This window comes from Bidens hawaiensis, unplaced genomic scaffold, assembly GCF_021521415.1.
Source record: "Bidens hawaiensis isolate Kalapana, Puna unplaced genomic scaffold, B.hawaiensis_p1.1 tig00006387_1, whole genome shotgun sequence".
Lineage (NCBI taxonomy): Eukaryota > Viridiplantae > Streptophyta > Magnoliopsida > Asterales > Asteraceae > Bidens > Bidens hawaiensis.
In genome coordinates this window covers 942,763-1,012,172 of record NW_027491429.1, presented here as the reverse complement: position 1 = coordinate 1,012,172, position 69,410 = coordinate 942,763, and the positions used below count along the sequence as shown (strand labels likewise).

The 69,410-nt window shown below is 36.0% G+C and overlaps 3 protein-coding genes and 1 pseudogene across 4 annotated transcripts; 2 read left to right on the top strand and 2 right to left on the bottom strand.

Moving 5' to 3' along the window:
* Window positions 1-5,201: 5,201 nt before the first annotated feature.
* Window positions 5,202-10,606, bottom strand: LOC143632368 (uncharacterized). The gene is made up of 3 exons (XM_077100913.1): window positions 10,318-10,606; window positions 8,355-8,710; window positions 5,202-8,255 (listed from the first exon to the last, which is right to left on the bottom strand). Exons 2-3 carry the CDS (start codon window positions 8,699-8,701, stop codon window positions 5,459-5,461), a joined length of 3,144 nt encoding a protein of 1,047 aa, XP_076957028.1. The 5' UTR covers window positions 8,702-8,710; window positions 10,318-10,606; the 3' UTR covers window positions 5,202-5,458.
* Window positions 10,607-14,877: 4,271 nt separating this feature from the next.
* Window positions 14,878-19,706, top strand: LOC143632369 (bifunctional purple acid phosphatase 26-like). The gene is made up of 10 exons (XM_077100915.1): window positions 14,878-15,000; window positions 16,042-16,272; window positions 16,409-16,609; window positions 16,702-16,813; window positions 16,898-17,124; window positions 17,245-17,383; window positions 18,104-18,324; window positions 18,407-18,528; window positions 18,609-18,770; window positions 19,388-19,706. The coding sequence occupies exons 2-10, from the start codon at window positions 16,075-16,077 to the stop codon at window positions 19,467-19,469; spliced, it is 1,464 nt and encodes a 487-aa protein (XP_076957030.1). The 5' UTR covers window positions 14,878-15,000; window positions 16,042-16,074; the 3' UTR covers window positions 19,470-19,706.
* A 177-nt stretch (window positions 19,707-19,883) lies between these two features.
* LOC143632370 (calmodulin-binding receptor-like cytoplasmic kinase 3) lies at window positions 19,884-22,832 on the bottom strand. Its single transcript, XM_077100916.1, has 6 exons — window positions 22,660-22,832; window positions 21,662-21,987; window positions 21,292-21,457; window positions 21,107-21,196; window positions 20,617-20,915; window positions 19,884-20,309 (listed from the first exon to the last, which is right to left on the bottom strand). Exons 1-6 carry the CDS (start codon window positions 22,766-22,768, stop codon window positions 20,100-20,102), a joined length of 1,200 nt encoding a protein of 399 aa, XP_076957031.1. The 5' UTR covers window positions 22,769-22,832; the 3' UTR covers window positions 19,884-20,099.
* Window positions 22,833-36,523: 13,691 nt separating this feature from the next.
* Window positions 36,524-55,162, top strand: LOC143632366 (putative sucrose-phosphate synthase 1; annotated as a pseudogene). Its single transcript, XR_013153503.1, has 12 exons — window positions 36,524-37,082; window positions 37,482-37,511; window positions 50,136-50,169; window positions 50,272-50,973; window positions 51,871-51,987; window positions 52,195-52,326; window positions 52,432-52,607; window positions 52,691-52,744; window positions 52,925-52,987; window positions 53,068-53,972; window positions 54,038-54,165; window positions 54,735-55,162. The product of XR_013153503.1 is annotated as a putative sucrose-phosphate synthase 1 (transcript).
* The last annotated feature ends 14,248 nt before the right edge of the window (window positions 55,163-69,410 follow it).

Genomic DNA, 69,410 nt, shown 5'->3' with positions numbered 1-69,410 from the left:
TGCATCCTTGTGTAAATTTCCAAATACTTGGGATCACTCTAGCAAATGGACCATTATTACGTTCGAACAACAGAATTTGATGACCCGACCCACTGACCGAAGAAGAAACCCATAAACTAAGAAAATCACATGACTCGACCCAAATGAAACTATTTTAAATGAGACTTAAACCAACAACCTTCCATAAGAAAAGTCATGTGATAGATGTTAGACCAATTGGTCTTTAATAAATCCGTAACTATTCATAACGATTGTTGAAACATTTATGTGTACTTCGCCATATTGGTTGTGTATGTCTGCATAGTGCATACTAATGAGCCAATTAAAAGGGAAAAAGAAAGGCTTTTAGAGCTCGAATTCAGTTTTGATACAATTCGAGCTAGCTTGACTCATGTCGTTTCTTATCCCTTGTGTTATGTTATATTACATGACTAACTATAACAAGATACGCTATATGAATAGCACATGATATGTCATGACCACTTCATTAATGTTTGTTTCCCATGTGACCATAACATTTGATAATGAGACGGAGTTTAATGTAAATTTGTGTATGTGTGGTTTTATAATTGTCATACATTACCAAATGGCATTTTGTGAAAATTTTATAATGTTGTTTCTAATGAACATGTGAACTTATACATGTCACGCGTTGTTGTATTACTTTTACAACGTATTAAATTTTTAAATGATCTTTTACATTTATTTTCGACATAACTTTCAATTTTGTGCATATTTCAGTAGGATATTGGGGACAAAATTGTATAAAGTTGCATGCCTTTATAACATTTGTTTAAGTAACACTAATAAAGTGGCATGTAATATATTCCGAGCTTGATTTTTTGATCGTGTTCAATTTTGAGCTTGATTTGTTTTATCTTGACTCAAGGTTCGTCTCAGATAAACTTGAATCAGGCTCGAGTCCAAGTACCTTGATTAAAAGCTTAACATGTTTACAATAGTCAAGGTTGTTTACCTACTTGTGCTGAATCGTTAAGAGACTTGACCGATTAAGAGGTAACATTTGAATTATTAAACATGATTATGAAATTTACCCATTAAAAGGCTTAATCAACCATTAAAATGTATCCTTTTAATTAATCAAACATACTCTATCTCTAACTGATTCAAATAAAGCCTCTTAATAGAAATCACTAAAACACTAACACACAAAAACTTGTATCTAAATTATGCTAACATTTTTAACATAATCTAATATAATTTACAAGTATTTGAACAACAATTAATATAATAAATAATAATGTGCATGTTACCATTAATTCCATGAAAATGACATGAGTATTCTTTGGAATCAAATCAAGGCTAAGGAATAACACCAAGAATCTACATTTCCTGGCCATAATAATATAATTTCACTCACCCCTATAAATCATAAAAACAATAAATTCAATTATTTCTCCACCTTTTATTTATGGATATTATATTATACATGAAGTGATGGGCTATTTGCCCTTTGTTTTCTGTTTTGTATTATTCAAAGGTGTACAATTCTTGTGTACGGATATTTATGCTATTTACAATGCTCAAATTGAATAATAAAATCCCAAAAGAACATTAAGATTGATAACATGAATGGGCAAATAAAATGGTAATAACCTTAAACAATGAAACATGACATATATAATTTAATATTGGGTTATTTTGTACCATATAGCTTTTATAAAGTGATCTTAACATCTAAACAAACAAAAGTACAAAAGTACAAAAGTTCAGTTGGCACTCATTCTACTATTCGAATTAACATCTGGGCGTTTCTCAAGCCAATGCCGAAATCAACATTGTTCCAAAGGAAACACAATGTGACATCCACACAATTGGCGTACGATATGCACTCTTTTATCTAGACAATATTTGTTTTGAATAAGGAGAAAAGTCACTTTAGTATGCGTTACATATATCTCAACATATCGACTTTATACAAAATGAGACAACGATTTGTACATGCATTTGCTTCAAGTATATTCCTTAATGAGTACACGACTTGTATGACGTAATCAGAACAATGTTCGTACTCAGTACAATACTTGTTAATCGTTATTATCGGGCCCACACATGCTATAAATATAAGGACTCACATGACATGTAAAAACATTTCGTTATCTCAACCATTTATCATTTACTACCAGTCTATCATTATACCTTACATTTGTGCTAAAGCATTTGGGTTAAACTACATATTATATAACTAAAAACTATTTAAATTTTAAAATAAAAAAAATCTTTACATTCAGTTTGGTTTTTCGATTATAGTTACACGCAACTAAAACTGAACAGAAAGTTCGGTTTTTACAAAGACACAAAACCAAAACGTTGGTTTTTTTCATTTCGATTTTCATCTCGGTTTGATGCACAACCTTACGGACAACCTCCTTATTACGCCACTAGTAAATACTCTCTCCGTCCCATTGAAAATGTCTGTATTTCATTTTTTGTTTGTCTCATTACAAATGTCCACTTTCAAAATTTATTAACCAATTCCAAGTTTTCCCTTAAACACACACAACTAACATTAAATGTCATTTGGTGAACCTGATTTCCAATGACGTTATTGTCATTTAATAAGCAAAAAAATAATCGTTTAATATATCTTGAACTTTGTGTTTTTCAAATCATGACACTTTAAATTAAATGGAAGAGTAATAAAACTGTTTTATACTAAATAAACAATTTGTATGTATTATATTGTATATTAAGTTGTAGCCTGAGGTATATATGATTATATGCAACCAAAAATGGTTTAAACGGTTTTGGAGTCACAGTCATGATGAAGATGACCGGTTGTCCGATTGGGTGAATCGGGTCGAACTTCTCTTTTCACAGCTGTTTCCGGTAGGACCCACCCCCACCAGTTTGAGTTAAATATATTAATATCTTTATTCCTAGATCTACCCCATTACCTAGGATCCAATCCCATGTAAAGTTTAGACATGAATGTTTATTCTCTCTATCAATAATAATACATGTAACTTTTAAGTTACTAAGTAAAGTACAAATTTTTAATCTTATTGTTGTGACTTGTGAGTGTTGTTAGAACCGGATCGATTGGAATGGGACCCCTCGGTGGTTTGGTTTGCATGATGAATCGTCACAAGTTTGATTGGTCGGTTTTTAGTTACCTGATTGAGTGGTTTAACTAGCTTATAAGTAAAATAAACCACATAACATGTTGTTTATCAAAAATATTGTTTCTTTTTTAAATGATACGATTTTGGTGTTTATAGACTTATACTGCTGAATCTTAAAAAATGCTATTGTTGTATTTCTAAGTTAATTAAATACCCTTTTCTAAATAAATCTCTTTATTAGTATTAAAATCTTTTAGAAAAAAGGTATATATATATATATGAAGTTTTTTTTTTACAATGTAATCAACATAACAATTTAGTTTTTTTTCTAAGTATGATGATATGTGGTTTTTATGTCTAATTCAACTAGTCGAACCAGGTTTGACTAGTTTGATGACAAGCCCGGTTTTCAAAACATTGATGTAGACAACAATGATGGTAACGGTTGCGTTGTGAACTTATGATGATGGTGATGATATGGTGATTGTAATGCTTATGATGATTGTGGTGGTGGTGACAATGATTGCAATGGTGGTGACTTATTTTGTTGATAATTTTGAACGTTTGTATTTAGGATAAACAATTCAAGAAAAAGAACATGGAATGTTTGTATATTGTCAATGACTTCAAAGTGTATATAATCAAATCACACATAATAGAAATTAATAATCATTTAATTTGACTATAAATGACATGCATAAACTACCCTAACACATGTATTAGTGTGTTGTTAACTGTTTGTTCCATCCAATGTTTTGCTGACTCGGCCTCTCATCGAACTCACTGTCCTTACCGATCCACTGGTTGGAACAATTTTTCAAACAGATGACGCCATAAACAATTTATAACTAATAACTAAAATATACATGTATGACTAATTTAAACAAAAAATATAAGTAGTTTATCTTTCGCATGAACTTTTAGTATATAAAGTATTAAGGAGTAGAAATCAGAGTTTTTGAACAGAAAAAAAGAAACAAAAATATAAATAAAATTTGAAAATCCGGTTCAACCATCTTCAACGATTCAACCAATCAGATCAGTAACCGATCGGCTCAAATAAAAGCCGAACACTCAACCCCCAACCGGTTCGGTTCGGTTGCGGAGGCTTTCTCAATCCAATCCAATCCAAATTTGAATACATTACTTCCTACAACAAATTCATGCTATGCTTTGAAAAGATGGATACTTTTTTACCCTTGGAAGAATGAATATAATTTATGCTTTTTTGTGTATTTTAACCAAAAATATTATATATTTACTTTGACATGTACCCATAAAAACATATTATATTGATTTCTAGATCAATGAAGTACCCCAATAATAAAACTTACAATAACATTAATGTGACAAAACTTCATTCTACTAGTGAAAAAAATACCTTTTCATTGTTAAATAATAAAATACATAGACGCCATCCTCAACAATCATGGAGTATGGCCCAACTTTAACCTCCATTGATATAAATTATCATCATATCACCAAACTTAAAAAATAACATTTAATGTATAAAACTCTTAATATATTTAAAATGCTAAAATAAATAAGTTGATAATGTATTAATGTGACACCCTCTTTACTATATACAATAAATAATAATAATAATAATAAATAAAAATAATAATACTTTGTCAAATTGAATAAAAGACACATGTTTCGCCTTCCGATATTAGAGAAAACTATGATTTGCCTCCTTGTGTAATTTCATCGGAGCACCATTAACCCCTAAAAACTAAATTGCGTAATTTCGTCGGGCGCATCATTAAAAACTAAATTGCGCATGTTGAACCCATGTGTTTTTCAGGTGGGCTCAGTTTAACCCTTTCTGTCAGTTAACCAACTGACATATGACAAGGCTATTTTGGTAATCCTCTCTTAACAATAAAAATAATAATAATAAATAAATAATAGATAATAATCATCATCATCATCAACAAACGAGCATTATGAGCTCAATCAGCTCACCATTTATTCCACTCCCTTTCCAAATATATTATACGGTTCTCATAGTTACTTTACTTAAATCAGTCGTTTGTTAAACACACCCAAGTTAAAATAAACCAAAAAATAAACCAAACTTCTCGAAAGAGCGCATAACACTAAACAAAACCCAATCCAGATTTGTCCATGATTTCAAACAGAAATCTTTATTCACCAACTTTCTACTACCTTCACTAGAGTAACTTCTAAAAAGTCTTAAAAAGAGTTCAAACTTCAAAGGTATAAATCTAACCACATGTGCTTAACCAACACATTCAAGTTCAAACAAAGCATATAAACAAAAAAAAAACTAAAACATCTATAATATAGTCTCACAATAACTGCTATCATAGTATCATCATACCTGGTCCGCTCTCGAACGTTGACCGACGTCAACACGCTTGTTGCAACTGAAACAAATTGCAAGACTTCTTATTATGCCCTTGCTGCTTGCATTTTGTGCATGTTACTGTCCTCTTTGTTTCCACCTCAGTTTCTTCCCAGTCCATCTTTTCCTTAACTACATCAACTGTTTTCGCGGGTATAGGCGGAAGCACGAACACACCGTCGTCTTCTTCAATTTTACGCTTTTCACCCTCCACTTTCGCACCTTCGTCGTTTTCGTCCCATGTTATCTCAATCTCCATCTTTTCACCCTGCTCGTCTACAACTTCTATCTTTTCGCTCTCGTCGTTCTCGGTATTCGTTTCCGTTACAACGTTTTCACCCTCGACGTTCAAAGCTTGTTCCTTTTCACCCTCGAGAATCAAAGATTGTCCATTTTCACCCTCGGCATTCAAAGATTGTTCGTTTTCACCCTCAAGATTTAAAAATTGTTCCTTTTCATTCTCAAGATTCAAAGATTGTTCATTTTCACCCTCGACAATCAAAGCTTGTTCCTTTTCACCCTCAAGATTTAAAGATTGATCCTTTTCACCATCGAGATTAAAAGCTTGTACCTTTTCACCATCTACTTGCTCAAACTCCGTCTTTTCAATTGGTACGGGATTAATCAACTCCAAGTAGGTTATACGATAAGCCTCCACAGTGAAGTAATGCGAGCAAAATTCATACGGGTCTTTACCAGTCAACGCGAAAACCGCAAGCGCGTGGCGACACGGTAGGCCCGTTTCTTTCCACCCTAAACAAGTGCAACTCCAGTTAGCAAGATTCACAACATGCGTCGAATCTTCACGGACCTCAAACAAAGTATCAGACGAAATCAACACTTTTAAACCACACGAGTTAACAATCTCTTCTTGAAGTTGTTTCTCCTTTGACGGAGTAAGTCGCGTTGACCACATGCTTCCATCCAACTTAGCATCATTAACGGCATCAATCAAGGTTCGGATGATTGCGTCTATTTTGTGTAAAATGGGTAACTCCTGATAATCTTCCATTAACTTACAAAGTGACCCACTGACATCATCGATGATGTGGTTGTACCGTTCGCCTTTGAAAGACGAAGTAGTCCAATGTTCGGGTTCAATCTCCATGACCCAATCGTAAGCCTGTTGCGATATTAGCTTTATCTGTTCGGTTGACTTTTTGAAACCGACAAGACGGACCGCGTGTGCTGCAGCCAAGAAATGGTACGGTAAGAAAGATTTACCATCCCCGTGAAACGGGCCCTTAACATTTCTCTTGAAGCTTTCTAGAAGATGGTAAATTGAGTAACCGACATGAGAACCTTCAAAGATTTCAAGAACCGGCGTTTTCAAATTCTTTTCTCTATCAAACACGAATGTGATCGGTAGTTGTGAGTTAAAGATCACAGCTTTTAACTGTTCCAAGAACCAGCGCCAATTATTATCTTCAACATCGACTACAGCAAATGCAACCGGGAAAAAGTCATCATTTCCGTCAATTGCATTAGCTGTAATTAAAACCTCACCATACCTTGAGCACAGAGAGGTAGCTTCTAGAAACAGAAGTGGGCGACAGCTACCAACGAATCCACATAATGACGAGTAAAACGACACAAATAGGGCTTTAAATCGTTTACTCTCGCTGACAACAAGTTTTGAAACACTACCTGGATTTGTTTCCATAATCTTTTCACAAAACCACGGTAACTTATTATACGCGTCTTTATCAGACCCGTGAAGTTGTTCACAAGAAACCAGTTTTCCGTCTTCTGCACGGTTTGACTCGACCCGAGAGTCTTTCAAAAGCCCTGTAGCAATTTCTTTCGGTGTTAAATGTGGCGATTCTTGCAGCTTTTCATTTATGGTATTAAGCAACCGGTTGTTAGATTCTTTTTTACATGTATGCACGTTGTTCATGGTTTTTATCTTGAACGATTCAATAGACGGCATCCACACGGCGTTAAACTTCCAAGAACAGTCTTCATCCGCACATACACCGGCCACACGGTTTTTATTGTTTTTCTTGAGTTGAAACTCGAAATCATTCGCAATAGCGTATCTCTGCAGCGTTTCTTGGAACTCATGTGCGTTAGTGAAATGTTGACCAGCGCCAGTAATGGCTGTCTTCCACAAGGAAACTAAAGTTTCAGGTGACACGTCATCATCACACATGTCAAGAGCAGTGGGTCCCACAGCATCTTCATGCTCTTGCTCATTTTTAATAGCTCGAGGACGCCCTCGTTTTTTCCCTGATTTGTTCTCCACAGGATTACCTAATTTAGCAGCTAACCTACCACTCTTTCTCTGTGATACTTTATTTCCAGAACTACCCTTTGACTTTGACCCTGCAGCATCAGAAACTAAAGTCGGACGACCATTGGCACCAACCTTCCAAGCTGGGGTGCGTCTTCGCTTCTTAACACTGTCAGCAGGAGTAGCATCAGCTTGTTTCCTTTTTGCAGACCGACTAGGCGCATAGTCAGAGCTACAATCCGAGTCAACATTCACGTTGACCTGCTCGGATTCACCACTTGAAGAAGACCCCTCTGGCTTACTAGAATCATCCGAATCCGTTTTTTTCTTTTCCTTTTCTTTTTCATTCTTCTTTTTATTTTTTTGAGCAGATGCTTCGGCTTCAGCAGCAGCAATGGACCTACGTGTCCTTCTAGCTGGAGACGTAACAGGACTCTTGACCACCTTATCTTCTTTTTTCACCTTCTTATCTTTCTTGGGGCCCGCTTTGCCTCGTTTTACCTTCTCATCTTTCTTGGTATTCAAGTTATCATTGTTTACCGTCTCATCATTCTCGGTTGGGCTTTGCCTGCATGTATATCACCAATTAATTAAAGATAAGTACACTTTAGACGCATTTCATAATATGAATAAACAAAGTGCTATTGTTATCAATATTAAACCATACTTGTTAGTTGGCGGTTCTAGGACAGGACGGATAAAACCGGGTGCTCCCATAACAAAGACTTCTGCTGTAAGTGCATCCCCGTGAAAATCAATCATCCTCTTTACATCCTTATCGTTCTTTATGGTAATTAAGTTTCTCTTATTTCCCGGTAGGAAATACTTCACAGTCACTGTTTCTTGGTTTAGATTACAAGTTTCGGCCAAAGTTAACTTCAAATCACTGAATGGAGTCTCAGAAGTGACATTTTCTGCATTTGCTTCACCTCCGTTATATGACATGGTTCCATCATCATTCGTCACAAACTCACCGCCAGATTGGCAGATTAATATAAGCTTCCCTTTAGCCATTACACTTACCTACAAAAAAAACAGCGAGGACCGTTACTTTCATTATTAGATATAAATGTAACGATATGATAACAATCAAGTACATGTTATGAGTCGTATGCACGAACAAAACGACAATAAGATAAAATAGAATCAATATCCTTCCTTTTTTGCATATCGCTATCTTGTTTAGATAACTTTACAGAAAAGTATACCAAACAGGTAAAAGAGGTAGATATCAATATAGCTGTATTAATAATTTAATATGATAATTATTCAAGAACTCATTTAAGACAAAATCCACATATAACCTATAAAGAATACCAAATTCATGCCTTTTACACATACATCTCAACTAAAAGATAAACAAGATATTGCAGAAAAAAAAAATCAGCACAAAAACAAAACCAAGGTGCTAACAAGTCGTGTTTTGAACTACACTCAAACAGAATAAGCTAACACACATAGGCTTGTAAACGAACACGAACGGGGGCATGTTCGTGTTCATTTAACAACACGAACGCAAACAGTTAAACGTACAGATTTTCTTGGTCGTCTTCGTTTATGTTTGTTTGTTAACGTACTAAACGAACAGTTCATGAACATCAACGGACACAAACAAACATATATGAAAAGATATAATTGAACATATACGAACATACACAGACAATCATAAACGAACACCATGGTTAATCATCTTGCACGGAATGAGAGAGTCAGAGAGACAAGAGGCCGAAAGCTAATTCCAAAGAATGAAGACGCAAATGAAGTTACATAGTTAAATGGGCCATTCAAACATAAACAGTCTAACACAAATGAACGAACATAAACGAATGTAAGTGAAGGAATGTGTTCATGTCCTTTCGTTTATTAATTAAATAACAAACTTCCCGGTTTACAAAACAGTTCACTCGGTTCATTTATAGGCGCAAACACACAATTAAACACAATCACACCCCATGAGTTCAAATCAAGAAAGTTCAATTAGGTCATCTAAAGTAAAAAGTCAATCTTTTTATGTCAAACTTAAATGAAACATAAACGAACGTTGACAAACGTAAATGAAGGAACGCATTCATGTTCATTCGTTTATTAAATAAACGAACTTCCCGCTGAACAGTTCACTCGGTTCGTTTCCAGGCGTAAACACACAATCATACCACATGAGTTCAAAATCAAGAAAGTTCAATTAGGCATCCATCTCATGTAAAAATTCAATCTTTTTATGTCAAACTTAAATAGAACATAAACGAACATTGACAAACATAAATGAAGGAACGCGTTCATGTTCTTTAGTTTATTAAAAACAAACTTCCCGCCAAACGGTTTACGATCAATTAAACACAATCACACCACATGAGTTCAAAATCAAGAAAGTTCAATTAGGTCATCCATCTCAAGTAAAAATTCAATCTTTTTAGTCAATTAAAGTACATAACAAATACCTATACACAATTAACTAAACCAAACATCAGCATTGTTCAAATAACATCACTTAACAAACTAACCCTAAACTCAAAACCACCCAAAAAACCCATTTCACAGTTAAAATAACAAAACCCCATCAACCCACAAACCCAAATCAATAATAAACACAAACAAAACCGAAATTGAAATAATTAACTGATTTAACTCACTTAACAGCTGTGGTTCACCAATTTCGATCAATTGAGCGGATGAAAATTAGGGTTTTGAAATTGGGATAAAATTGGTGGGTTTTGTAGAGCTCAGAGAGGTGATTGATGGGTCGATTGTGAGAATTTGGATGGAGCCGAAGAGGAAATTGGAAATTGAAGGGGAATTATGGAATTAGGGCAAAAATTGGGGATGTGAAATTGAAAGTGAAAGATGAAAAGAGGAATTGGGGATAACGGCCGTTTAATAATAAGTAGTAGTAGGTGTCTAGTGTTTCAAGAGTTGGGTTAGTTGTCATGTGTTTAAAAGATAAGTGGTGGGTTTGTAAATTATTATTATTATTATTATTATTATTATTATTATTATTATATTGATGAATATTGGTTTGACTTTTGACATGGGTCTTTTATATTTTTTTTTTAAATGCCAACAAACAGAGAATTACGTAGGTATTTTGTATAGGGTAACTCAATGACAAAATATCATCATTAGCTAGCCCAACCAATCGTACGGAACTCTTAAGCGTAGAGGTGCACAAACGGGGTATTTTAATATGTCCGGAACCGGTTTCAGGTAGGTATGATCAACAAAAGTCAACACCGGGTCGGGAAGGAATCGGTACCGGGTATAGTTAGGTATTTGACCGGGTTTTTCGCATTTTTTGGGGTTTTTGGTAGGGTCGAGCCGGGTTTTGAACGGGTATTTACAATTCCGTTCCGATGATTCATGTCGGTTCCAATTCCAGTTTCAGGTACTGCTCCGAGGAAAAATCATATACCAAGTCGTACCCGTGAGTCGGGTATGCATAGGAACCGGGTATTTTGTGCACCTCTACTTAAGCGCATTCAAGTTATCTCGGTTGAGGGGAAAACCACCCTCCCGAAAGCCCACTGGTGGTAAAACCCGGTCGCCCTCAGGATCGAACCAAAGATCAAAATATCCCGGTCTATCTTCATTGAGCCACACATGCTCTCCACAAAGTGTTGTCTGTATGCATCAAATTTAGGTCTTCATTGAAAAATCCGGGTTTCTTACCGTTACACCACGTTGGAAAAGACAGATCATTTAGGTTTTTTAATATGTAAAAAAATATAAAAGTTTACAAAAAATGTTTATATTACAAATTTACAAGCTTCTTAGTTCTTAAGACAATATATACTTGATGAATATAAGTTATGATGATGTTTTTTATATATAAAAAGTAGGGTATTTATTTGATTATAAATGTAAATATATGATAAGTTGATGATATAAAGCTATTTATGAAAATATGTGTATTTTTACTTTTTATCAGTGTATATGTAATGTAAAATGTTGGAATTTTTGTGTTTAAGAGTAAATGTGAGGTAATAGAATGTTATTTATGAGAAAATATGTGTGTTCATTCTAAATATGTAGTTTCTTGGTGCTTTTATTTTTCTAGAATGATTGTAGATAAAAATTGTTACCAAACAAGATGAAGATAGTTCATGAAACATTGAACATCAACCTTAAACTTGAATGGAAATCGAACGATAGGTCAATAGAAATTGCCCCGCGCAACGACAAGTCGACAACGTATATGCCTCAAGTAATTCTCATTGATAAAGGCAAGCTACAATGCTTTATGATGAATCTTATGAATTAAACCATAGGGATCGAGGGGCATTAAGGAATTAGGGAAAACATTGAGAAAAAATTGAAACATTTAAGGGTTAACATTGTTAAAAAAATGTAGGACATCTTGTGTAGCTGTCCTTAGTTGTAAGGTTTAATAGTTTATGTGCTAGATTTAAAATTTTTGTGAAGTGCTAGATTACAACTTACAAGCTTTTAAAAAGGACATAGGCTCAACAAATATACGAGGTTTATTATAGATGGGGTTGAATATTTAGTTAAGGAGAAATGTGTGATTATAGAACAATTTTTTATGAAAATATATGTACGGATCTTATTGTAAACGTTAGAATCTTTATTTAATGACAAATACGCGGTAATAGAACATCTTTTATGAAACTTCTGTTCGATGTTTATCATTTAGCGATGTTTTTATGTACCCATGATATAAACGCAATTAAAAATTGTTATCAAACAAGACCAAGATAATTCACAAAGACTATTACCTATCGGTTAGGTTTAATCATTTGATACCCTGAATGAAATGGCAAATACGATAACAACATATGTGTACAAAGTAAACCACATGAACAAGGCAACTGAAATGTTTGCAAATGGGAAAGATACAAAGACGATATAAGAACATGAAACTATGGTTGATACTGATATATGTGGTGTTAGGGTCAACAACATGATAGAAACAAAATGTCAGTGATGGAAAAACTCAATTATACTTTCAACAATTATGTAATACTTTTTAATAATTTCAAGTTTCTAACAGATTCAGTGTAATTCGTCCGCTCACATAATTTCAATTTCACTTTCAACAATTTTGTTATAAGGTTCGCATGATTGGTTGGTTTTATCTGACTTATCCTGACATGTTTTAACATGTCTGCTCACGTAAATTTCTAGATTCGTCACTTGACGGGAAGGAGAAGGTGCATTTTTACAACAAAACTCTAGAATCTAGATGGGTTCAATTTATAACTAACATCAACAAAAACTTCATAAACTGAATGGGTCTATTTTTTGTTTTTTTTATTATGTTCATTTAGTTTAACTTCAATTGGGTTGCACTAGTTTCCCATATTTAAATGGGCCATATAATAATCAATTGAAATTTGGGTATTACTATTATCTACTATATCTAGCAACAAAAGCCCACGTAGGTCCACTGTTTTAGATATTTTATACATAAAAGGATAAGGGTTTAATTAAAATGTCAAATATCATTAACTGTTGAGAGTAACATGTACGGTGTTTAGTTATTCTAATTACGTGATCATATAGATGAGTATGACACAAAAGAAAAGAATGAAAGATGACAGGCTTAATATCAAACACAAATTTAAGAGAAAATTATCAAAATTAAATACTCTTTACATTTATCTCATAAAACATATCACAAATTTTTATGAACAGTGTACCGTCTGTAAGACTCTAGATAAACCACACGAATACAAATTTATTTTTTTTGGTTTATTTATAATCATTTAATTTAGCTGACGATATTAGCATACATGAATACGTAAACGAACAATTTTTATCATTTACTAAAGTCTAAACTCTAAATAAGTGAATTCGTTCATGTTTATTCACTAATATAATAACTAGACATGTGTTTATGTTAATTGGTTTAATTAAATGAACACAAGATGATTAGTTTTAAATTAAAAGGCTTGTTAACTTCTTAAACTAGACATAACATATTTGGGAGTTTAAAGTGTGCATAATAATTCATTAATTAAAAGTCGTATGTTATACAAAACTTTTTTTTAACCGCCACTATATTATAAACATGATCGGAAACCTTACCCTTCAATAACATAACTTGTAAAAGCAGCATGCCCAGAAAACAAAAATCAACAAAATTTACAACAATAGAGGATGTATCGATATGCCTTTCAACCAAAGAAAAATATCTTCTTTGATTAATTCCATCACCCGTGTTCCACGTATTCTCCGGTTATTAAAATTGGCATCATTTATACATTTCCAGATTCTTCAAATCGTTATCAAGGATATTACTAGAATTGTCTTTCTTTACTCAACATCATTCGCTTGTTTGCACCCAAAGTCCAACACTTCTCAAAGCGACGCGAATCCAATCGGAGAGGGAATTTCAGCCAAACGCACACCTGATGCCACATCAATTTTGCAAACTGACAAGGAACTAAAAGGTGTTCCAGTTACATAGAAAATCCATCAATTCCATACCCCGAAAAGAAAGAGTCTCTTTTGTAGGGATTCTATCCAACTCCGCTCGCCATACAAAATAATTTAACTACTTCATATATCATGCGTTTATATATATTCAATTTCTATTATCTTAAGAAAATAATATTCAAATAAGAGAAGCAATTAAATTCTACTCCACCAATAATACAAGCTCTTTAGAATTATACAAAACGTTTACACCTTTATGCCTTGATATCCTTTTATTTTTATTTACAAACGCGACTAGCGATTAGGGGTGTGCAAGAAGCCGAAAAAATTGAAAAATTCAAACCGAAACAAAAACCCATCGTTTGGTTTTATGCTTTTGTGAAAAACTGAACTAACGATTTGGTTTTGGTTTTGCATGTAATAAAAACCGAAAAAACCGAATTTGTAAATTTTTAATTTTTTATTTAAGTAATTTATAAGAATTTAATAAATATGTAACTCAAATAATTTTGGTCAAATATATAACCGTCTATTTAGTTAACAATTAACAAAATTATTTATATCTTATACCCAAAATTCATTATTTTTGCCTAAAAACATGAAACCCAAATGACAAAACACAAACCGAAAAAACCAAAACCAAATAATTTCAAAAAATTAAGAAACTGAAGTTTTGATTTTTAAAACGGTTTTAGTCCAAAATCGCACCAACGAAAGATCAACATTAATTAATACAATAATAGCATATTAAAAGCAGTAAGTGGGAGTGGTGTACATAATTAATAATACCTACTTTTATGCTAATTTAAGCCACATAATCATGAATATTCCTGCTAACTTACGCATCCAGCTGAATCATATTCATAGCAGAAGAATCTTCAACGAATCAACCTACTGTTCATCTCTCCATTGAATCTGAGGTCAGTTAGTACGTTTTAAACTCCGTCAACTTAATCAGTAACTGTTTCTGTTTACAAATTAGATTAAATGAAATGATTAGTTAGTTAGTTATATCGCATTGATCATATGCGAATTGATTATTTGATTAGATAAACGGACCTTATTGTTTCACCTTCATCGATTATTATTATTATTATTATTATTATTATTATTATTATTATTATTATTATTATTATTATACATGTTGTTATATGTAATATTTACGTTAAACTCGTGATTCCGTTGGATAGATCATAGATATGTATAACTAGATTTAACGATTTGGTGCCGGAGCGAACAAGGCCTTGCTAAGCGGACAGTTCATGAACAGCTAACCGGATGGAATTTTGTTGTTCGTGCTTGTTTATTAAGGAAATGAACTCGTTCGTGAACGGATCACGGTTAACGAACGAAAATGAACATAAATAATGTTTTATTTGATTTGGCTAACTGAGAACGGAGAATATATGGTCAGTGTCAACGGTTCGGTCTGGCTGCCAAGTTTGTGTTATTTATTTATTTATTTTTTAAGATTTATGTTCATATGTTAATTTTACATATAAGTTTTCACTTAATAGTGTAATACTTATATATATTTTTTGTTTTATAGTTAATAGTTTTGCTTAAATCTATATGTTAGGATTAGACAAGTCATTAAAAAGTATTAAAAGCCTTTGATGAACAAACACAAGCAAACAAATGTTAATGAACATAATTGAACACAATTGAACGAACATGGCCTATGTTCGTGTACATTCATGTAGTCAATCGACAAAAATTACTTGTTCATTTTCGTTCATTTATTAAATGAACTTCTCGCCGAACGTTTGGTTCGTTTACACCCCTATGCTGGAGTATCGCAAATCCTAAATTCGTGTGCAGGTGTTGAGATTGGATTATCATAATTCGTTTGGGGTTAAAGCCCTTGTTTATTCTAGAAACCTAATATTTTTCTTATTAAATTTCTAATTTTACATAGATTGAGGAAACCGAGTCAAACTCAAGCCATTCTTTGTTTGCAGTTTATACAGTTTAGGGATTGTAGCTGTTTAGCAATGGTCATTTTAAAAGATAAGAAAATGGGGCCTGTGATACCACAGCTTCTGGTTATTGGCTGTGTTTTATTCAGCTTTGTGAGTAATGTCTATGGTGGTGTCACAAGCAGCTTCATCCGTTCAGAGTGGCCGTCAGTTGACATTCCTCTTGATAATGAAGTTTTTGTGGTTCCAAACGGTTATAATGCACCTGAGCAAGTAGGCTTCTGAGGTTATACACTTATACTACATATGTGCAGTATACTAAATACATGAAGTACTGTATATATGTGGTATATGCAGTATATTCTACTGCATATATGTATTCTCTCTTTTTCACATTTTCATTGTGTAGGTACACATAACTCAAGGGGATTATGATGGCAAAGCTGTAATTATAATATGGGTGACGCCTAATGAACCAGGGTCAAACCAAGTAAGATACGGAAAGTCAGAGAAACAGTATGAATTTACTGCAGAAGGGACGGTGAAACAGTATACATTTTACAACTATACATCTGGTTATATTCATCAATGCCTTGTAAATGACCTTGAGGTATATCATATATGTTAGTTAACACTTAATTTAGTAACATCTAATTTAAATATAGTTATACAAATTCACTTAAAAGTGTGTCTTGTTGTTAGTATGACACCAAGTACTATTATGAGATCGGAGAAGGTGCTTCTGCGCGATCATTTTGGTTTCAAACGCCTCCTGCAATTGATCCGAATGCTGCTTACAAATTTGGAATTATAGGTAAGTAGTTTTTTCTTTCTTTTTTTTTTGATGAAAATGTTATTGGACTCTTTTTGTGGAATAAATTTTTATTATGTGTTTTAGGTGACTTAGGTCAAACATATAATTCTTTGTCAACTCTTGAACATTATATTGAGAGTGGAGCACAAACTGTGTTGCATGTTGGAGATCTATCTTATGCTGATAGGTATACATATCATGATATGGGTGTACGTTGGGATTCGTATGGTCGTTTTGTTGAAAAAGTTCAAGCGTATCAACCGTGGATATGGACAGTAGGAAATCATGAGATTGAGTATATGCCATATATGGTAAGTGCTCAAGTTGATACGCGTTTCATCATTTAGTTCATTATATATTTAGATGGCATTTTATGATATCGTCTCATACGTTTGATTGATAATATTTTATTTTTTCATCTCTATGTCCAGAATGAAGTTGTTCCTTTTAAGCAGTATCTTTATAGATACCCTACTCCATATGCAGCAAGTGAAAGCAGTAGTCCTCTGTGGTATGCTGTTAGACGTGCATCCGCTCATATAATTGTGCTATCCAGTTATTCTCCATTCGGTAATTTTCCTAGTCTTCTTTTTGTATTGGGAAAACAAGGGGCGCAAACGAGTTGATCCGAAGCCAACAAGGCTCGAGCACGGCTTATTTAACTTATAGTGCTCGAGCTCGGCTTTTTATCAAATTCGCATTCGGCTCGTTTATCATTTACTAATTTATATGCATATATAGTTATTTTTGTTTAATATATTTTACTTTATATTTTTTATATATAAATTATTTTTTCATTACTTATGCATAAAATTGGTTATTATATAACTATATATTAAGATACCAAATAAAGTTATATAAATAATAGGCCCGTATAGGCTCGCGAGCCAGCTCAAGCTTGGTAAATGCTTGGGCTTGTTTATTGCAAGCTTATTTTTAGGCTCGAGCTCGTTTAAGCTTGGCTCCATTCGAGCTTTCAGCAAGCCGATCTCGAGTAGCTCACAAGTGACTTGATTCTTTTACACCCTTGGCCTGTTTCATTTCTATTTTGAGTATCACACCTTATTTGCACTCACAAAAGGCTCAAACATTTAAAAAGTTTTTAACTATCCAAGTTAACTAGTTTGCTGATGCCACGTCAACAATGTCAACATGGTCAGAGTTAACTACAATGTCAACTGCAACTGGGTCAAATTATTTTTTAAAAGATTGAGCATTTTATATAGAAAATCTAACTACATATTATTAGTTGTGTGTGATAGCTTTACATATTTACTTGACTTGTGACAGTAAAATACACACCTCAATACATTTGGCTAGAAGCAGAGTTAAAAAAAGTAGACAGGGAGGAAACACCTTGGCTTATTGTTATTATGCACACTCCTATATACAACAGTAACAGTGCTCACTACATGGAGGGTGAAAGCATGCGGGCCGCATTCGAGAGTTGGTTTGTTGAGTACAATGTGGATGTCATCTTTGCTGGACATGTTCATGCTTATGAAAGATCGGTTCGTCACCTTCCTATATATCTTCTTGTTAATATATATTTTATATTTATCAACTTAAAGGAAATAATACATGTAATTTCAGTATCGGATCTCTAACATACAATATAACATAACGGGTGGAATAAGTTATCCCGTGCCAGATAAATTTGCTCCGGTTTACATAACCGTTGGAGACGGTGGGAACCAAGAAGGTCTTGCGTCAAGGTGAGTTTTTGCCGTATTATAGTTTAGGGTGTAGTGTTCTTTTATGGTGATTATGCTTTGTTTTTTAATGGATGATGTAGGTTTAACGATCCTCAGCCTGATTATTCTGCATTCCGGGAGGCAAGCTATGGGCATTCTACACTCGAGATAATGAATAAAACGCACGCGTTATATCATTGGAATCGGAATGATGATGGAAAGAAAGTTGCAACTGATGTGTTTGTGCTGCACAACCAGTACTGGTGAGTAGGGGTTTCAATCGTGTTGGGTTGACGGGTTGCTGGTTGCGGGTTGGAGGGTTATATTGTAACATGTTAATCGAGTTGATTGGCTGTAAAAAAGGGGCTAAATGGGTCATAAATGGTTTAGTGTGTCGGTTGTAAAATATGGGTTAAACGGGTCATAAATGGGTTAGTGGGTTGACTTGTTTAGTAACGGTTGGCGGGTCGAATTATTTAACTAAACTGCTTAAACATGTCAACCCAAACACAACGTGTTTGTTAAACATGTTAGATATGTCAACCCAAAACCTAATTATTTTCGTGTCGTGTCAGAAATTGCCACCCTTATACCACATCGCTCATGGGAGTAAAAAGGGTCGGGCTGGCCCACACACGCTTTTTATTCTTTCTTTAAGTTCACAACTAATTAATGTGTTAAGTATGTTTAGAATAATAATCCAAACGTTTTTAATAAAGTGTTTTATGCATTTGAAATTGTCTGACCTGGCTACCTGCTCAAACCGTGTTTATTTTTGGTTAAATTATTTAGCTCAATTCATTTGACCCGTTAGAGATAAAAACATAATCCAAACCAACCCATTTTTACATGATAACCTGACACGATTTACATTTTGTAGGAACAAGAGTCTTCGAAGAAGGAAACTAAAAAAGAACTATCTGCACACAGTCGTCCAGACTCCAGAACTTAACAAGATATGATTATGAAGATACACGTCTCACATAGTTATTGAAAAAGGTTATCTCCCTCTCGGTTCGTCATGTAATTCCTATTCGTGACATCCATGAAATTCAGGTATCGATCCCGTGTTGAAATAAGAAGTTTGAAAGTAGAATGCATAATGACTTTGAAGGATGTATAACATATTAACATGTATATGATTGTTGCATTTCATTTGTGAATCAAAATGGATAGAATTCTACTTGTGTGTTTTCTTATATATTTTATTATGTTATGAGTTGTTTGGACCGATAAGTGGCCGGGTAGGAGAGCGTTGAATAACGGGTCAAAACGAGTATTGAGTTTTATGAAAATTTAGTGTATTTATGTTTGAATCATGGTTGTAAAAATTTAGTGTAATCCCGATTAATCAGTAGTGTCCACCCCACCGCTCGACTAGTGACTCCTACAACACTGGTTTGAATAAAAAAGTGTAATGTTTGTTTTACTAATAATAATATGAAATGAGCATTGTACACTTGTACCCTACGACAATTGGGCCATGCAGACTCACTGCATGGTACAACTCATCAAAACAAGCATATATCTAAACTCAAAATCAAGTTTACAAATCTACAACACAAGAAACTGAAACCTTTTTCTTCTTCAAATCACTCTTTTCCTCCATGTTTAAGATACTTCACTCGAATAGCCCATAACCGCTCCGCGACAGCCTTCATATCGGGTCGATCAGCCCGGGTGGGGGCCGCACATTGAAAAGCCAAATTCAGCATCTTTTTGAAGATCTTCTTGTCCACGGCTTCCGTCATTTGTGGGTCCACTAGATCCATCGTTTCACCATTGTTGTGTTTCCCGAAAGCCTGCGAAAACAATGTACAACTCTTAATGCACATGGTACAACAAGTCAATGCTTGGCCCGACAAGTAGTAATTAATTAATTATTACTTTGTCAAAAAATTAGACTTACGAGCCCAAATTCATTATTTTAGGCCAAAGGTTTCGGTCCAAAAGTTTTAAGCCAAAATTGTAAAATCGAAAACAAAAAAACAAAATTGGACAGTTTTCAAAAACCCGAAAACCGAATTTCCGGTTTTTGAGTCCAGAAGAGATGGTGCCACCAATAATGCCAAATGTACAACATGTTAATGCAGCGGGATAGAAGCTTACCCATCTAATAGTGACTTTTTCATCTGGAGACCGTCTTGAATCAACAGGCCGACGGCCCGTTAAGATTTCTACAAGCAGAATCCCGAAAGAATACACGTCACTTTTCGGGGTGAGTTTAAACGTTCTCATATACTCTGGGTCAAGATACCCGACTGTCCCTTTGACTTTGGTCAACACATGGGTGTTACCGGTCTCATTCTCCCCGAGACGTGCAAAGCCAAAATTCGCCACTTTGGCCCGCATCCTATCGGTTAGAAGAATGTTGGATGATTTCACATCTCTGTGGATTATTTGTTTTTCTGTTGAAAAAAAATTAAATAACATAAGCAAATAATTAATCGGTTTATGCAGCATAAAATCTAGCCCGAACCAGACTTAGTAATCAAATGAGCCCGTTTGGGCCTGCTAAGTTGGTCCGTCTTAACTATTATACATTCCAAAACGCATATCCAAACACCCTTTAAAAAAAACCGAATGCAAACAACTTCACCTGCGTATAAATGAAGGTATGTTAAGCCGTGAGCAATGTCGATGGAAATTTCGAGCCGTTGATTGAAATCTAAGCAAGTTCCATGAACACCTAAACAAGTAATAGCAGAGTTATTAATATTATAATAATAATTATTATTATTATTATTACTATTATTATTATTATTAATTATATGATGAACTTACCATCTAAATGTTCTCTAAGTGTACCATTAGGTACATATTCTGTAATAATAAGACGCTCATTTCCTTTATCAACATAACCGAGCAACTTTACTAAATTCCGATGCTCGATCTTTGCAAGTAACTCGATCTCGCTTCTAAATTCACTTCTTAGAGTATCCGAGTGTTCCTGCATAAAAGATGAAACTTTAAAGTTTACAACTTTATGGTACATTTGGATTTTTTAAGTCAAAACGGGTCAACGGGTCAAGTTCAAGATTCATAGTTGATACAAAAAGATTAGATTTTGAGATAAATAAATACACAAAATTAAATCATATGGCAAATTACCATGTAAAAATAGGTTAGTTTGACCAAAAAAGTCAACAATTACCTTGCTTGCTCGTTTAATGGCAACCGTTTGACCATCTTGTAATTGGGCTTTATAAACGGTCCCGAATCCTCCTTCACCGAGTTTCAATGATGGTGAAAAGTTTTGAGTAGCTCTTGCAGCTTGTTTCATGGTCAAATGAACTGAACCGATCCTATCAAGCTTTGGTGACATTGAGAATCTACCGGGACTAGCTGGGACCCGTAGTGGACTCGGTGGGACCCGCAGTGGGCTTGGTGGGACTCGTTGTGGGCTCGGTGCGACCCGTAGTGGGCTCGCGGGGATCTTTCCTGATCCAGATTTCATTTCTATAGACGAAGTTGAATCCACTACAAAATCAAATGCATACTTTTGAGGATTTGACTTTACACATTGTTTATAAAAAGTCTTTGCATTTTTCATGAGTATATGTAAAATAAAGAAAAAGAACTTTTAGAAAATAGATATGTTGCATTTTATATATACATCTTTAAGAGGAACCCATTATGCTATAAATAAAATCATAATATGCGTTTTTGTAGGCATAAAAAAACCTAAAATTTTTGGGCAAACGAGTTGTTAAGTCATGTTTGTGTCACGTGTGCATGGGTCGGTATGGGTCGGTCTTGGGCTCAAACCGAACCAAAAATCGAAAATTTGGTTTTTGGGTTTTGAAAATCATTCGGTTTTAGTTATTTTGGTTTTCGGTAACTAGTGATTAATTGATTGTTACACATTTAGACCTAAAAACGTTTTTCGGTTCCAATTGGTTTGGTTTTGGTTGATAGTAAAACTGACCTGAAAAGTCGTTTTTTGTAAAAAAGCACAAAACCAAAACGGGTTTTTTTATTGGATTCGGCTATTCTGTTATTCTGCTTACGGTTTTTGTTATTTCGGTTTCGTGTACACCCCTAGGTTTGACTCGCCAACCCATTTAACACCCCATGACAGTTACATTAATTCAAAATCTTTTAACGTTTGAACGACAATTAAAATAATTCAAATATCATGATTTTACTCACTTGGATTTGGCTCCTTAGCAAGAACCGCGTCTTCTGTATCTTTCGTTCTAGATCGAAAACAATGGCAAAAAAAAAACTGCAACACGAGCAATAACCCGGGTGCAGCCATGGCTGTATACTTTGTTTATTTTCTCGAGTTTCTGTTTTAATAAAATCGTGCAAACATCCCTCAACTATAAAGTATAAACCATCTGCATAATAATACAACTAAGCATAAAAATCCAATTTTTACCCATAAATAGAAAAAAACAAATCACATAAATAATAAAGATTATATACCTGAAAAGGATCTAAATCATGATTTTATAATTTAGATCTTTTTTTGAAGGCCATTGTTAAATTCAGCAAGTTGCTTATTGGTTCATTGAACCGAGGAAAATGAAAGAATCTTGATGACAAAGTTGTAATTTTTTAATATCTCTGATATTTTGGATCAAGAATCATGAGTTGTCTTGTTCACACTCTCAGAAATTATGCCACAGTCACCATGAAGTCAACCAGCAGTCTTTGAAACCCTAATTACAGAATCAGAAAACCTAAATTATAATCTTTATGAAAATTACTTGGAAGCTCATACCAAAAAATAAAAAAATAAAAAAAAACTGTGATTCTTGATTTAGATTTGGTATTTTAAGCTATTCAAGATTTGTAAACTAAAAACCTCAATAAATAGATTCAAATTTAAGTTAAGATAACTATAGACAAAAAGATCAAACCTTTAAAAGATGATTGATTGATTAAACCTAATTACAAAATCAGAAAACAAAAATTATACATCTGAGATAAGAGTTGCAGGTGCAAAAGAATCTTTATGGAAATTACTTGGAAGCTCATAAACAACTATTAACAAGTTTCAAGATTCTTGATTTAGACTTGCTATTTCAAGAAACCTTAAAAGTTCCAAGATTTATCCCTAATAATCAAATTAAAAGGATCACACCAAATAATATACAATGTTTTAAAGTTATAAAATTTGATTATTTTTTTATACCCTTTTCAAGATTTGCAAACCAAACACCCAAATTTCAAATCAAAACCATGAATTTAATCCAACCCAACTAACTATTTTAATCATGAACTCAAACCGTGATAAAACAACAAGAACAACATGCCACGATCGGTAAAGATTTGTGAAGAGGCAGCTCAAGTTCAAGATCAAACCTTTAAAAGATGATTGATTGAGAATCTTTGTGTGAAATTACTTTGAAGCTCATATAACTCAACAAATTCCAAGATTCTTGATTTAGACTAACTATTTCAAGAAACCTTAAAGTTTCAAGATTTACCCCAAAATAATCAAAATAAATGGATCACATCCACATATGAAACAAACCCATGATATAAAGTATTATAAACACAACAAACAAACAAAACCCTAATTTTGAAACCTCTTTTAACTGCCACAAAACAATACACAATATTAAAAGGTTACAAACATTAACATCCCAAATGACCTAAATTGATGATTCTTTAATACCCTTTTCAAGATTTACAAAACCAAGAATTTAATCCAACCCAATTACCTATTTCAATCATGAACTCAAACCCATATGTCAAAACTCAAAACAACAAGATTTGTGAAGCAACTTGTTAAGAAACTAATTCAAATTCAAGTCAAGATAAACTGTAGAAAGAAAGATCAAACCTTTGAAAGAAAATTGAATGATTGACTGATTAATAAATACAAGTTAAAAGCTTTGAAGACAGATATAAAAGATTGGGAATTTAAGGAAGCTGCCAATGTATAATGTCATGCTATGATGCAATAAAAACAAAATTGAACATTAGTGTGTGATTGAATATGGCATGCTTTATTTGTGTGTTCACATTTGGTGGTCTATCATTTTTGGAATTATAGTAAGATTTAGTCTATTTATTTTATTTATTTTTGTTATTTTGTTAAGGAATATAATCAAAATAATTGGATTCGGAATTCGGATAGAGGTTCATAAACCGGTTTAAAACTTAAAACCGGTTTGGGTTAAAACTGGTTATGTTTAGTCAACAAAAGTAAAAACCGGTTTATGATCGGTTTCAGTTCGGATTAAAACCGGTTTTTTGACTAGATTACGGTCGGTTTCGGTTCGGATTTTGATTTTGATCGGTTCGGTTTGGATTTTGACTGGCTTCGATTCGATTAACCGATTTTGGTGAAGAAAATTACAAGAAAGCAGTCGTCACAGCTGCAACAAACAAGCTGAATATGCAACAACAATCAAGGTCGCATACCCAGAGACGGAAACTAAGCTCCCACTCACGATCCATGTACAAGCGACACCAAGTAAGAAGTAACTGTAGAACGATTAGAACATAAGGACCACCAACATTAATCAATCACCGACTGTTTTGTTTTGTTTTTGTGTGGAACAACTCGATGAATTTAGTGTATGAACTTACGGTCCAAACCTGTTTTTACATAATTAGGTTTGATTTGAATTTAGGGTTGATTTGGTTAATCGGTTTATTTGTCCACCTCTAAGGGGGTGTTTGGGATTCCTTATTTACAGCAACTTATAACTTATAAATTTTTTGAAAAGTTAATAATGTGTAAAAGGTGTTTGGCAAACCATAAGGACTTATGGTTTTTAACTTATGGCCAAGGCAAAATAAGAGGGTTTTGAAAAGTTATGATTCTCCAACTTATTAACTTAAAGGGTAACTTAAAGGTATAATATTCCCAAAAATTCCTTAAAAAACAACTTATTAGCATAAGTTAATCCAAACACTTTTATACAAACTTCTTTTCAAAAAGTCATAAGTTTATAATTCATTTTCACATAAAGTCCTTTTGAACTTAAATAAGGAATCCCAAACACACCCTAAGTATAAGTGATTTCTTTGGTATTAATATTGTTTATATGTATTAATTTAGTGGTTGATGTTAATTGACAGTTATCTTTTCTTGTAATATTATTAAACCCAACTTGTTTGTAAAGGGTAAGTTTAGTACTTTAGTTGAATTGAAGTGGATTCTAATGTGACATCTTAATATATTTATTTGTTTTATAATATTTAAAAAATGTTTAGCAGGTCATGTGCAATGGATCACCACTTTTTTAATAATATTTTTAGTGTGTAAAGACGGATTTTCCAAGATAAAGATGTAGAGTGAGTTTGCAGTGATGATGGTATGCTAGAGATGGTACGTCATGGTTTTGTAACTTGCAAATGAGAGGTTTGTAATAATGTGGTTATGTAGGATAGTTACGTATACTGTAAATCACAACACAACTAAACCCGATACTAAAATAAGTTCATGTAAGGACTTAAGAAAAAACCAAAGAAATAGGAAAACATGTTATTTTTATTATAGATATGAAGTAAAGGTAAGTTGAATTTTAGTAAACTCATTTGTTGAAAATAATCTATACAGATAATGTGACTAGTGAACTCTTTTTTTTTAAACGACGTCTAGTGAACTCTTAATTTTTACTTTCATTTTCAAGTGCAATCTCGCCCTCGTGAAGAAGTAACGCCACGTATTATTAACTTGCGTTTACTCGTTTCAATATAGTTTACAATATTCTATTTGAGAAAAAAATCATTCAATTGCTCATTCGGGACACACAAAGTTAAATTTGTTAAAGTTAGACTAGCACATGCAAAAAGAGGTGAAATTTATGAACGTCATTAGTCACGTCACTAGTATAGATTGTTATTAGTCATTAAGTCATAGTTTGGATGATTAACATTGAGAGTTAATGTTACTCTATATTGTTGTTAGTTTAGATTACAAAATACTAATTAGAAGAAGATTGAGAGTTATCATTTTATAAACATGTTTTTTGTTTACAAGTTTTTGTAAATATAATATATGGAATTCTATCCAACCCGATCAATTATTTCAATCATCAAACTTAAAGTCTCAAGTCCGTGTTATAAACAATAAGAACAACACGCCATGATCTGTAAGAGTTGTGAAGCAACTCGTCAAGAAACAAATACAAACTAATATATATAGTTACAGACAGAAAAATTAAACGTTTGAAAGATGGTTGATAGATTGACTGATTGATTACAGCACGCAGAAAAAAACTACAAAATTAAGAAAAACAAGGAAGCTGCCAACAAATAAAGTCACGCTCTTATTATCATGAAAATAAATTGAACAAAATTTGGTACGTTTTATTTAGGTGTTCACAATTGAGATTGAGATCATCCTTTTTGGAATTTTATAGATGTGGTCAATTTATTTTAGTTATTTTATTAAATAAAAAAAATCAAAATGTGGATTTGGATATAATATAAGTTATTTCTTTAGTAATAAATGTTATTGATATGTTAAATTAGTGGTTGATGTTAATTGATAGTTATCTTTTCTTCATATTGTTAAATCCAACTTGGTTTAAGTTTAGTTGAATTGTAGTGAACTATAAAAGAGTATTTAATAGGTTATCCAATGACCAATGCTTCAATAATATTATCTTACTTTCTATTTTCAAAAGATTAAATAAAAAAAATCCAAGAAAATAAAATTAGAATTTTAAATTCAGAGTAATATTTGTTGGTGTATATTTGATGGAGACATTTATTTAAAAAAAAAAAAAAGATGAAAATTGAGCTCGCAGACGGTGGTTATAATCTGGCATGCCATAGATAACTCATTTCTCCTTATTATTTTATTAAAAACCCAAATATTATGAACTTTCCACAAACTTCAAAAAGTCGAGTATAACAGCGTGAATATACCTTATTTCACATTTCTTGAAGCGCTGGACTCGAATGTTTCGGCCAACATTCAATGAGCTAATGAAAGTCGAGTTATGTCTTCTCCAATCTACCAAGAAATCCTTTTCCATACTTCAGACGACGCATATGTGTTCATAAGAAAGTCGTGATCCGCTTCTTTGTTATCAAGCGTACATAGTGGACAAACTGCGATAGTGAGTTAACTAGTCATTTATCAAAGTAACGTAGATTTTTTTTTATATAATTTATCTCTCATTTCATGGTAAAAACATAGATATTACATCAACATAGCAGGTAGGCGGGCAACAAGCTGCGCCGCCACCCCTTTCTGAATTGCAAACCCTAACCTGCTAAAGACATACCCCTGCCCCTTTGGAGTCGACACACTGCTATGCACAACCCGTTAGACCCTAGTTAGGAAACGGATAGCTTCCGGTGCCAAGAAGCCAAAGGTATCAAAAGCCAGAGGGACAAAAACATGTTGGTTCTCTTCGCAGGCTTTAGTATGTTTCTCCACCTTATTCGTTTCAGCCCTTTTTATTGCTTGCCCAGCTACAAACCCATTATCCCTCAAACCAGCTAAAGGAGATACCCCTGTGAGATCAACACAAGCGTGTTTTCCCCCGGCCCAACCAAAGACGAGCAAATCTGCCGGTCGTAGAGTGGGTCTCCCTTCCGTGGGGTCTGTAAGGAAGTTTACGGGGCTTCCTGTTTAGCTGATATCTCAGCTCGCCTTAAGATGTCCCAAAGAACGTCCCGCACCCAATCATGTCGGTATTTGAACCCAGGCATCTCCTTGCAATGTAGATTAAACACCGATTATAATTTTCCATTGTTAATTTATGCGACCATCACGAGTCTCACGATCTTATACATGATTATAATAACAAAAAATTAAAAAGTACATCAATTGAACAACCAAGATGAGATGGGCCTAAACTTGGGCTTTTGCATAAGCCCATAAATTAGTGGAAAACTTTAGTTTATCTATGAACTATGGCCTATGGGCTATAATGCTAGATATGTTTGCATTACTATTTACTATTTAGGATGCAAATTTTTATGCATAAAATACAGAAAGATAAACTAATACTTATATTATTGACTTTATTTATCTTTATAACTATGTCAAAATAAAGCGTGCATTATCATAAGATAAACAATCTTGTAGTGGTCTATATATACACTTTTAACATAGGACTATTTCTTCATAAAACCGTCACATAGTTAAATGCTATATTACACTATCACATATAAGCTTTAAATTCATGTAATATCTTTCTTTCATTACGAAGCAATGTGTGTTATAAATTGGGATATTGGTTTTTAATACTCATAACTTTCACTCGTTGGTCAATACCTCTCCCAACTTTCAATTGTTACATACCACTCCCAACTTTCATCATATTTGTTTTTGTCATTCCTTCACTAACAGGCCACTAACGTCGTTAGTGGTGATGCTGACGTGACTTTTTTTTAACTGAGTTGGTATGTGACGTGTCATTTTTTAACTGAGCTGGCATTTGATGATGCTCACAAGAACTCCAAGCTTTCATTTTCTTCCACACACATCTTCTTCCTCTTTCTCTCTAAGAAAACCCAACTCCAACTACCATAATCACCACAACTCCGGCCACCCTCCACCACCCACAAAACCGAAGTTACGTACAACCATTGCCACCATCCTACTGCCGACACCACTTGAACCTATCATCATCAACGCCTTTGCCGCTAAACTCTCATCCCCTTAACCACCGTCGCCGTCATCGTCCTCATATCCACCTCTGTTACCCACCATCATGTCTCTGTTAACTATAACCAACTTTTAGATCAGCTCTTATATCTGACCATAGTTTAACAGATCTTAACGAAATTGGCTCAAGAATTACCGCCTTTGTTCATTCTCCTTCTCCGCCTAGTGCCACCTTGCTCATCCACTCTCTCTTATTTGTTGCAGTCAAACTCCTCCATTGTTGTCTCTTAAACGACTTGTTTGGTGGATCTCTTCACAATAGGAGGAGGATGATACATACCGATTTATAAATATTATAAAATGGTGGGAGAATTTGGGTTTATAAGTTGAGTGGTGATGGTAAATTTGGGTTTGAAGGGTTGGGGGAAGAAGATGAAGTTGGAATGGTGGACTCACGTCAGCATCACCACTAACGTCGTTAGTGGTCTGTTAGTGAATGAGTGACAAAAACAAATATGATGAAAGTTGGGAGTGGTATGTAACAAATCGACAGTTGGGAGTGGTATTGATCAACGAGTAAAAATTGGGAGTATTAAAAACCAATATCTCTTATAAATTTTTAATATTCGGTAATAATTATTTGTTTGTTAATCCAAAATAAAATAAATAAACAAAGTAATAAATAATGTACTATTAAATCTTTTAGCTTTGCAGAAAAGTGCTTTCATAAAAAAAGAAAAAAAAAAGGTAAATTTGAGAGGCACATAAATAATATATTATGACATGATGGAACACTTGGTCTATCCATTTTCTTGTATAAAAGCACACCTGAACACATGGTTATGTTATGTCTTGAGGATATTTTTAATAAAAATTAGTTTTTAAACGAGTTTTAGAATGTAAACGTTTAAATATCTTTTTTTGAACTTTTGGTCTTGCTTCTTTTTTTTTTCCTATTAGACCAATCTCTTTTTGAAAGTATTTTCTAATTTGTGTTTAATTTCATATATTAATAAGCAAACGTTTTTTTTAATGATTGTCAAATAAGTACTAGAAACGTTTTATATAATTATGGTGGACATTTTCTTTTAATTTTTACTTTCAAATAAGTCCTTTTTTAAGTTTTATGAATTACAATTATCTTTTTGAAAGTATTTTTTAAGTTATGTTTATTTTCTTAATAAGCAGACGTTTTTTTTAATGATTGTCACATAAGTACTATAAACGTTTTATATATTTATTATGGTGGGCATTTCTTTTCTTTTTTACTTTCAAATAAGTCCTTTTTTAAGTTTTATGAATTACAATTATATTTTTGAAAGAATTTTTTAAGTTATGTTTATTTTCATTTATTAATAAGCAGACGTTTTTTTAATGATTGTCACATAAGTACTATAAACGTTTTATATATTTATATGGTGGTCAATTTATTTTCTTTTTTTACTTTCAAATCAGTCTTTTTTATATTTTTATGAATTACAATTATCTAACAAAACAAATAATTATAGCATTTGACAGTTTCAATTTTTTTATAGTATTTTTATAAGAAAGTTTCAATAATTCTAATACTTTCAAACATTCTATATAAATCTATGACCTCCAATTAAAAGGCAAAAACCTCTATCAAACGAAGCTAACTCTATATTGACTTCTATTGATTTAATTAAATGAACAAATATCTTGTTTATACTTTCCTAATAAACAAGTGAACCTAAACATGTTCTTATACTTTAATGAGCATGTTATTACTTTGTTTGGGTACTTCTAATTACCTCAAGTAGCGCACCCACATTTTTCTCTGATTTCTAGTTAAAGATTTTGTACTTTAGTTCTATAGAGTATAGGAAGACGACGCTACATATTTTTTCTAAACTCTAGGTGTTTAATTCCTTTTTTAAGAGTGTGAGGGTTCGTACACGCATAAATATATAGATTTAATCGGTAATGTATCCATAAACAATTTACAGGAAGCTTTGCGTCGTCGGATGGATATTTTTCGTATGATAATACCTTATTAATTGGAAACTAATTTTAGAAAGAAACGATTGCTTAATTATAGTATTGATATCGGCTTTTAATTATTGTCTTTTTGTGCCTCACGTATAATAATGAAACAACTATTTAAAACAGTAAGTTTTTTTTAATTTAATTTGTAATTTTATTATAATTTTAAAATACAATATTGATAGCATTTACAATAACAACAAAAATGGAACATAGTTATGATTAAAAACTATTTATAAATGAAAAGATGATTGATAAAATATATAAAAAAGATAAGCATTTGTTTTTTTAAACGGAGACTTTTATTGTGTTTAGGACACCGTAAATTTCAATTTGGAGAGTTCCGCTACTCTGGTCTGACAATGTTATCTTAATCGGATCCACAAGGCTTGGGCATTCCCCAAAAGACAATACCGTCGACTGCCACTTGACAGTCGTTGTGTCACCATATGGGCAAAACTCTTTACGTGACACACGGTGGGACGAAAACTAGATAAGCTTGAGATCCGGGCTGACAACCTCATAAACCTTAGTTCAAATATTTAATTGCCAAATTAAATTTATATAAATCCTTCCAAGGTAAACTTTTGTTAAATTTAATGTGTAATATTTTAAAATGATTTAAAATTTATGTGCACTCCTTCGAGCACTTTAGAATACTATTTTTATAAAATTAAATAACAAAATGCAAAGTTTAAATATTTGGTCCCACCATATAATACTTGATAGTTGTTGTCACTTGTCATTTTCAATTTCATAAGCTAAATCGAAAAGCAACACTTCCGTACCAAACGCAACGAAGAACCTTTTTCTACAAAGATATGGTTATCAATACATATTAGTCAAATAATAATAATAATAATAATAATAATAATAATAATAATAATAATAAAATAAAACTTAGGAACGAGTTCAAATAAAAAGTATTGAGCGTTTTAATTATTTTATTTATCAATATACATTACATGCTGTAAAGATGAATTTCATAAATAATAAGTACAAGGTTTTTATGAGAGAATACATTATTACATTGTATATTTATATTAACTTTTATCTATTTCATACATCTGATTTTTCATATTTATATTTTTACTATCTTTTATACACCAAATTGTACACAACACAAAAAAATGCGGTTTTGAAAACCGTGCTACAACCCATTTACGTATGATATACGCCACAATTAACCCTACAACCTTTTTTATACAGTAACAGTTAAGTTTCATTAATTATACAATTAATTATTTAATTCCACAAATTTTAACACACTAACTCTCAAGTTTCACGAAGTTACACAAACAATCCGCAAGTTTCTAATACCCAAGTATTTAAATATGGTGCCGAAGTCATACCACTGTCGTTACGCACGAGTTTGCTTTCTCTCTAAATATCAAATTTTAAACTTGATTATATTCGTGCACATAAACTGGAATATTCTTTGTATAAGGACAAAAGTTTAATACAATAATATACAATCACATAACAATAAAGAAAATATTATTATATACATACATGTTAATGCTAACCAGTGAGTCATCCATCTGGTACCAACTTCAAGATTATGACACATTTTCATATATACGAATTTCACAAATCCCAATAAAAACTAATAAATATATAATTATTATGTATTAGTAACGTTTGGAGCTACCCAAATATTTGAATAGACATTTTTTTGACAAGACATACATGTCAATTATTCATACTAATTTTGACGATTCATATCTGACTCACCATGAAAACACTATTAAGGAGAAAACCTACCATTTTAGGAAAACTCCACTGAGTCACGTTTTAATCTTGAGACCATATTTATCCCTATCATTAACCCACCCATGCTGTTGGACCAGAAAATAGAAGTGAAAACAAGCCAAACGGCTCATGAGCTACCCGAGATCGGCTTGCGAAAAACCTCAATCGAGTCAAGCATAAACGAGCTCGAGCTAACTTGCAAATCTAAACAAACCTATTAATTATAATATATATAATATAATATTATTGAACTATTAGTGCGTATAATATATACATTACGTTATACATATAGTTATAATTGAAAAAATATATAAAAACAAATATAAAATATATTTACGTTAATTAAAAGCTAGTCGAACCTGAATTGAACTCAAGCTATATATATGCCAAAAGAGGCTCGAGTCTCGTTGATCTCGGGCGAATCTTGTTTACAATATACCATAATGCCAATCTTACAATACTAATAAACAAAAATAATGATGTCTAGGTGTCATAACCACATTCATTCCTAGATTAAAATTCCATACTAATCTTCTAATCTCTTTTCTCCTTAATCCATGCTATCCATGGGTCATTGATGAAAATGGTTTGACCCATGAGTTACATCTTAAGATATAATGCATACATTAATGACTATTTATATTAATATAAAACCTAAAACATAACTTTGCTCAATGTATACATTACTTTTTATTAAAGATGTCAACACATGTTTTAACAATAAAGACTCATGAATTCAGTTTGAAATTTGAATTATGCGAGACTTCTCACTTCATATATATAAATTTTTAATTATGCTATTTAATTTAAATTTTCAGTTAATGTGATTATTAATTTTGTATCTTTAATTTAAAATTATAAACGTAATCATTCTAAACAAAACTTTTTAACCATTGAAACAATGATTAGTTATACCTAAAGAAATTTGGAGTCCTGTAATTTATATTTTTTTCTAAAAAGTTATAAAACCGAATTCTTTGTTTTTTGGAAACTGTAAAATTTGTTTTTTTTTATTTCATAAGCATTTATTACATAATCAATTTCAACAAAACAAACCTTATGTTACTCTACTAATAAAACAAAGTGTTGATGCTTAGGTGTCAAGCCTACATTAACTCATAGCCTAAATTTTCATCATAATTCCTAATATCTCATCTCATTCATCCTAACTATCCATTAGTCAAAACCATTTTATCAATTGGGTTATAGTATCGTTAGATGGATTTTATTAACTATTTAAAGGTGTATAAATGCAACGTTTATGATCACCATTCAAGAAGAATTTATGCTAAATATAATCAATTATTGGATTGGTTGTGGTTTTTCAACATTTCATAAAGTATATATTTAGGTGTGCATATATGTAATCTGATGACATTATACTATTGATTATTGTCTATATGCACATTGATCATTATCTTTTAAACATTGTTACACGAAAAATTAGATTAAGTTCATATTATCCACCATGTGTAGTACACATAGTGAAAATGAAGAAGATACATTTTATAAGTCGTGAAACGTGAAAAATTTATAATTCATAAACCATTTACTTTGTCTAATACATTAATTTACAAGGTAAATGAGACCTTAAAATGTGTTTACAAAATTGAAAATACTTCTTTGTATACAAAATTTGTATCACATGTTGCGCTTAATGTGAAGACACCTTTTGGACATGCAGTCCTATTACCAAATTGTGTTTGTCGCATTTTGGACTACAATTATATCACATGTTTCACTCTGTTTTGACATGAGACAATCATCGAATACGTATGGATCATTTTAAAAAATGGTGACTTTGGTTCATTTCAAAACAACTTCAATAAAAACCAATATAGCCGCAAAGGCTTGTGTAGGCACTTGCATTTATAGCAACTCGGTTTATCATCATCAATGAATCTTTTAGATTTATTATATAGTATGTTAAGCTACACGCAATTTCATTCTTTTAAGAATCACAATTAAAATATCATACCTGATTTTTTTAATTTATTTTTATATTTTTTTAAAATAACAGAACTTATTTATTTTTATGATTAATAAATACTTAATTAGAGAGATACACCTCCCTATATCTCAGCCCCCTATATATCTTTCTTTCTCTCTCTTTCATCATCTGCCTGCGTGTTATCAGATCGTGTAGTGTTTACAACAAACAACACACCACCTCTTCTCATATTAATCTCGTTGCAACACCGTCACTAATTCACTTTCATCTTCATCTTCATCTTCATATCTCACACACATACACAATAATCAATCAACCTTCAGTCGCAATGGCGGGTAACGACTGGATAAACAGTTACTTGGAAGCAATACTCGACGTAGGTCCTGGACTCGACGACGCTAAGTCGTCGCTAATACTTCGCGAACGAGGACGCTTCAGTCCGACTCGTTACTTCGTTGATAACGTAATTGGATTTGATGAAACTGATCTTCATCGGTCATGGGTGAAAGTGAGTCAGTTTTTAATTATCACTTCATTTGTTATATTAATATTAATATAGTTTTGTATATCTATATACAAAACTACCGGGGATGAGATCTGTACTGAACCGAATATACTGAACGCTGTACACATATTTTTTTCATTTGACGGTACCCGTGCCATTAAAAATAGAGAAATGAATTTAGAACTGGTACCGAAAACATTAAAAATGAGTTTCGGTACATGTACCGATAATTTGTTTGGCTGGTATTGGTTTGGTACGGTATTCTATTCGGTAAAAGAATGCTCATCCCTAGTGTATTGAGATGAGATTGGTGCTTTATGGATAATGAATGCCGTACCGATTTTTTTGGATCGGTACAGATTGGTACTAGCACCACTTAAAATGAATATTTGTACCGGTTTGGTACTATACCTGTATACATTAGGGGTGTGTATGGTCGGTTTGGGTTGATTTTGGGCTAAAACGAACCAAAAATCGAAACTTTTGAAATTTTGAAAACTGTTCAATCTAGGTTTTGCATTTGAGCTTAAATTTTTTTGGCAATTGTTTTTTTCTTTGGCCCAAAATAATGAATATGCGCTTTAATATTTTGTTAATTATTAATTGATTATTATACATTTAGGCTAAAATATTTGAGTTACAAATTTATTAAATTCTTATGAATACTTCAAATAAAAAGTAAAAACATAAAACCAAACCGTCGGGTTTTTGTTTCAGTTTTGTGCACACGCCTAATCCACTGTATCTGTCTATAGCTATGTTTTTGTTATTGTTCGTTTAAGTTGAAAAAGTATGCGTGTATACAGGCGCAGGCGACGAGGAATCCTCAGGAGAGGAACACTAGGCTTGAGAATATGTGTTGGAGGATTTGGAATCTGGTTTATGCACTCTTTACTTTAGCTGATTGATAATCATTTATATGAAATCTCTGAGAATTTATCATTGTTGTAGAAGTTCCTAGGTGCTAGTCCGGCGTAGGGATACTGACTAGCAGTTAATATGGATTAATTGAATTGGAATGTTTTGTATGTAGGTTTCAAAAATAGATATAAATATACAAAAAAATTTGGAATTTTAAATATAGTTTTCAAGCTTATTAATCAGATTGGATTAGTAAGTATAAATTTTTAAACACTTCAAAATTTTTTTACCGATATTGACAGATTTTGACTGATTTGGACCGGCTTTGACCGACTTTCGATTATTGGGTTCGATTAGTTGAAATCGAATTGGTCGCTTACTGATTACCTACTAATCGGCGACTAGTACCGATTTTTACAACACTGGGTTGGGTTTTATGAAGAATCTTTGACCAATATGACATTTTTAGTTGTCATAATTGACTTTCATAATTCCTAAAATATAGATATGAAGTATAAATTCATGTTCATCTTCAAATTAACAAGTACTGTAATCAAAGACAGTGTCTTTAACTCTTTAATGAACGTATACGTTTCGTTTCGTGTGTTTGATTGCTAATGTAAATGTAATCATCATACATATGTATCCTACCTTAAGTGCTCCGAAATCACAATATACAATCAAAATATTATGGATGGTTAATTTTCTTAGTTTGTTTTTTGGTAGCTTGAGAGTGAGGTGACTCAAAGAATGAATAAGCGCCGGCTTGAGCGTGAACTGGGTCGAAGGGAAGCTGTTGCTGATATGTCAGAAGACTTATCTGAGGGTGAAAAAGGAGATACTGTCAGTGATGTATCTGCTCATGGTGATAACCACAAAGGTCGGTTGCCTAGAATTAGCTCGTTAGATGCAATGGAAGCGTGGGCTAATCAACAAAAGGGGAAAAAATTGTACCTTGTGTTAATAAGGTAAGTTATATCTTCTGTTTAACATTAATATGCATGCGTAGTTGATACTAATAAGTAATAACAATCTAAATCACAATCTATCATGCAAATTGGTCAAATAACGCGTAAAACATGAATGCTGTTAATTTAACTAATTCGGTGGGACCCATCTTGATAAACGGCTAGACCTAAAGAATCTGACCGCATTAAGACACAGCACGATGATCATTAAAGACACTTGTACACTTTTAAAATCTTGTTCTTACTAGCATCGCTACATGACAATCGAATATATCTAAATAAAGTTTCACGTGAATTCTGTATTTATAACCGTTGTAGATTCCTAATAGTGTTACTTATGTTATTTAGATAAGATATTTTTGAGTAATTAGCGTAACATTGTTACTAAATTTATTGCAGTCTTCACGGTTTAATACGTGGTGAAAATATTGAAGAGGTATGTACCCGCCTCAACACCGAGCGAGGCGGGTCAACCCACAAAGATACAGACAAGTGACTTGAAATCAAGACATTATGAAGGCACAAAGCCAAAACCTATGCGCATGGCGCATATCACATATGCTCAGGCATCATATGCCCAGGCACCACACATGCTCAGGCATCATATGCCCAGGCACCACAGATGCTCAGGCATCACATATGCGCGTGGCGCATCCGCGCGTGGCGCATATCACATGCTCGTGCATATCACGTCTGCGCATGAAACATCTGCGCGTGAGAATAAAGAGAAGACCTCGCGCATCCTCAGGATAGGCGCGTATCACACATGCACATAATCAACCTCGTCCTTATCCAAATCAGGATTAGGGTAACCTTGATTGTGCACGTCAGACAACCTTCCAGAAGGTATCTTTTTAAGGAATAAGAATATGCTGATGTTGACAGCTGCCAAATGAAAGGTGGACAACTCAGCATAACACATGTGCTACCACGTGATTACAACCAATGAGAAAGCACAAGGTGTCCCAGAGGACATGTGGCGCAGAGCAATTGGAGGAGGCCAACAAGGCTGAGCCCAATCAGTGGAAACCCTAGCACTATAAATACAACATCAACTCCACAAGGAAAAGATCATCCAACAACACACAGTTACAGCCAGTAACATATTCATTCACATTCAATCATATTCAATCACATTCACTCACAGACAGTTACAGTCAGTAACACACACAATCACAGCAAATCACAGAGTATTCAGCTATTAAGCAATACTCTCTAGATTTCCTGACTCTCACATTATTATCTTCTCCTACAAATACTTATTCTCACACCGGAGGGTTACCCCAAAGAGGACCCCTCTGTCCCTTTCTAAGGGGTAAGTTGACGGTGCTGTTCATTTTGTAGGTGGAAGAACACAGATCCAAGAAAACCATCGGTGAAATAGTATAATCACACCCGAGGAAAGTAGATCGTCTACCAGTGAGTCGATCCACGCTTCTTCATTGGCGCCATCCACTGTTACAACGGCAATCAGATCTCATCAGATCTATATATAAAAAAAAAAAAAAAAAATCACCATGGTTTCTGGCGTTCATAACGTTGATCAAGTTCTGGAGGATATTGAACGTGAGGATGTTAACGAGGGACAGCAGTTTCTGAGGGGGCCGCGTGATTCTACGCGCACCACCAGTAACCGTCCCTTCATCACAACTCCTCACGGCCAGACTGAAACTCCTCCAGACGATCTCACGTTACAAAATCTTGCCGGCGCGAAACAAAAAGGACCAATGGGTCCAGAAGATGAAACAAATGATCCTAAAGAATGGCTCATAAACGAGCAGCGGCGTCTAATGGACAAGTACAATGAGATGGTCAAACAGAAAAAGCTAGCCGACTTAACACAAAGGCAAGCGTTTGATAAGCAAACTGTTCATGGAACAAAAAGGCCGCGCGCGCCGGAAGAAGGACATTCTGTTCACACTGCACACACTGAGTTCAGTGATGAAGAAGTGCATAGCATGAGGAAGACGCGAGATACTCATGCAGGAGGCTCACAGCTCCGCGCGCCTGTGAACATGGCGCCTGGAGCCAGAGCCGATCTGGATCTGCACATGCCGTATAGCCCCCCAGTTAGAGGGCAAGTGGACGTAACCACACCGTACAGACCAGCCATCTTGGTGAAACATTCAAAGTTCACTGAGCGCATCGCGAAGGCTCCCATCCAGCACAAAACAAAGATGCCAAGTGGTTTGGGCAAATATGACGGCACAACAGATCCAGATGATTTCTTGCAAGGTTTTTACAACACGGGAAACCTGGAGAGCTGGACAATGCCAACATGGTGTCACATGTTTGCTCGCTGCCTCACGGGCGCGGTGCGTGTCTGGTTCGAGAGCTTGCCGACTGGGCAAATCGATGGGTTCGAGGAACTATTGGAAAAGTTCCAAGCCCACTTCGTACAGCAGCGCAGACACACGCGCGACCCTGATGACATCATGCACTGCGTGCGCAGGAATGATGAAACGATTGAAGACTACATCACTCGTTTCAATCAGGAGTCTCTGGCAATCGGAGGGATCACTGAGCAACTATTGCGCGTGGCCTTTATACAAGGCGCGCGCAGTGATCAACTCCGCCGAGCTCTCGTAAGCAGAGATGGCATGCCCACCACGTGGGCCAAGTTAATGGAAGCATCGCGAGTTTTCGCGAGAAATGAAAAACAAATTGCCCAAGATAGGGCAAGAGAAAGAGCACATCAAGCTGAGTCACCGCGCAGCAAAGAAAAGAGGGGCAAACAGAATTCTGTGTGGTCCAGGTTGCAACCAACCAGTTTTTCTTCCGCAGAAAAGCAGGCGCAACCAAGCTCACCCCAGCCCCAAAAAGATGTTCGTAATCGCGGGGAGGGTGACAAGAGGGAGGGCGGCAGAGATCCTAACAGACCTCTGCCAAGAATATGGACTCCCCTCACTAAAACGCCTTCACAGGTGTTAAGCACTGAGAATGTCCAATTCAAAAGCCCCAAGCCACTACACTACAAGGGACCATCAGACAGTGGCAAGTACTGTGAGTTTCACAAGTCCACAGGACACAACACTGATGCATGCCACCACTTGAAGGATGCAATTGAAAAGGACGTGAAATCAGGCAAGCTGGCTCACCTGGTAAAAAACTCAAGACCAGAAAATGAACAACCAGAAGGAGCCTCTGCCAGCAAAAAGTACAAAAGAATCTGTGTAGCCGAGGGAGGAAGGCAAGGGCAAACATCAAGAAAGAGAAGCGCGCAAATACAAGGAGATTGGCGCGAGCAACAAGTAATCTTCCCAAGAATCAGGGGAGGCCCTTCCATCAGCAGTCCTCTTGTTATCACTACACACATTGCTCATTACGAAGTGTCAAAATTCCTGGTGGACACTGGCAGCGAATCAGACATAATGTATGAGCAATGTTTCAGGAAACTGGATTCGGCAGACCAAGCAAGGCTTGAAATTGTGAATGCACCGATCTCTGGTGTTTCCAATGAAATCATTCATCCCCTAGGTCAAATACAATTTGAACTAACCATGGGGGATGAGAAACACAAGCGAGCCGAAGTTGTCAACTTCTTGGTCTTGCCCACCACTTCTTGCCACAATATGATCTTGGGTAGGGGAACGATTGCCCAATTTAACGCCATACCGTCGCCAGCGCACGGCGCGTTGGGGTTCCCAACACCAACAGGTGTAACTTTTGTATACCGGGATCATTTGTGCGCAGTGACAAGTACTCCGCGGGAGGGGAGAATAAAAATTCCAATGGCAGAAAATGCGCCAGAGGAATGGATTCGCAACCAGAAATTCCCGGAGCAAAAAATCACAATTGGCGCTACGATATCAGACGACACGAGGGTGAGAATGAAAAGATTGCTCACAGCATATATGTCGGTCTTCGCGTGACAACACTCTGATATGACTGGGGTTCCGCGAGACCTGGCGCAGCATTCTCTCAACACCTTCAAGTCTGTAGAGCCAATTGCTCAAAAGAAGAGAGTCATGGGCGATGAAAAGTCGAGGGCCATGAATGAGCAGGTTGAGGATCTACTGCGCGCAAACATCATCCGCCCGATACGATACCAGACGTGGGTAGCCAATCCCGTGATGGTATAGAAAAGTAACGGGTCGTGGAGGATGTGCATTGACTTCAAGGACCTCAACAAAGCGTGCCCAAAGGATTGTTACCCCCTACCAAACATCGATGCAAAGGTGGACTCCGTGGCGCCATTCAAGCTAAAATGTTTTCTGGATGCCTACAAAGGTTATCACCAGATTCAAATGGCACCACAAGATGAGGACAAGACCGCATTTAGAACCGACAAGGTGTTTTTTGCTACACAAAAATGCCCTTTGGTTTGAAGAATGCGGGCGCCACCTACCAAAGACTTATGGATGCCGTTTTCAGCGAGCAAATCGGAAGAAACCTAGAAGTCTATGTGGATGATTTGGTGATCAAGAGCAGGGAGGAAAAGCAAATGCTCAAAGACATCGAAGAAACCCTTGGGCGCCTAAAGGAAGTTAACATGAAGCTCAATCCGAGCAAATGCGCTTTCGGCGTGGAAGAGGGAAAATTTCTAGGTGTAATGGTCACCAAGGATGGTTTTAAGGTGAACCCTGAGAAGGTGGAGGCCATCCTTGACATGCCCTCGCCATCCACCATGAAAGAAGTTCAGAAGCTCAATGGTAGATTGGTTTCAATCAACAGGTTCCTAGCGAACCATGCAAGCAAATCTACCCCATTTGTCAATACATTGAGAAACTGCTTAAAGAAAAGCCAGTTCAAATGGACTCCTGAGGCCGAGCAAGCTTTCAGTGAGATTAAAGAATGTTTGATGAATCTTCCCGCGCTCACAGCTCCACTTCCTGGTGAAACTTTGACACTATACCTATCAGCAGGAGAGCGCGCCATCGGCGCAGTATTATTGGTGGATCGCAAGGGAATCCAAACGCCAATATACTATGTGAGTCGGGTGCTGACAGATCCTGAGACGCGCTACTCCATCATGGAAAAGTTAGTCTTATCACTAACACACGCGTCGCGCAAGCTTCATAGATATTTCAATGGTCATCCCATTGAAGTTCTGACTGGTTACAACATCCAGCAAGTCTTGCGGCGCCCCGCGCTCTCAGGAAGGCTGACAAAGTGGGCGCTGGAATTAGGAGAGCACACGATCTCCTATAAGCCACGTCCAGCAATAAAGGGACAAGTCTTGGCTGATTTCATTACAGAAGTCCCCGAAGGAAAAATTGAAGAGGCTCAGCGCGAGGTAGACCCTCCGCGAGCCAATGATGAAGAAAATGTTTGGAGATTGTTCACTGACGGAGCTTCAAACAATGAAGGGTCCGGCGCAGGCCTCAAACTGGTGGATCCAGAGAATCATGAATATACTTACGCCATCAGGTTGGACTTCAAGAGCACCAACAATGAGGCTGAGTATGAAGCCCTGCTGGCTGGCCTGCGCATCGCGCAAAAATTCGGAGTTAAAAAGCTAGAGGCCCATGTTGATTCATACTTGGTAGCAGCACAGGTCAATGGCCTTTATGATGCCAAGGAGAACACCATGCCTCTATATCTAGAGCAGGCGAAAAAGCTCATCGAGCAATTTGACAGCTTCAGAATCATTCATATTCCGCGCAGTGAAAACAAATCTGCAGACGCGCTGAGTAAGATGGCATCAACCAGTTTTGATCACTTTGGCAAAGATGTCAGGGTAGAAGTAATGAGCAACCCGTCGGTGGTAGCGAAGTCTGTCCTGGTAACTCATACAACCCCGTCATCATGGATAACTCCAATAATGGAATTCTTGAATGAGGGGAAGGTACCAGATGATCGCGCACAAGCGAGGAAGATAAGACACAAGGCGCAGAACTATGAACTGCTTGATGGTACATTATATCGACGCTCTTATCTTGGGCCGCTCATGAAATGCCTAGATGCTGAGGAAGCAAGCTATGTGATCAGAGAGATACACGAAGGAATCTGTGGAATTCATGCTGGCCCGCGCATGGTGGTTGCCAAGGCAATGAGCGCAGGCTACTATTGGCCAGGCATGTACTTGGACGCTTTAAAAGAGATCCAAAAATGCAAAGCATGTCAGAGCTACGCGCCAAACACCATGCGGCCAAAGAACAACTTGATTCCGGTGACCTCCGCATGGCCTTTCCATAAATGGGCAATCGATATTGTGGGTCCCCTACCGCAAGCGCCTGGGCGAGTAAAATTTTTGGTAGTGGCAGTAGACTATTTCACAAAATGGGTTGAAGCCAAGCCACTAGCAAAAATCACAGCCGAAGTGATGAAGCAGTTTATCTGGAGCCACATCATATGCCGTTTTGGCTTGCCCATGGAAATTGTGAGCGATAATGGCAAGCAATTCACTGACAAGAAGATATCCAGCTGGCTCAAGGAATTGCGCATCAACCAAATTTTCACTTCAGTTTATCACCCTCAGGGGAATTGACAAGTGGAACACGCGAACCAAAGTTTGTTAAATGGGCTGAAGAAAAGGTTGGAGGGAGAATCCCATTCTTGGTTCGAAGAGCTACCTAATGTCCTGTGGGCACACAGGACATTAAGCAAAACCAGTAATGGCGAATCCCCGTTCAGCCTAACCTATGGAACAGAGGCAATGATTCCAGCAGAAATTGGATGCCCATCCCATAGAGTGCTCATGATGAACAAGATTGACAACGAGCGCGAAAGGAGGTTGGATCTCAACTTACTTGAAGGGCGCAGAGAGGCGGCTATCATCAGTGAAGCCAAGTACAAGAAAAAGCGGGAAAAATATTACAACCAGCGCGTGAAAGAATGCCACTTTAAGAAAAATGATTTTGTCCTTCGAAACAATGAAGCTAGCCGCGCGATACCCCCGAGAAAATAGTCCCCCAATTGGGAGGGACCATATCAAGTCTTGGAAGAATTGGGAAAAGGCGCATACGCCTTAAAAGATTTGAATTGAAAGAAGATCCCGCGCGCATGGAACGCGGCACAGCTTAGAAAATGTTTCATGTAAAAATTGTCAAGTTTGTAGTCAAGGCTTAATAAGCCATTATGAATAATGATACGCGCTATCTACTCTTAATGTGGATTCTATTACCTTTTGCATACATGTTTCACATTTCCCTTTGTTAGTTTTGAGCAATATGACAACATAGTATTGACATCAAAACGAAATAAAAACGAAGTAAAACATACATGCGCGAGCTTCAAGCTCAAACGCGTTAACGAGTCTTAACTCTAAAACGTCAGGGCCTTAGCCCAATTCTATTACCTTTTGCATACATGTTTCACACTTCTCTTTATTAATTTTGAGCAATATGACAACATGGTATTGACATCAAAACGAAATAAAACGAAGTAAAACATACATGCGCGAGCTTCAAGCTCAAACGCGTTAATGAGTCTTAACTCTAAAACGCCAGGGCCTTAGCCCAATAATGTGAGCCTTAGCTCAAATCACTCACAACATCCATCTTACATGCTGCGCAGCCTGACCATAAAACACTTAAACACAACTAAGGCTAAGCAAAATGCCAAAACATAGTTGTTAAGGTCTCAGGTTGGGGTCGCGCATGAAATTGTAGTGGATATCTGAGTAACACATTGACGCGTAAAGGCTAAAAAACTCATAATTCCATAAACGCGCGATAACGTCGCGCAAAAGAGGAATAATGAAAGCGCCAAGACACGTGTCAACATAATCAAGATATGGCAAAATCACTTACAATATGGCAAGGGTTAAGTATAATAAATTCCTTACAACCTTGTTCTTATTCCAACGTGCAAGCATATCTTATATTCAACAAGCAAACATGCGATATAAAGAGATGAATAGGAATGCGCAAGATGCGAAGAAGGGAAAAAACAGAATTTCATTCAAAAGCATTGAAATTTACAAGTTTACAAGATGAGATACAAACTACAAATAAAAATAAAAAACATGAAGGGCTTCTCAAGTCTCCACGTTGACATCAGCCTCTTCATCATCCTCATCATCGCCCTCGGCATCTGGCGCAGCCTGCTACTCGTCATCTCCAAATTGACCATAGTCAAGTTCTTCGTCTTGAATGGAGTCTTCTATCACGACAGTGTCAGGAGCGGATCCTTTGGCCACGCCAGAGCCGCTAGCAACGCCAGCATTCGCCGCGCCATCATCGCCGCCGCCAGCCCCCTCGCACTCGTCAAGTAATTTCTTTAGCGCGACGAGATCGGGCTGGTCAGCAAGCGCGGATATCTGCAAATCATAAGCGAAAATATGAGTACAAAAAGACTTAGAAAATAAGTCAAGATAATCTCATTAAGGTTAAAATACCTGCGCAAGGATGGGAATGGGAGTATTCATATACTTCTCCCCCATCGCGGCCATCTCCGCGCAGGCAGCGGAGCTCTGATAAGGGTACTCGGATGGGTTCTTCTTCAACATGCCATATTCATAGCCATCCGTAAACCCTTCAGCTCGCCCCACCAAGCGCGCGGCAGCCGTTGCAGTCCATCACAAGGGCCTGAAACTCGTCTGAGTATTTCATCGCGAAAGCGCAACCAGTCATGCCCTGTGAGATGAGCCAGTGGCGATCCTGCGCGAGGCCAGCAACAGACGTCTCGAGGGCAGGAACCTGAGAGTTTAATAACTCAACAGTTTCCTTAGTCTTTTTCAGCTCCTCTTTGTCGGACGCTGCTGCCGCCAAGATTTCTTCTTTTTCCGCCCGCGCAGCATCAAGTGCCTCCTGGCTAGACGCTGCCGTCGCCAGGGCTTCATCTTTATCGGTCTGCGAGGCCGCCAGCTCCCTCTTCAGGCGCGCAACCTCACTCTCCAGTGATGATTTTTCAGTGATAGACTGGACAAGAGCTTGGTCACGCGCCTCCGCCTCCAGCTCCAAGTCGCGCGCTCGGCGCGAGTACTTGGCCGCGTCCGCCTCAGCCGCCTGCAGCTTCTCCCGCGCCGCCTGAAGCTCATGCCCGCGCTTCACGAAGGCGCTGTTGGCACTGGCTCGGATAACACTGAGCTCTGCTTGGAGCTTCTCAGCTCTTTCGCGAGCATCAGAAAGATGCCAAGCAGACACCTTAGCCTCTTGCTTGGCTTCCGCAAGAGCATCACGTACTTTAACGTAATCAGACCGAAGCTCTTGGGAGGCAGCAATGAAGGCCGACCCAGCAAACATATGATCGTTGAGCAGGTCGTCGCGAGCGCGGTCCTCCTGGAACCTCCTTTCAGATGGAGGCACAGCATGAGCCCAGAATTCCGCACACACACCCATGGACTGAAAGGTGCTGTCTTCAGTAATATTCCATCTCGGGCGGTAAGTGTGATCGGCTTCCTGCAAAAACAAAGAAATTATCTAAGTCATCAAAACATTAAGATGGAAGTCCGCGCAGCGGAGCAAAAAACAACCTATACCTGCGGGGATGAAGCAGAAAAGTCAGCGCCAGCCACACGCGAAGGCCCCGCCGCGAAACCTCGTGGCGCTGCAGGGCTGGCGCGGGCGCCGTAGGAGTCTTCAGCATGAATCTCCTCATCCTCCTCTGAAATAGGCCTCTTCTCCTGCGACCTAGAGTCAAAATCAGTCTCGCGAGGAGGGCTGTGCGCAGGAGGAGGTGAGGGAGGTCTCGACGCCGCCAGGTCGGCGCGCAAAACGGCCTCCTGCTCCTTAGTAATCCCAATAAAGGGAGATTCATCGCTTGCAGGAGCAGGAGCAGAGCCAGCGGCGCTGGCGCCGGCGCCAGGAGTGCCGCCAGAAGCTTGTACGCCAGCTACAGCTTCTATGAAAACATCAACAAAAAGAAATGGTTCATGACTTGATCTAAAAGAAAGTCAGAAAAAAAAGAGCGAAATACGTACCTTGGCGCAACTCCGTTCGCGAAGCGAACATCGCCATGAAGTCCATTCTACTCTTCTTTGAGGGTAAAACGGGGGACTTCGAAGCGACCTCCGGTGCAGCCTCGGCATCTTGTTGCGCTGTCGCCGGCTCTACAAAAATTTGAGTGAGCAAAGATTCATTAGTAATTCTATCAGAATCGCGCTCATAGAACCATAAAAGATAAGCAAAGGATAAGCAAAATATACCTGTCGAAGGCGCAACACCACTTCCCTTTTCCGCCGCGAGAAGGGAGGAGGTAGCGCCACCATATCTCAAGTGGACAGGAGGTCTGCCCACTTTTTGAGGCAGGGAAGCCAAGGAAACCCTGGTGGTAAACTCCTGGGTTTTCCCAAATCCCCCCGCCTTAGTAGGAGGATCCTGAACAACAGGGGCATCATCCTTCTTCTGCTTCTTACTGGCCCCTGCGCCAGTTTTCCCCTTAGCTTTACGCTTTAGTTGGGGCGGCTCCTCCTCCTCTTCCGCGAGCTCCAGCTCGTAGTTTTCGAGCGCATCTACAATACACACAACAGAAGTGTTAGCAAAATTTGGTATTATAAGGGAAAATGCATAACTACAAAGGCTTACCAGGCGCATCGCTATCGAAGACAAATCCCAGATCAACAGGGATGAACATGTCATCAAAGCGATCAGGGAAACCAACTTCCCCAGCGCCGAGCGCGACGGATCCACCCTCCATGTGCTCATCATAGGCGGCATGGATATACTCCTTGGTGACTGCACAAAACAAGTCAAATGATATCAGCAAAAAGAATTATATTCGCGCAGAAGTAAAGCGATGAGAATAACTTACACAACCCGTCGACTTGGATAACGGGCTCGAGCGCGCTGTCCGCCCACCTCTTGCTCATACCAACCCCCACCAGCGCCTCCTCACAAATGTTCTTGGCGGGGGATGGTTCGGCGGTCAGCTTATTAACCCAGGCGCCAGTTGGGTTCTTGAGGACACCCACATCCGCAGGCGCAGAAGATATCGCGCGCATGGTCATACGGATGGGGATCACACCAGCCCTTGTGTAAAAGAACCTCTCAGACCAGTCATGAAGGCTCTTGAATGAAACAGTGGAGCACTTCACCTTCTGACTGCGAGGAACAAATGAGAACCAAGAATCTTGGATCTTGGGCTTGTAAAAATACTGAAAGCGCCGAGGGGTGGGCTCCTCGCGCTGGGATTTGCACATGAACTCAAAGTGAGTCATGCGCACAAGTCCAAACGGATGGACTTGGGATATATGAATCCCATAGAACTTAAGCAGTGCACCCACAAACCTTGTCATCGGGAGACGAAGGTTGCAGTGGGTGAAAAAATGGCTATATAGGGATATATAGCCGGCAGGCGGGTCCGCCGCCGTTTGGCCGGCCGCAGGCAACATGCAGCCAAACACAGGGAGGAAACCCTGAGAGGCGATAAGGCTGTCAAGATCAGCCTGCCTCAATTTGCAGGGGATTTCATTCCACCTCTTCACGGCCTTGGTCCTCCCTACCTCCTCCGATGAGACCTCAGCAGCCTTCTTCCCCTTGCCGGTCTTCTTCAATGTAGACATTACTAACGATTTTTTACGGCAATGGATGGGGGAGATTGTGTTGTCTGAGCTATCAGACATACAACTGTGACAACGAACAAGGGTTGCTCCTGAATAACAGATATTTGGGAAGCAGAACAAAGGTAATCAGAAGACAAAGAAAGAAAAATACACAAGAAGATGAAGGATAAAAAAACTCTAAGGGCAGGCTTTTATAGGCCCAAGAGAGAGAAAATCGGGTGCTGATCGGACTTCACGCGCCCCCACTCGCAGGTGTAAGCCAACGGAAGCGCGACACGTGTCAATCACACTGTATGAGGGGACACGAAAAGAAATAATACAGCTGTTGCCAGAGTTCACGCGCCACCACTCGCAGGAATGACCAATGCGAGCGCGACACGTGTTCCTGACACTATGTGAGGGGACACGAAAGGCAACTGTAGCACCTCGAGCACACGAAAGGTCTGACACGTCTCCATCACTGACCCATGTCAGCAACAACCAACCACGTACAAGGACGATTCGTTTTCAACTAAAAGGATAGAATTTCGCGCAATGACGAGTAATAAGAAGAAAAAGACAAACCCCTACTAAAAGAGCAAACTGTTAAGTCTAACATCTATCTTGCCTCGCTCGCGCGAGACATGACACACATTAGACTGGGGGGGCTTGAAGAGGTATGTACCCGCCTCAACACCGAGCGAGGCGGGTCAACCCACAAAGATACAGACAAGTGACTTGAAATCAAGACATTATGAAGGCACAAAGCCAAAACCTATGCGCATGGCGCATATCACATATGCTCAGGCATCATATGCCCAGGCACCACACATGCTCAGGCATCATATGCCCAGGCACCACAGATGCTCAGGCATCACATATGCGCGTGGCGCATCCGCGCGTGGCGCATATCACATGCTCGTGCATATCACTTCTGCGCATGAAACATCTGCGCGTGAGAATAAAGAGAAGACCTCGCGCATCCTCAGGATAGGCGCGTATCACACATGCACATAATCAACCTCGTCCTTATCCAAATCAGGATTAGGGCAACCTTGATTGTGCACGTCAGACAACCTTCCAGAAGGTATCTTTTTAAGGAATAAGAATATGCTGATGTTGACAGCTGCCAAATGAAAGGTGGACAACTCAGCATAACACATGTGCTACCACGTGATTACAACCAATGAGAAAGCACCATGTGTCCCAGAGGACACGTGGCGCAGAGCAATTGGAGGAGGCCAACAAGGCTGAGCCCAATCAGTGGAAACCCTAGCACTATAAATACAGCATCAACTCCACAAGGAAAAGATCATCCAACAACACACAGTTACAGCCAGTAACATATTCATTCACATTCAATCATATTCAATCACATTCACTCACAGACAGTTACAGTCAGTAACACACACAATCACAGCAAATCACAGAGTATTCAGCTATTAAGCAATACTCTCTAGATTTTCTGACTCTCACATTATTATCTTCTCCTACAAATACTTATTCTCACACCGGAGGGTTACCCCAAAGAGGACCCCTCTGTCCCTTTCTGAGGGGTAAGTTGACGGTGCTGTTCATTTTGTAGGTGGAAGAACACAGATCCAAGAAAACCATCGGTGAAATAGTATAATCACACCCGAGGAAAGTAGATCGTCTACCAGTGAGTCGATCCACGCTTCTTCAAATATGGAGCTTGGTCGTGATTCTGATACGGGTGGTCAGGTACACTTACTATAATTAATATAATACTTTAGAATTTGTATTTCTTATATTCCTTGTGAAAAAAATGCAATAGCTTGATCAAAATGTATTCTCATATTCCAGGTTAAGTACGTTGTGGAACTTGCACGGGCTTTAGCTTCAATGCCAGGTGTTTACCGAGTCGAATTACTCACTAGACAAGTGGCATCACCTGAAGTTGACTGGAGTTATGGTGAACCAACTGAAATGCTGGCCCCACATAATTCAGACAGTTTGACAGATGATGAAATGGGCGAGAGTAGTGGTGCGTATATAACCCGAATCCCGTTCGGTCCAAAAGACAAATATATCCCTAAAGAGCTTTTATGGCCACATGTACTTGAGTTTGTTGATGGTGCACTTAGCCACATCATCCAAATGTCCAAAGTTTTGGGTGAGCAAGTTGGTGGTGGTCGGCCCGTTTGGCCCGTTGCCATACATGGTCACTATGCAGATGCTGGAGACTCAGCTGCTCTTCTTTCTGGTGCCTTAAATGTGCCCATGCTCTTTACGAGTCACTCGTTAGGGCGAGATAAGTTGGAACAACTTTTGAGACAAGGGAGATTGTCTAAAGATGAAATTAACGATACGTATAAGATAATGCGCAGGATTGAGGCTGAAGAGTTGACTCTTGATGCATCTGAGGTGGTTATAACCAGTACTCGACAGGAAATTGAAGAACAGTGGCGGTTGTATAATGGGTTTGACCCGGTTCTTGAACGTAAGCTTCGGGCTCGGATCAGGCGGAACGTGAGCTGTTATGGACGGTTCATGCCTCGCATGGTTGTAAGTTCCATAACATGTTTTCTTTTTTGCAAATGTTATGTGCAAAGCGCGCACAGTCAAGTAATAAAAGTCAAAACTAGTTTTTTAGTATGGGTTCATAGGTTCGGAATTAACCCATTCGTCTATAAATGGGTCGGAAACTGTAGATTTTGTGATATATATATATATATATATATATATATATATATATATATATATAGGATCAAGATCATGAGAGAACTTTTTTGAAATTGAGAACTATGAGAACCATTTTAGACCACAAAAAACCCAAAAATAAAAAAAAATCATAAAATAAAAAAAACACAAAAATGAAAAAAGTAAAAAAAAAACAAAATTCTTATTTTATCATCCCGGTTTCATAAAAAAAACTCGGTTTAGCTAAATTATATACACATATGTATAATATATACATATATGTACATTTACATGTTTTTTTATACACATGTATAATTTAAGATAAATGATACTGCACATATGTGTATATTACGTAACTAAAGATTAAATAAAATTATACATATGTGTATAATACGACGTCTTTTTTTTAATGAAACAGGAATGAAATATAAGAATTTTGGTTTCTTTACTTTTTAAAAATTTTTGTTATTTTTTGTTTTATAATTTTTTTAAATATTTTTTTAAAGGTGTTTTTAGTGGTCCAAAATGATTCTCAAAGTTCTCAATTTGCAAAGGGTTCTCTTAGGATCCTTACCCTATATTATATATATGTGTGTATATATATATATTTGTTCGCTAAAGATTCATCATTCTACTGCAACTTAAAAAAGCCGTTTTCTTTTGAGTTGACCCGTTGTAACTATTGTAAAAAAGTTCTAAACTTTACCATTTTTATTATTATAATGTCATGTGTACATGATTAATAAATATAGTTATTGACAGGTAATTCCTCCTGGAATGGAGTTTAATCATATTATTCCACATGATGGTGACATGGATGGTGAAACCGAAGGAACCGAAGATCGTCCGGCCTCTCCGGAACCGCCTATATGGGCCGAGGTTGGTTAAGTAATATATCAAAACAGGCCGGGCTGATTCAGGCCCGGTTGGATTTAATGATTGATCCACACACGCTTTTTTTTTTTCCCGTTTTTTAATGTAAACTTACATGATTTGAAAACAATATTTAGCTCGTTTGATCTCTTATTCTTTTAGCAAACTTTTTACATACGGACAGTTCGAGATAAAATACAACTTTTCATGCAGATAATGCGTTTCTTCACGAACCCACGCAAGCCTATGATACTTGCGCTTGCTAGGCCGGACCCGAAAAAGAATCTCACAACTTTGGTAAAAGCGTTTGGGGAGTGTCGTCCGTTACGAGAACTTGCAAATCTTGTATGTTTAAACAACCCTAATATGTGTTTTCTTTTAACATTTATATTTAAATGGTTTCTTAACTTTGTTTATTGGATTTTAACTTTCGATTTTTTTACTTAACAGACGTTAATAATGGGTAACCGTGACAACATTGATGAGATGTCAAGCACCAGTGCTTCAATGCTTCTTTCAATTATTAAAATGATGATAAGTATGATCTTTATGGTCAAGTGGCATATCCTAAACATCATAAACAAAGTGAAGTTCCCGATATCTACAGTTTAGCAGCTAAAACTAAGGTATAAAGTTTGCAAAACTAAAAGATATAATACAAATTTATAACTTATAAGTATTTATATATATTTTTTACTTTTTATGGCAGGGTGTTTTCATCAATCCAGCTTTCATCGAGCCATTCGGACTCACTTTGATCGAGGTTATCTTCTTATAAATAAATGTGTTAATGATGATTACAGAAATAATATAATTGCTATAGTAATCTAAATCTTTGAATAAAACGATTTGACCCGTTTGAGATAAACCATAACAAAAGTGGGCCCATTCATAAGTCAACGAGTCAAAATAGCTACCTCATTTATTAATTTTGATTGAACAGGCTGCAGCTCACGGGCTACCGATGGTTGCCACAAAAAATGGTGGTCCTGTAGATATACACCGTGTAAGTATCATTTCTTTCATTTTATGTCATTACATGAGTTGATTAACTCAGTCTGCAAAATGACCATTCTACCCTTGCAGGTACTCGACAACGGTTTACTCATTGGTCCACATGACCACGAATCCGATGCTGACGCCTTGTTAAAGCTCGTGGCAGATAAGCAGCTCTGGTCAAAATGCCGGTCAAACGGGCTGAGAAACATTCACTTATTCTCATGGACCGAGCATTGTAAAACTTACCTTTCGCGTATCGCGAGTTGCAAACCGAGGCTCCCAGGGTGGCTAAAAAACAACGATAGCGATGATGATGATGAAAATTCAGAGCCCGAATCACCGAGTGACTCGTTAAGAGACATGCAGGATATCTCTCTAAATCTAAAGTTTTCATTAGACGGTGTCGATTCCGAAGATAGAAAGAGTAAGCTAGAGAATGCGGTCTTGTCATATTCCAAGGGTAATATCGTAAAAACCGCATCACGAACTGTGTCGGGAGAAAAATCGGATCAAGCTAAGTTTCCCGCGTTAAGAAGACGAAACCATATCTTTGTAATCGTGGTCGACGCTGATAATATTAAAAACCTTTTCGAATACGTTAAGAAGGTTTTCGAGGCGGTAGAAAAAGAGAAAAACGACGGGTCGGTCGGGTTTATACTGGCGACATCGTTACAGATGGCGGAAATACACTCGTTTATGGTTTCGAACGGTATAAACCCGTCTGATTTTGACCGTTTATTTGCAACAGTGGTGCTGACCTGTACTACTCGTCTTCGCATTCGGAAGACAACCCGTTTGTGTTTGATCTTTATTATCATTCGCATATTGAGTACCGATGGGGCGGTGAAGGGCTTAGAAAGACTTTGGTTAGATGGGCTTCTTCGGTTATTGACAAAAATGCCAAAAATAAAAAGGAAGAACATGTTGTTACGGAAGACGAAGCGGTTTCTACTAATTATTGTTACGCTTTTATTGTTCGAAATCCGGCATTGGTAAGTTTGTTTATTACGGGTACACTTGTTATCCGTTTAGCTTATGTTTCTTATTTAACTTGTAGGTTCCGCCTGCAAAGGAGCTTAGGAAGATGATGAGAATCCAAGCTCTTCGTTGTCACGTTATTTATTGCCAAAACGGGCGGAAAATAAACGTTATTCCAGTATTAGCGTCTCGTTCGCAAGCCCTCAGGTGTGTATACATGCTCAACATTTTTTGTTTCCAATATATTAAGTATTAACCCATACTTGACAGTTGACCCGTCTAGAGGTGCACAAAGAAACAGGTTTTGCTAGAACCGATTAGGAACTGACCCGAACCGTAGGGTTGAAATCGGGTAAATTTTGAATCTATTTGAACCCGGTCAAACTCTATTCTTTGAGCTTCTTCAGTCTGTTTCTAATAATAACCATTTTTGACTTTTTGAAACCGGTCAAACCCAAACAGAACAGGTCAAAAATGCACTTTTATACTTCCAACAAAAACCGCTTTTGATTTTTTTAAACCGGTCTAACCCGACCTGAACCGGTCAAAGTCCGGTTTCAAATGAGTCAAACTCTAGTGATTCCAACCAAAACTGGTTTTGACTTTTGTTGACCCAAACCGGAATCGGTATTTGCACCTCTAGACACGTCTATTATAAATATACCAAGTCTTTTCTAGGACCACCCGGGCCTCATGGGTCTGGTAATGGGCTGGGTCGTGCTCGACAGGTCCAGTCTACGATTTAAAATTTTCACCATTCAATAATATGTTTTCAGGTATTTATATCTCCGTTGGGGCATGGACTTAACAAAAGTGGTTGTTTTTACTGGCGAAAGTGGAGACACTGATTATGAAGGATTTCTTGGTGGTGTTCATAAATCCGTTATACTTAAAGGCGTCGGTAATACTAACGACCAACTTAATGCCAACAGAATTTACCCGCTTTCAGATGTCTGGCCCAAAGATAGTTCTAACATTATTCAAACACCTGATCAGTTTAGTGTCGCCGACATTCGTGGGTCGTTGGTAAAACTTGGAGTTCTCAAGGGATAAACTATCAGTGATGTGTTTTTCTTGTACTTTTTATGCAACTTCATATAACTATAAGAAACTGGTAAGCGTTGGGTCTCTTTTTGGGAGTTGTATTGACCAAATCTTGAGGAATAAAGCCATTGTTAGTTCTTGTGATTTTTTATTTTATATATATTTTAACAATTTGTTTTTGTTTTTTTCTATTTTTTTGTGGTTCTCTTATGAGGTTTTTTTACCCTTTTTGCTTTATTATTATGTTTTTTCTTTCTTTTCATTTTTTGAAAACTTTTTTTCATTATTTTCTTTCTTTGATTTATAATCTACTCTTTTATATCACGAGATTTTGGAGTAACAATCATAACATATACGAGTGCTAATAATCAGGATAGTTGGACGTTTTTAAAATGCCTTTTTTGTGTAATAATGTGAAATTTCAACAAGAAAAGTGAGTTTGAGTTGGTATATATATGATCAATGAGTTTAGCAAGAATTCTTTCAAAAGAAAAGGGTAAAATAGAATATAAAAGGAAGAAAGTAACAAATCAATCCCATACTTGGATGTCACTTCATTTTCTCTTTAAAAAATACCTTACTTACATGCATAGATACACATATATTTAGTTATGTACCATGTAATGTTAACTACGTACAAAATACCTTGCTTACATGCATAGACACACATATTTAGTTATGTACCATGTAATGTTAACTACGTACATTTGTAAAATGTGTTTGTAACTAGGTATTGTGGCCCGTGCGTTGGGCCGCGACATTAAACCATACGAAAAACTAGCTAGGACTACCAATTCATGACACATACCTGTTAACATGACCCAACACGAGATGAGTTTTAACATGTTTGAGTTTAAGCTTAACATGTTTCGTGTCTTAAACAGGGTGACATGTTTAAAACATGTTTAAATTTGTGTCATAACATGTTAAAGACTTATTAACCTGTTAGTAACATGTGTAGATTTTTAATTAAAAAAATAAATAAATATGCACTCCTAATATCATGCTTACATACGACATTTCACTCGTGCCCATCAAAATTAATATTTTATTTTTAATGGATGTTATGATTTGCTTATGTGGTTTTTCGTTTCAAGTATGTTATGATTTTGTGATTTTTTGTTTCGAATATGTAATGAATTATGTATTTATTAAAACTTTTATGTTGGTTTTAAATTTTTTTGTTACATTACACATGTATTATTCATTGTATCTTTATTAAAAAAAATTTAAAATTTTTCGTGTTTGGAAAAAATGATACGATTAGTTATAGTGTCGTGTTCGTGTTTAGTACAACATGTCATCGTGTATTGTCTTATCGTTTCATGTCTGACATGTTATGACAACGATATCCAAAAACATAAGTCAAAGCGTTGAACCGCTCATGCATGTCGTGAAGCAATAACTCACTCGTCGCGTCATGTTAAAACGTAAATTAACAAAACTTAGACTGAAATGTAAAACACTATCATAGAAAAGAATTCCAAAAAAGAAAAAAACTTTAATGACCTTATTTGTCTATGCTTAATTAACTTGTACATTATCATGTACAACTTCGTTTTGAATAAAAATTACATCGAAACGTAGATAAATTTAAGCATGTCATATCGGTTTACTTTGATTTTATAATGGATTATATTCTAAAAGTAATAAGAGAAAAACAAATTAATTAAATAATAAAATAAATGATAATCTAAAGTTAAAAGAAAAAGGAGCTAGCTAGTATAAAGAATATAAATAGTTGCATGACTTCGTTCTAAATAAAACTTACATCGAAACTTTAATAAATTCAAGCATGTTGTAACGGTTTTCTCATATGTTGTAACGGTTTTCTCATATTTTATAACGGATTATATTCTAAAAGTAATAAGAGAAAAACAAAATGTACTCAAAATCAATTAAATAATAAATAAATGATAATCTAAAGTTAAAAGAAAAGAGCTAACATAAACTTGAGAATAGAGAGAAGAATACATAATCTTTAATTATATAAACTTGAGAATAAAGATAAGAATGTATACTTTTCATGACACCATTAAGTGTCTTGTTCTTACAAATGGTAAGCATAAAATCGTCTTTTCATAATTCCTCCATTTCATCTTTGATTTGCTGTCGTTCCAATTCTCATAACATTTTCGATTTTTTTCTGGTTTTTTTTGCTAGTTTTGATACTGAAAAGAAAATATATAAAAAATTATAATGTTCATACACCTTCATAGACATCCATTAAATCTCATAGACTTGTGGGCAGAGCAATTGCAACATGAAGAAGAGTGTGAAGAAGAGGAGAATGAGAATGTGGATTTAACTGCACAACAAAATTTTCAGTGTTCTTGTTACATATGTGGCAAAAATATCGAATGGCTTCATAGGTGTTACTATAAATGTAGCCAATGTAATTACGTCTCCCATAAGTTTTGTGCAGAGCTTCCAGAAAAGTTAGAAAAGTTGGAAGCCATTTGTCAAGTTGGTCATACCATGCGCATCAGACATGCTATATCCTCCCTCATCTCACTCTTAAAAAGACTAGGACTGGAGGTTGGGTCATGGCGGTGTGATATTTGTAGCTATCAATATTCGTCGCGAATACTTCATTATTATTGTGATCAATGCGATTTTAACGTTGATCCAGATTGTGCTACGAAATTGCTAACAACAAATATAATCCATTATCCTAACCACAAACATCCGTTAGTTTGCATCACTAGACCAGTTTTGTGCAAGTGTGATGCATGTGGGAAAGAACATAAAGGGATCTTCTACCAATGTTCCACTTGTGTTAACCCTTTCATACATAGTGATTGTGCTTTCCTACCGAAACATTTGCATATCCAGCATACAACAAATGAACTTTTAACCCATATTCATCCACTCTTCCTCGCTTATTCTTTCCCAGAAGCAGATCAAGAATCAAAATTTTTCCCACGGTGTAGGGTATGCAATAAAAGATTTTATAATCAAAATCTTTGGATTTATAAATTCGAAAAGTGCATATACTATACCCATGTGGATTGCGCAACATCAAGAAATGAGCCATTCATGTCCATACTTACATTTCCAGGTACATAGCTAGATCTACATAACATGTTTAGTGGTTCTTCATTTATGATTGACTAATTAGTTCGTACTCTTTTCATCAGGCACAGGCGAAACCATTAAACATTATGAAGATTCTCAACATCCTAATCTTCTTCATCTCCCCTTTCCTAATCCATCTTACAACATACTAAAATACATGTTTTTTAAGGAAAATGAATGTAGTGCGTTAGAGGTCACTAAAACACATATTAGTCATCAACATCCACTAATTCTTGAGGATGCACTGATATCACAAGCCCTACCACTTCAATAATAAAATCAATATCCTATCATGACCCTATGAAAAAAAGTGAACTTTTGTGTGATGGGTGTTTGAGACCAATTACGACTAGGCCAGTTTACGTGTGTGCTAATGAAGATGGGCATTGTAACTTTGTGCTCCATGAGTGGTGTATCCGACTACCTACCGAACTAAAAGACCACCCAGGTCACCCAGAACATACCCTAGTTTTCCATTCAAAAATCCCGGGTAAGTTTTTTTTGAGTATTCTATTGTGATATTTGTGACTTACCTTGCAACGGATTTGTCTACTATTGTAATGAATGCATGTATTGTATTGATGTTAATTGTGCCTTCTTACCTAAAGAAATCACTCATGCTTCTCATCCAAATCACCTCCTTTCAAGAGTTCAAAGCCTAGATGCCTATTATGATGCTTCTTCTTGTAAAATGTGCTTTCGGGGGATGATTTTGCATTCCGTTGTCATGTTTGTGATAATTTTCATCTACACACGGCATGCGCTTTGTTCATCCCCGAGACAACTATGCACAGGTTTGACAAGCATCCTATGAAGCTGAGATACTTTTATGCTGAGAACCATGAGAGTGAATATTTTTGTGAAATTTGCGAGGAGGGATTTAATACTAATTATCCATTCTATCATTGTGATGAATGTATGCAGTCTATGCATCCAGCTTGTGCTCCATCAATACTTCAGTTTGAAACACATGCGAATATTGGATGGTATGGCAAAGCCATTCATCAGTTTGTAAATGTGAAATTTGGGGGAACGTATAACAATATTAAAGTGCATTCACATCCCCTTTCATTCCGTCAAGGGATTGCATGCGACGGTAGATGTGAAATTTGTAGCGGCCGAAACCAATACGAGATGATCTTTAAGTGTTTAAATTGTAAGTTTGCAATTCATTACCGCTGTCTGGTACGTAAACTTGAGTGAATAACATATTGTATATGATTGGTTGTTTTTCTAGTTATGTATTTTCTTCTTTATTTGTGAAAATGATAATGTAATAAGCAAACCAAATTTAGTTAATGCATCATGTCCTCACATTTGTAATTCAGTTTTGCTTTTTTGCTTACGTCAATTATTTCGAATTTCAAGTATCATAAGACCGTCCGTAATGGGGACGTTATGCAGGCGTTGTAGGCTATAACGCCGGGGGCACACCGCCCCACGGCGTTTTGGCTTTTTTTTAATGCGTTATACATATAACGCGTAATATGACACCAATATCAAAAAAACTAGCCGTTATAACTAACCGTTGGGAGGAGGAGGTGGCCGGAGGAGGTGGAGGAGTAGGTGGCCGGAGGAGGTGGAGGAGTAGGTGGCCGGAGAAGATTTGACGGTGGCTGGAGATGATTTGACTGTGGCCTCTGTTGGGGGTGGTGACCGGTAAGGGTTTTGTTGGGTGGTGGTGATGTTGTGGTTGGATGTTGACGGCGAGTTGATGTTTTCCAGCGACTTTTCCGACGATGGATTGATTTTTCCGGCGATGGATGTTGGATGGTAGGGATGAATTGTTTTTTGGGTTTATTTAAAGTAATATCTATTTAATAAATATTATTATTATTTGTTTATTTTAACAAAAAACAAAAAAAATTAATAGTGACTGGGCGTCACGTGGCGCATAACGTCTGGGCGTGGAGCTTTATGACTACACCCTGTTTTTGTAAAAAACCATAACTCTGACTGGGCGCCACGTGTCACATAATGCATAGTAGTGAAGCTTTATGACTACTCATGGTCTAATATTGAATTATATAGACTATGTAAAACGCTCTAGTGCCAATGGGATATGCCCAAATTCATAAAACTGTGACCAAAACCACAAATCAATTTAGGGGTGTGCGATGTTTTGGGCTAAAACCTAACTGAAAACCAAAGTTTCGGCATTTTCTTTTCAAAACCGTTTGGTTTCGGTTTTTACGGTTCAAATTTTCGAGAAAAAAAAATTTGACCCGTGATATTTAAAATTAGGCGTAATATTTTTTTAAAAAAAACTAATAACTAATAGAACCCGAATCACCGAGAAAAATCTGATCAAGCTAAGTTTCCCGAGCTAAAAAGACGAAACCATATCTTTGTAATCGCAGTCGATGCCAATAATATCAAAAACCTTTTCGAAAACGTTAAGAAGGTTTTCGAGGCGGTAGAAAAAGAAAAAAATGACGGGTCGGTCGGGTTTATACGGGCGACATCGTTACAGATGGCGGAAATACACTCGTTTATGGTTTCAAACGGGTTGAACACGTCTGATTTTGACGCGTTTATTTGCAGGAGTGGTGCTGATCTGTACTACACGTCTTCCCATTCGGAAGATAACCCGTTTGTGTTTGATCTTTATTATCATTCGCATATTGAATACCGATGGGGTGGTGAGGGGCTTAGAAAGACTTTGGTTAGATGGGCTTCTTCGGTTATTGACAAACATGCGAAAAATAAAAAGGAAGAACATGTTGTTATGGAAGATGAAGCGGTTTCTACTAATTATTGTTATGCTTTTAATGTTCGAAATCCAGCATTGGTAAGTTTGTTTATTACGGGTACACTTTCAAGGGATAAACTATAGTGATGTGTTTTTCTTGTTTTTTTATACAACTTTATAAAACTATAAGAAATTGAGAAGTGTTGGGTCCCTTTTTAGGAGTTGTATTGACCAAATCTTGAAGAATAAATCAATTGTTACTACTTCGGATTTTTTATGTTTTTTTATATATTTTAACAATTTATTTTTGGTTTTTTCTGTTTTTTGGGTTTCGCTTATGAGTTTTTTTAACCCTTTTTGCGGAATTATTATTATTATTATTATTATTATTATTATTATGTTTTTTCTTTCTTTCATTTTTTTAAAACTTTTTTCATTATTTTCTTTCTTTGATTTATGATTTACTCTTTTTTATCACGAGATTTTGAAGTAACAATCATAACATATACAAGTGCTAATAATCAGGATGGTTGGACGTTTTTTAAATGTTTTTCTTTGGTGTAAATTCAATGTTGTAAAAGTAGGTCTACAAGGCCAAGTACTCTCCGAGTACTCGCTACAAGGTATGATGCCGAGGGGAGTTTTCTTAACTACGCCTAAGTACTAAAAATTGGTCAAATGTGGTCAACATTAGCCTGAATCACATTTAGTTGGTTAACTTGGGTCTATTTTGACTTAAAAAATACAACATAATTCATATTTCTGTAATATTAAAGAACGAATATCATTATTTTTAATTAATGATTAACATTTTTAAGAATAATTTAATGTTTAAAAATGTATTTTCTCTTATTTATATTGATATTCATTTATTTTGTTATAAATATTAGTAAATTACTTATGATATTTGAAATATGTATATTACTCAAAATCTAATTTTCTTTATATTTATCATGTCCGAGTACTCCCCGAGTACTCCCTCCAAAGGAGTCGACTGCCTAGGGACCGCCTAGCGACTTTTACAACATTGGGTGTAATTATGTAAAATTTCAACAAGAAAAGAGATAAATTTTGAGTTGGTTAATATATGACTAGTGAGTTCAGCTGGATTTGTTTAAAAAAGAAAAGGTTAGAAATAATATAAAAAGAAGAAAGTAACAAATCAATCCCATACTTCGATGGTACTTCATTTTCTCTCTTAACGAATACCTTGCATGCATGCAAGAACACATACATATTTAGGTAAGTATAAATACCTTGCTTGGGTGCAAGAACACGCATATATTTAGTTACTACTATGTTAACTAAATTTGTAAAATGTGTGTGTAACTAGATATTACGATTTGGCGTTGCGCGACGACATTAAACCATACAAAAACATAAGTCAAAACGTTGAATCGTGTTAAATGTGAGAATCAAGTAGATATATACCGGTAGAGTAATTATGTAATTACTCTATGATAAATTGATAATTACTCTATAATTTAATTACTCTACTTGTATATATAATTACTTTACTTGATTATTACGTTTAGCACGTTAATTTCATTAATATTTGATCTAAATCCTATATATATATATATATATATATTCAAAATTAATTAAATAATTAAATAAAATTTAAAGTTAAAAAAAGAGTTAGCATAAACTTATGAATAAAGATAAGAATATATAATCTTTAATTGTATAAACTTGTGAATAAAGATAAGAATGTATACCATTATACACCATAAAGTCTCTTGTGGTTACAAGTGGAAGGTTATAATCATCTTTGATTTGTTGTCTTTCTAATTCTCATATCATTTTTTACTTCTTTTTGTTTTTCTTTTCTTTTGCTAGTTTTGATACTTAAAAGAAAATATATAAAATATTATAATGTTCACACACTTACACAAACATCCATTAAATCTCATAGACTTGTGGGCAGAGCAACTACAACATGAAGATGAAGAAGAATATGAAGAACAGGATGATGAGAATGTGGATTTAACAACACAACAAAATTTCCAGTGTTTTTGTGACATATGTGGCAAAAATATCGAATGGCTTCATAGGTATTACTACAGATATAGCCAATGTAATTATGTCTTCCATAAGTTTTGTGCAGAGCTTCCACATAAATTGAAAGACATTTGTCACGTTGGTCATTACATGTTCCTCTTCGATTTTGGGCATAGTTTATTGTGGTGTATACTGTGTCACTATACTTCTAGGCAACCTTTTATTTATTATTGTTATCAATGTGGTTTTATCGTTCATGCGGAGTGTACTACGAAAAGGCTACGGACATATGTCATCCATCATCCTAGCCATAAACACCCGTTAGTATACATTGACAAACAGATTTTATGCGAGTGTGATGCATTTGGGAAGGAACATAAAGGGATCTTCTATCATTGTCCCACATGTGCGAACACTTTCATACATAGTCATTGTGCTTTCCTACCAAAATAATTGCATATCCAACATACAACAAATGATTTTTTCTCCCATATTCATCCGCTCTCCCTTGCTTATTCTTTTCCAACAGAGGATCAAGCATCTAAGTATTTCCCACGATGTAGGGTATGCAATGAAAGATTTTTTAATCAAAATAGTTGGATTTATACATGTGAAAAGTGCATATACTATATCCATATGCATTGCGCAACATCTACAGGTACGTAGCTATATATATATATCTACATAATATATATGTTTAGTGGCTCTTCATTTATGATTGATTAATTAGTGCGTAATTTTTTTTATTAGGTCCAGGCAAAACCATTAAAAATTATGAAGATGTTCAACATCCTGATCTTCTTCATCTCCCTTTTCCCGATCCATCTTATAGCATACTAAAACACGTATTTTTCAAGGAAAGTGAATGTAGCGCACTAGAGGTCACTAAAACACATATTAGTCATCAACATCCACTAATTCTCGAGGATGCACGGTGCACTAATATCACAAGCCCAACTCCTTCAAGAATAAAATCAATATCCTACCATGACCCTATGAAAAAGGTTGAACTTTTGTGCGATGGTTGTTCGAGACCAATTATGAGTGGGCCAGTTTACGTGTGTGCTAATGAAGAGGGGCATTGTAACTTTGTGCTCCATGAGTGGTGTACCCGACTACCCACTAAACTAAAAGACCACCCTGATCACCCACAACATACGCTGGTTTTTCAATCAAAATTCCCGGGTAAGTTTTTCGGAGTATTCTGTTGCGATATTTGTCACTTAACCTGCAACGGATTTGTCTACTATTGTAAGGAATGCATGTATTGTATTGATGCTAATTGCGCCTTCTTACCTAAGGAAATCACTCATGCCTCTCATCCAAATCACCTCCTTTCAAGAGTTCAAAAAACTTATACTAACTGTAGAATGTGCGAGCATGAATCTGGGTCGTCGAAAGAGTTTTTATTCTGTTGTCATACTTGTGATGATTTTTATATACACGAGTACTGTGCATTGTTAATACCCGAGACAACTACGCACAAGTGTGACAAACATCCTATGATGTTGAGATACTTTCCCACTGAGAACCATAAGAGTGCATATTTTCGTGAAATTTGTGAGAATGAATTTAATCCTAATTATCAATTCTATCATTGTGATGAGTGTATTCAGTCTATACATATAGCTTGTGCTCCATCAATACTTCAATATGAAACACATGCTCATTTCACCGTGGGTAACAAAAAAGCCGTTCATGAGTTTGTAAATGTGAAATTTGGAGGAACATATAAAAATATTCAAGTGCATCCGCACCCCCTTTCATTTCGTCAAGGGATTGCAAGCGATGGTAAATGTCACATTTGTCCTTATATTCTCGAATACTTGATGATCTTTAAGTGTTTAAATTGTGAGTTTGCAATTCATTACGACTGTATGGTACGTAAGCTTGATTGAATAACATATTGTGTATGATTGGTTATTTTTCTGTTTCGTGCTTTCTTCTTTTATTTGTGAAAAAATATGTAATAAAGAAACCAAATTTAGTTAAAGCATTGTGTACGTTCTCACATTTGTAATTCACTACAACTCTTCGCATTCGGAAGACAACCCGTTTGTGTCTGATCTTTATTATCATTCGGGCGGTGAAGGGCTTAGAAAGACTTTGGTTAGATGGGCTTCTTCGGTTATTGACAAAAATGCCAAAAATACAAAGGAAGAACATGTTGCTACGGAAGATGAAGCGGTTTCTACTAATTATTGTTATGCTTTTAATGTTCGAAATCCAGCATTGGTAAGTTTGTTTATTACGGGTACACTTGTTATCCGTTTAGCTTATATTTCTTATTTAACTTGTAGGTCCCGCCTGATAAGGAGCTTAGGAAGATGATGAGAATCCAAGCTCTTCGTTGTCACGTTATTTATTGCCAAAACGGGCGGAAAATAAACGTTATTCCAATATTAGCGTCTCGTTCGCAAGCCCTCATGTGTGTATACATACACAACATTTTTGTTTCCAATATATTAAGTATTAATTCTATTCTTTGAGCTTCTTCAGTTTGTTTCTAACAAAAACCAATTTTGACTTTTTGAAACCGGTCAAACCCAAACAGAACATGCCAAAATGCAGTTTTATATGGGTCGACTTTCTTCAACCCGCTTCCAACAAAAACTGCTTTCGACTTTTTTAAACCGGTCTAACCCGACCTGAACCGGTCAAAGTCCGGTTTCAAACGAGTCAAACGCTAGTGATTCCAACCAAAACTGGTTTTGACTTTTGTTGACCCAAACTGGAACCGATATTCGCACCTCTAGACACGTCTATTATAACTATACAAGGGGTATGTTTGGCAAAACTAGCTGGTGGCTGTTAGCTGTAAGTTGAAAACTGAAAGCTGGTAGCTGAAGGCCGGAAGCTGGTAGCTGTTAGCTGTAACTTTTTAAATTTATTTAGATGTTTGGAAGAGTAGCAGAAGCTTTTACTAAAACTAGCTGGGTGCCCGCGTGGTGAGGCAGAATGGGCGCACAACCTAACATCAACCGCATAATCAATGTCGGTACATGATTCACCTGATGACAGTGCATACATAACCTAAATGTAGACGTGTAATTCATGGAAATACAGTAAGCGTGTAACTGATGACGAAAATCAAGAAACAAAGCTGAAAAATACAGTAATTTCAAATATATAATTTTTTAAACTAACCTATTTTGATATGAATCCCTCTCAGAACAGGCACTGTTTTAATCTGAAACATGTTCCGACCTGACCCCTTTCGACTCAAATGCGCACCGACACGAACCAAACTAATTTAACCCGTTTTGTATCGACTCGTTCCGGCCCTAATTTGGTATTACACATGACTCAAGTTCATCTAACTCGATTCCTAACTTGGTCTTACACATGACTCGAGCTCATCTGACTCGACTTGTTACCGATCCTAACCGATAATCACGTAGTATGTTAATTTTTTAAAGTTAAAGAAGTATAATAATATCATACTCAAATTAAAGGGAATAAAAAGCTCGTTTTTATGATGTAATTTGTTTAAAAAATTATTAACGTGTGAAAAAGTTATGGCCCCTAAAAAAGTCGTAGGGTAGTTAGTTTTGAATAAGGGTTGAATGTGTAACTATTATATAAATTAACAAAAGTTGATAGAAGTTCAAGTACCAAACTTTTAAATTCAAATGTAAAAGCTTGTAGCTAGCTTTTTTCTCAAACGCCAATACTAGCGTTCAAATATGGAGCTTTTTCTACCAATCTAAAAGCCTGAAGCTACTCCAACCAAACAAAGTTTTTCATTAAATGTGAGCTTTTTCTTAAAAGCTTAAAGCTTGAAGTTCCTAAAAGCTCTTAAAAGCTCCTTGCCAAACATACCTCATGTTTGGCAAAACTAGCTGGTAGCTGTTAGCTGTAAGCTGGAAGCTGATAGCTGTAGCTTTTAAATATTTAGGTGTTTGGCAGAGTAGCATAAGCTTTTAATAAAACTAGCTGGGTGCCCGCGTGGTGCGGCGGGATGGGCGCACAACCTAACATCAACCGCATAATCAGTGTCGGTACATGATTCACCTGATGACAGTGCATACATAACCTAAATGTAGACGTGTAATTCATGGAAAAGCAGTAAGCTTGTAAATGATGTCGAAAATCAAGAAATAAAGTTGAAATATATAGTAATTTCAAATAGATAATTTTTTAAACCAACATATTTTGATATGAATCCCTTTCTGAACATGCACTGTTTTAATCTGAAATATTGAAATATGTTCTGACCTGACCCCTTTCGACTCAAAAGCTTACCGACACGAATCGAACTAATTTAACCATTTTTGTATCGACTCGTTCTGACCCCAATTTGGTCTTACACATGATTCAAGTTCATCTGATTCGACTCCTAATTTGGTCTTACACATGAATCGAGCTCATCTGACTCGACTTTTTACCGATCCTAACCGATAATTACGTAGTATGTTAATTTTTTAAAGTTAAAGAAGTATAGCAATATCATACTCAAATTAAAGAGAATAAAATGCTCGTTTTTATGATGTAATTTGTTTAAAAAATTATTAACGTGTGAAAAAGTTATGGCTTCTAAAACAGTCATGGGGTAGTTAGTTTTGAATAAGGGTTGAATGTGTAACTATTATATAAATTAACAAAAATTGATATAAGTTCAAGTACCAAACTTGTAAATTAAAATGTAAAAGCTTGTGGAGCCTTTTCTCAAACGCTACCTATAGTAGCGTTTCAATTTAGAGCTTTTTCTCATCTTCTAAAAGGCTTTAAGCTCCTCTTACCAAACAATACTTTTTATTAGATATGAGCTTTTTCTAAAAGCTTGTAGCTTAAAGCCCCAAAAAAGCTCCTAAAAGCCCTTTGCCAAATAGGTCTGGTAATCGGCTGGGTCGTGCTCGACATGTCCAGTCCACTAATTCACATTTTTACCATTCAAATATTCAATAATATGTTTTCAGGTATTTATATCTTCGTTGGGGTATGGACTTAACGAAAGTGGTCGTGCTTATCGGTGAAAGTGGGGACACTGATTATGAAGGATTTCTTGGTGGTGTTCATAAATCCGTTATACTTAAAGGCATCAGTAATACTAACGACCAACTTAATGCCAACAGAATTTACCTTCTAAGATTATTCAAACACCTGATCAGTTTAGTGTCGCCGACATTCGCGGGTCGTTGGTAAAACTTGGAGTTCTCAATGGATAAATTATCAATGATGTGTTCTTCTTGTTCTTTATGCAACTTCATAGAACTATAAGAAATTGGGAAGTGTTGGGTCCTTTTTTTGGAGTTCTATTGACCAAATCTTGAGGAATAAAGCTATTGTTGGCAGTGTTTTAAAAACCGGTTCAAACCCGCCGGTTGAACCGGTTAAACCGTATTTCGCACAGTAGGCCGGTATTTTGAGTCCGGTATTTTTGACCGGTTTGCTAGAACATCGTACCGGCGGTTTTTGTATAAAATACCGGTAATTACCGGCAAACCGGTCTTAAGCCCGAGAAATTTTTGATATTTGCGGCCCATATTTTTTTAAAATTACTTTCAGCCCAACAAATAATATTCAAACGTGTAAACTTTAGAACTATTTTTGTAAAATTGAATGCCTTTACATTATTTTTTTTAATATGAATTAACTTATGTTTAACAATTTGTTTTTGGTTTTTTCTAGTTTTTTGGTTTCGTTATTATATTGTTTCTCTTTCTTTTCAATTTTCAAAAACTTTTTTTCATTATTTTCTTATTTGATTTATGATCTACTCTTTTTAATCATGAGATGTTAGAATAACAAATTAATAATCAAGATGGTTGGATTTTTTTTAATAACATTATTGTAATTATGTGAAATTTCTAACAAGAAAAGTGATTTTGAGTTGGTAGATATATCATATATGATCTATGAGTTTAGCAAGAATTCTTTCAAAAGAATATAAGAATATAAAAAGAAGAAAGTAACAAATAAATCCCATGCTTTAATGACACTTCATTTTCTCTTTAATTTTAACAAATACCTTACGTCCGTGCACAAACACACATATATTTAGTTATGTACCATGTTAATGTTGACTACGTTCATTTGTAAATTGCGTTTGTAACTAGGTATTACGACTTGTGCGTTTGCCCACGACGTTAAACCATACGAAAAACTAAGGCTGTCAATTTATGTCACTGATCGACATGTTAACACGACCCGACACGACATGGGTTTTAACAGGTTTGGGTTTCAGCTTAACATGTTGTGTGTCATAAACAGGATTACGTATTCATGAAATGTTTGAATTTGTGTCCTTAAAGACATGCTAACATGTTAGTAACATGTGCAGATTTTTAATTTAAAAACAAATAAATAACTATACACTCTTAAAGTCCTAAACCTAAAGTCATGCTTATATATGGCATTTCGCTCGTGCGCGTCAGAATTCAGAACCAATATTTTATTTTTAATGGATGTTTTGATTTGCTTCTATGATTTTTTGTTTCAAGTATGTTATGAGTTTGTAATATTTTTTGTTTCAAATATGCAGTGGATTATGTAGTTACTAAGAATTTTATGTTGGTTATAAATTTTTTTCATTAATTTCTCTTTGATTTATGATCTACTTTTTTTTTATCAAGAGATTTTGGAGTGACAACCATAAAATATATGAGTGTTAATAATCAGGATGTTAGGATTTTTC

Bases quoted from the DNA above. Each gene is read 5' to 3' on its own strand.
- LOC143632370 (XM_077100916.1), bottom strand. From the start codon at position 22,768: ATGGCTGCACCCGGGTTATTGCTCGTGTTGCAGTTTTTTTTTTGCCAT. The intron at 21,197-21,291 runs GTAAGTTCATCA...TTACTTGTTTAG, and splicing joins ACTTAGAGAACATTTAGATG to GTGTTCATGGAACTTGCTTA. The intron at 20,310-20,616 runs GTAAGCTTCTAT...TTGTTTTCGCAG, and splicing joins AAAAAGTCACTATTAGATGG to GCTTTCGGGAAACACAACAA.
- LOC143632369 (XM_077100915.1), top strand. From the start codon at position 16,075: ATGGTCATTTTAAAAGATAAGAAAATGGGGCCTGTGATACCACAGCTT. The intron at 16,610-16,701 runs GTATATCATATA...TCTTGTTGTTAG, and splicing joins GCCTTGTAAATGACCTTGAG to TATGACACCAAGTACTATTA. The intron at 18,529-18,608 runs GTGAGTTTTTGC...TGGATGATGTAG, and splicing joins CAAGAAGGTCTTGCGTCAAG to GTTTAACGATCCTCAGCCTG.
- LOC143632368 (XM_077100913.1), bottom strand. From the start codon at position 8,701: ATGGCTAAAGGGAAGCTTATATTAATCTGCCAATCTGGCGGTGAGTTT. The intron at 8,256-8,354 runs GTATGGTTTAAT...ATATACATGCAG, and splicing joins CTAGAACCGCCAACTAACAA to GCAAAGCCCAACCGAGAATG.